The sequence below is a fragment of the Rutidosis leptorrhynchoides genome, chromosome 5 (assembly GCF_046630445.1).
Source record: "Rutidosis leptorrhynchoides isolate AG116_Rl617_1_P2 chromosome 5, CSIRO_AGI_Rlap_v1, whole genome shotgun sequence".
In the NCBI taxonomy this organism is placed as follows: Eukaryota; Viridiplantae; Streptophyta; class Magnoliopsida; order Asterales; family Asteraceae; genus Rutidosis; species Rutidosis leptorrhynchoides.
In genome coordinates, this window is record NC_092337.1 from 76,302,495 (window position 1) to 76,374,583 (window position 72,089).

At 34.8% G+C, this 72,089-nt stretch overlaps 2 protein-coding genes across 5 annotated transcripts; both read right to left on the reverse strand.

Moving 5' to 3' along the window:
* Positions 1–29,844: 29,844 nt before the first annotated feature.
* LOC139848406 (uncharacterized) lies at positions 29,845–33,038 on the reverse strand. 4 transcript variants are annotated; one of them, XM_071838143.1, is made up of 9 exons: positions 32,962–33,038; positions 32,263–32,444; positions 32,102–32,135; positions 31,569–31,651; positions 31,061–31,127; positions 30,845–30,944; positions 30,585–30,748; positions 30,341–30,387; positions 29,845–30,213 (listed from the first exon to the last, which is right to left on the reverse strand). In XM_071838143.1, exons 1-9 carry the CDS (start codon positions 33,035–33,037, stop codon positions 30,034–30,036), a joined length of 933 nt encoding a protein of 310 aa, XP_071694244.1. In that variant the 5' UTR covers position 33,038; the 3' UTR covers positions 29,845–30,033. The 4 variants fall into 4 exon arrangements, with proteins under 4 accessions (XP_071694244.1, XP_071694245.1, XP_071694242.1 ...); XM_071838144.1 differs by having other exon boundaries at positions 30,346–30,387; positions 31,527–31,651; XM_071838141.1 differs by having other exon boundaries at positions 31,527–31,651.
* Positions 33,039–39,330: 6,292 nt separating this feature from the next.
* On the reverse strand, positions 39,331–41,061 carry LOC139848761 (uncharacterized). Its single transcript, XM_071838460.1, has 6 exons — positions 40,855–41,061; positions 40,671–40,740; positions 40,503–40,538; positions 40,312–40,355; positions 39,678–39,988; positions 39,331–39,489 (listed from the first exon to the last, which is right to left on the reverse strand). Exons 1-6 carry the CDS (start codon positions 41,039–41,041, stop codon positions 39,331–39,333), a joined length of 807 nt encoding a protein of 268 aa, XP_071694561.1. The 5' UTR covers positions 41,042–41,061.
* Between the last annotated feature and the right edge of the window lie 31,028 nt (positions 41,062–72,089).

The window sequence follows — 72,089 nt, forward strand, 5'->3', positions numbered from 1 at the left end:
AAGTTTCTTTTATTTTTCCGTCACTTTTTTTCAACCATTTTTTCTTTTTCTACCTTTTGCGACGAACTCTTTTTCTCTCTTATTTCTCGCCATTCTAGTTTTTAGGACTTAGAATTTTTTCTACTTCTTATCTAAATTTCTTAAAATTACGAAAATTTATTTTAAGTGGTTAAATTAATAGACATCAAAATTTTCTGGTTCGTAGTAATAGTTGGATTTGTACGTGGACCGGGTTATTGGAGCCAAACAGTCCTCAATTATATTGAGACCAAACGAATCCTGCCCCTCTGCTGCATCTTTTGGCTATTCGAAACGTGGGCAAAATCAGAAAAGTCTATTAATTGGATAACTTATTATAATTTTTCTTTCCTTTTTAAAACTAATAGGATATTCAGTGAATGCACCGAGCAAGACGTTCACCACCTTTTGTACGTTCACCACCTGTAACTAGATCAAGACATTTAGCAAATATAACCACCGTTGATTTTTCTTTAGAATCGTCATCCAGTAGACCAAGTACTTCAGTTCAAATTTCCGATAATCCATTTTTTGAACCCGACCTCACAATTGAGAATCCGGAAAATATTCAGGAACGGTTCGTAGATCCTGAACCATTAAACTTTCCTCCGGAGCCACCAATCATTCAAACAGAGAGTGTTGAGGAACGAACCATTAAATCAGAATCATCTAGTGATACCGATTCAACAAATTCAATTATGGAGAATCTGGAACCTTTAAGTATGGAAGACCGAATGAGAGCTAAACGCACTGGCCAAGGTCACGCAATTACTCATCCAGACATTAATGCGCCAGATTATGAAATCAAAGGACAAATTCTACACATGGTGACTAATCAATGCCAATTTAGTGGTGCGCCGAAGGAAGATCCAAATGAACATCTACGTACCTTTAATAGGATCTGCACACTATTTAAAATCCGAGAAGTGAAGGATGAACATATATATCTCATGTTATTTCCCTGGACTTTAAAGGGAGAAGCCAAAGATTGGTTAGAATCGTTACCTGAAGGGGCGATCGATACATGGGACGTTTTAGTTGACAAATTTCTTAAACAATTCTTTCCTGCATCTAAAGCTGTAAGACTTCAAGCAGAAATTGTTACGTTCACACAGAAGCCAAATGAAACTCTATATGAGGCGTGGACTAGATATGGAAAGTTGTTAAGAGGATGTCCGCAACATGGTTTAGACACCTGTCAAATAGTACAAATATTCTACCAAGGATGCGACATCACTACAAGAAAAGACATAGATATAGCAGCTGGTGGTTCTATTATGAAGAAAACCGAAACTGATGCTTACAAAATTATTGATAACACTGCTTCCCACTCACATGAGTGGCACCAAGAAAAAGATATCGTTAGATCATCTAAAGCAGCTAGAGCCGATTCTAGCCATGACTTAGATTCCATTTCCGCAAAGATAGATGCTGTGGAGAGACGAATGGAAAAGATGACTAAGGATATTCACTCAATACGAATTAGTTGTGAGCAGTGTGGAGGACCACATTTGACAAAAGATTGTCTCAGTATTGAATTAACAATGGAACAAAGAGAGAATATTTCATACATAAACCAAAGGCCTGGAAATAATTATCAGAATAATTATCAACCGCCAAGACCGATTTACAATCAAAACCAGAATTATAACCGAAATATTCCATACAACAACCAACAAGGTCCTAGCAATCAACAAGTATCCAATAATACTTACAATTAGCAAAGACCTAATTTTCAAAATAAACCACCACAACAAACCGATGATAAAAAGCCGAATTTAGAAGATATGATGACGAAGCTAGTTGAAACTCAAACGCAGTTTTTCACATCTCAAAAACAAACTAATGAACAAAATGCTCAAGCATTTAGAAATCAACAAGCTTCTATTCAAAATCTGGAACAAGAAGTAAGTAACCTAGCAAGATTAATAGGTGAAAGAAAACCGGGAAGTTTACCAAGCGATACAAATGCTAACCCCCGGAATGAAACAGCTAAAGCTATTACCACAAGAAGTGGTACAACACTTAAACCACCTGAAATACCTGTAACTTCTGATGAAACTATTCCTACTCCACAAGAACCACAACCTGATCAAGATAAGGAAAAAGAACCGGTAGTTGAAAAAGTTAATGAAGATAACACAGTTAAGGATAAACCTTATGTTAAACCATACCAACCACCACTTCCTTACCCGAGTAAAATGAAGAAAGAGAAACTTGAAGCCGAGCAATCCAAATTTTTGGATATGTTTAAACAGATAAATGTAAATCTTCCTTTCATTGATGTGATTTCAGGAATGCCAAGATATGCTAAATTCTTGAAAGTTCTAATCTCAAATAGAAAGAAAATGGAAGAACTCTCGGCTGTTACTATGAATGCTAATTGTTCAGCAGTGCTGTTGAATAAGATACCAGAAAAACTATCTGATCCAGGAAGTTTCACAATTCCATGTTTTCTGGGTAGTCTTAGTTCAATAGAAGCATTGGCAGACTTAGGTGCTAGTATAAATCTAATGCCGTATTCACTATACGCTAAACTAGACCTTGGAGAATTGAAACCAACCAGAATAAGCATACAACTAGCTGATAGATCAATAAAATATCCTAGAGGGATAATGGAGAACATGCTAGTTAAAGTTGGTACTTTAGTATTTCCAGTAGATTTTGTTGTTTTGGACATGGAAGAAGATTCTCAAGTTCCTCTCATATTAGGAAGACCATTCTTAAACACGGCTAAAGCAATGATAGACGTGTTCGGTAAGAAACTGACCCTAAGTATAGAGGATGAGAGTGTTACCTTTTCAGTTGATAGAGCAATGCAACAACCACAATCTGCAGATGATACATGTTATTATATTCAAACTATAGATGCACATGCAGAATTATTAGAAGAATTTCCAGAATTACAAGGAACAGGAGAATGTTCTTTAGGAGAAGGTAATGAACCAATTGATGAAGCTGAAATGTTAGCTACACTTATAGCTAATGGATATGAACCAACAACAGAAGAAATTCAAATGCTAAAAGAAGAAGACAGATATCGATATAAATCATCGATAGAAGAACCTCCGAAATTAGAGTTAAAGCCACTTCCAAACCATTTGGAATACGCTTATTTACATGGTGAATCTGAATTACCTGTAATAATATCGTCTTCTCTTACTGAAAATGAGAAATCACAACTCATTTCTGTGTTGAAAGCTCATAAACCAGCCATTGCATGGAAGATTCATGATATTAAAGGAATAAGTCCTTCGTATTGCACACATAAAATCCTTATGGAAGAAGGTCATAAAACGTATGTGCAACGCCAACGAAGACTAAATCCTAATATGCAAGATGTAGTTAAGAAAGAGATTATTAAACTGCTAGATGCAGGTTTGATATATCCAATTTCTGATAGTCCATGGGTAAGCCCAGTTCAATGCGTGCCTAAGAAGGGTGGCATGACTGTCATTACAAATGAGAAAAATGAGCTTATTCCTACTAGGACTGTAACAGGATGGCGTGTATGTATTGATTATAGAAAATTAAATGACGCCACCAGAAAAGATCACTTTCCCTTACCTTTCATAGATCAAATGTTGGAAAGATTAGCCGGAAATAGTTACTATTGTTTTCTAGATGGATTTTCCGGATATTTTCAAATTCCAATAGCACCCGAGGATCAAGAGAAAATCACATTCACGTGCCCTTATGGTACTTTTGCTTACAAACGCATGCCATTTGGACTTTGTAACGCCCCTGCAACCTTTCAAAGGTGCATGATGGCGATTTTTCACGACATGATAGAAGAATGCATGGAAGTATTCATGGATGACTTTTCAGTCTTCGGTGATACATTTAAATCATGTCTAGTTAATCTGGAACGAATGCTAATTAGATGCGAAAAATCAAATCTAGTACTTAATTGGGAGAAATGCCATTTCATGGTTAAAGAAGGCATCGTTCTTGGACATAAAATTTCAAAAGAAGGAATTGAAGTGGATAGAGCTAAAGTAGATGTAATTGCTAAACTTCCACATCCCACCAATGTTAGAGGAGTTAGGAGTTTTCTAGGGCATGCCGGTTTTTACCGACGTTTCATAAAAGATTTTTCTAAAATTGCCACTCCTATGAATAAACTCCTAGAAAAGGATGCGCCATTCATCTTTTCAGATGAGTGTATCAAATCTTTTAATATTCTTAAAGAGAAACTCACTAATGCGCCGATCATGATAACACCAAATTGGAATCTACCATTTGAACTAATGTGCGATGCAAGTGATTTTGCAATGGGAGCCGTTTTAGGACAAAGGATTGAAAAACGATTTCAACCTATATATTATGCTAGTAAGACGTTACAAGGAGCACAAACAAACTATACAACTACTGAAAAAGAACTCCTTGCTATTGTCTTTGCTTTTGACAAATTTCGATCATATCTCGTTCTAGCAAAAATGGTGGTCTATACCGACCATTCTGCTCTTAGATACCTATTTTCAAAACAAGATGCTAAACCAAGATTAATACGTTGGATCTTACTCTTACAAGAGTTTGATATTGAAATCCGAGATAAAAGAGGAGCAGAAAATCTCGCCGCTGATCATCTTTCTCGTCTTGAAAATCCCGAATTAGAAGTTCTAAATGAATCAGCCATACAAGACAACTTTCCTGATGAATATCTATTGAAGATAGATTATAAAGAAATTCCATGGTTTGCAGACTATGCAAACTACTTAGTTTGTGGATTCCTTGAAAAAGGATTATCATACCAAAGACGAAAGAAATTCTTCAGTGATATAAAACACTATTTCTGGGAAGATCCACATTTGTTTAAAAGTTGTCCCGATGGAATAATACGCCGATGTGTATTTAGAGATGAAGCTAGTAAAATTTTAAACCATTGTCACACAGGACCAACAGGAGGGCATTATGGGCCTCAACTAACAGCAAGAAAAGTTTATGAAGCTGGATTCTATTAGCCTACAATTTACAAAGACGCACACCTTCTTTGCAAATCCTGTGATGCATGTCAAAGGGCCGGAAAAATAAGTCAACGTGATGAAATGCCACAAAATGTCATCCAAGTATGTGAAGTATTTGACATTTGGGGTATTGACTTTATGGGTCCATTTCCAAAATCTCATAATAATCTATATATACTCGTAGCCATTGATTATGTATCTAAATGGGCGGAAGCACAAGCTCTCCCAACTAACGATGCACGAGTTGTAGTCAACTTTTTAAAACGTCTTTTTGTAAGGTTTGGAACACCGAAAGCTTTAATAAGTGATCGGGGTACTCATTTCTGTAATAATCAACTTGAGAAAGTTCTTAAAAGATATGGAGTAACTCATAAAATCTCCACCGCATATCATCCACAAACAAGTGGACAAGTTGAAAATACCAACCGAGCTTTAAAACGTATTCTAGAGAAAACCGTAGGATCAAATCCGAAGGAATGGTCCATTAAATTGGAGGATGCACTCTGGGCTTTTAGAACAGCCTACAAAACTCCAATTGGAACCACACCTTTTAGACTTGTTTATGGAAAAGCATGTCATCTTCCAGTAGAAATTGAACACAAAGCATTTTGGGCTTTGAAGACATGTAATCTTGATTTACATGAAGCCGGACGTCTACGATTAAATCAACTAAATGAATTAGAAGAATTAAGACATGAAGCATACGAAAATTCGTTAATCTATAAAGAAAGAACGAAGAAATGGCATGATAAAAGAATCAGAAGTTCAAAAGAATTTAAAGAAGGAGACAGAGTTCTTCTTTTCAATTCACGATTCAAGCTATTTCCTGGAAAATTGAAATCAAGATGGTCTGGACCATTCATAGTCAAAAGAGTTTTCCCATACGGAACGATAGAATTAATAAATTCAAATGGGATTGAATTTAAAGTTAATGGTCACAGAGTTAAACATTACATACATGGTCCGATGGAAGTCGACAACGAAGTTAATCACAATTTCGACACCACAGCTAACTAAGTGTGGGGAGAATCAAGTCTTTAAAGGATAATATGTATTTCTGTTAGAGTTAGATTGTCTGTTTTCGTGTAGTTCTCGAAAATGGAACCCGAATGGTCTTTCCCTAGCAGACCCTAAAGAACTAGTCTTCTCCCCCCATTCTGAATTTTTATTTTTTTTAGGTTTTTACAAAATGAAGACTGCCTGTGAACTAAACCATGGTCTAATGCTACACGCTTTGATCACTAAAAGAAATAATGACATACTACCGAGTGAAATAGTATCAGTAATCAGAGAAAGAATGGACGGAGTTAGAAAAGAATCCAGATGCGAAGATAATAAGTTACAATTTGGTAAAGGAAAATCAAAATCCGCAGCGAAAAGAAGAGCACGACACCTAGAAAGATGTCACAAATGCGAAAAATGGTCACATGGAGGTAAATGTTCAAATAATCAAACCTATTCAAATACCGAATTTGTTACTTTATGCAGAGACGGACCGTTCATATGTTTAGAAGAAAAGACACTGAATGCTCGAGTTTACGCCTATGTAGCCATGGAAAACCAATTAAACCGACTATCTTATGAATGGGATAGATCATATAACTAAGAAATCTATTTCACAGGTATGTCTGTACAGATTTTATTTTTATTTTTATTTTTAACCTTTTGATAATAAACGCTAATTTGTTCGCTAAAAAGTATTAAATTGGTATTGAATAAAATTAGGTTTGGCGACCGAAATTATTGATATCATTCAAAAATTTATTACATCACTGCGAAATTTAACGTTTATTCTTAAGGTATAAATATCTTTAATCAATCAAACCAAAATATTTCAAAAATTCGTCATGAGTTAAATTAGGTCTTGGAACCGAAATAACTTTACCGAAAATAGGGGCGCATATTTTTGATAATATTTGATTGATTAAAGTGGGATAAAAAGACAAAAAGATTTTTAAATTTATTTTTACCATGTTTTTAAAATTAATATTTAAATCTTAAATTAATATTGTAAATTTTGTAAAAATAATATATTTAAAATTGTAAATATTTGAAAAATTAATATAAGTTTGATATGAATTTATGAATTTTTAAATTAAGTTTGGTGTGAATTTTTAAAATATAAATTTTTAATTTTATGCATTTCAAATTTTAAGTTTGGTGTGAATTTTTAATAATAATTTTGAATTTTATATTTAAGTTGTGTGAATTTAAAAACAAAAATTTACTTTATCTCATTAAGTTAAGAATATGATTTTTAAAATTCGTCGTAAGTTGAAGACTAGGTCTTTGAACCGAAATTGCTTTACCCGAGGAAGGGACGAGAACTTTTATTATCATTATTTTTAATCTTATTGAATTAGACTATGCCAAAAACATTGAAAAAAACCAAAAATCTTAGCTTTTAAAATAATCGCTACAAAAAGACAAATTTTAAAATTTTGTCGAAGGACGGACTAGGACATCGATCCGAAACGACCTCGTCCTAAATAACAAGGGAAACAAAATTTTAAAATTAATTACTTAATTGTTTTAATAAGTTAATGTTCAAAAAAAATAAAAAAAAAATACCAAACTCCGCGACTCACGGAGTTTGGAGCTTAAATCTCCGCGACTCGCGGAGGGGTCGGAAATCAGAAAAAAAAAATATAGAGCTGCGAACTGATCAGTCCACAACCTCAAAACCGAAAAACACAGCGAAAAAAGACTCCGAAAAACCACCCAAAAACACCCCCAAAATCACAATTTTTAACCGTTAATCACCAAATTTTTTGCTAAAATCATGTTGAGAAGGATGCTATCTAAGAATTACTCAAGAAAAACGGTAAATTTCTACACCTAAACACCATTTAATCCGAAATTTGGTGTTCTTGAGCAAAATTTTTCCCCAATTTGATTTTGATGCTTTTTAGTGTAATTAAGCTTAAATTGTTTATGTATTATGCTTGTATAACCTAGATTGATGCTGTTTAACATGATTAGAAGCCTTAAACTTCAAATTTTGAATAATCTAGGGTTTGTGTTCTTGAGCAAATTTGGGGCTTTTTGATATAAACAGGTTATGGCCGATTTTTGTCATGAATTGTTGCTAAATTGAGTAGTGTAACATGTCTAGGTAGTTAAATGATCCAAACTTTGAGCTTAAACATGATTTTGAGAATTAAAGTGGACTTTTTCAAGTCTAAAATTCATGAACTTGATTTTTGAAAGATAATGCCATTTGAGACTTGTTTAATTGCTAGTAATGATTATTTTGACATGTTATTTGAGTTGAATGCTTATGAACTTGGCGAACATTTTCGTATATGCTTATTTGAAAAAGTGTAGATTTGATAAAAATGTGAAAATGAGCTTAAGTTTGATATAAATTGATAATGTCATTGTAATTATTTTGATTGATGATTTTGCTGACACTAATGCATATTTGGATGCACAAAAATTGTGTTTGATGTGTTTTGCAGAATGAAAGGGGTGAATCTTCATCCCAAGCCCGCAATGCTCCTGCTGAGAATTTGGAACAACAGGAGGTGGATAACTACTACAAACAGAATATACCTCATCCAGTCATGACCTTTTCCGATATGCACTTGGAAGAGTTGCACCCGAACCTGAGATTTGACAGACTTTGGATAGATTATCCAAAATATCAAAGGGGTTTGCATACTCTTCATTCTAAGGTTGTTGAGGTACCAAGGGTCATAGAATGGGGACCCTTAGAAGCTGTAGAATTGGCCGGGCCAATTAGGGAATTACTTGTACAGAGGTATGGTAATTCTTCTTTTAATGACTGGGTACATTTATTCACCATACGTAGACCTGTATATAAAGTATGGTGTGAAGAATTGTTATGTAGTATAGAGTTGAATGATCGGGTAGCTAGTTTAATCGATCGATCTTTTATTAGATTTTTGTTAGGCGGTTCGATGCGCCACATGTCTTTACTGGACATGGCTCAGGCTTTACGTATATATACGCCTGAGGAGTTAGCGTCTGCCGATTGTAGAGGATTGATACTAAACGGTAGAAAGATAGATGAAAATTTTGATACACACGGTGTGTGGAGTCAAATGACAAGCCATCACCGTTTCAAAGGGGGAAATTACTCTTATTTGGATATAGATAGAGCCGAATTAAGAGTGATACATAGGTTTTTAGCTAATTCGATTACACAAAGGGGTAAAAACAAGGAAAAAGTAAATGAACAGGATTTTTTTTACCATATGTGTATTCGAGACCCACAAAGCGCTGTAAGTATACCGTATTGTGTGGGTTATTATTTATCAGCTATGGTTCGGGGGATGCGACCACATAGCATAATAGGAGGTGGTATTTTTATTACTTTGATTGGTGAATATCTCGGTGTGGATATAAGTCGGGGGGGATTATTACTAGAAGAGCCGGAACCCCGCGATACTATAGGTTTAAATGTATACCATGGTGCGAAAGTTTTGAAGAGGCGAAATAACGCCGCAGTACGATACCATGGTAGACATCCACAGGTGGAGAGAAACCAGCAGCAAGGTAATGTAGGAGGGGGGAATGAGATGCAAGAAATGCATAGGTTTATAGCTTCTCAGGAATACGAAAATGCTAGACAGAGAGCATTTGAAGATTGGTAAGTTCATCAGAACCAAATCATAGCTCATTGCCAACATATAGGTAGAAACTATATTCCTACACCGAAACCCATCTTCCCTCCTTGGTCTATAGAGATGCAGCCACCATATCCTACGTATGACCCTGCCGAAGCATTCTATAGCACCTATGGTTATGCCTGGAACCCCTATTGGTACCAATATCATCCTTAGTTTACTTATTATTTTTTTTATTTTGTAATTTGTAATTATTGATACGTTTAATACTTTTGTTAATATTGTAATCATTTTTATAATTATCTAACTTTTATTCTTAGATTTTAATAATTTTTGAATGTAGGGTAATATACCAAACTTCAAAAATATGTATATATGTTTGCAGTTTATCTTATGTACACAACAGGGTAAAACAACGCATTTTCAAAGACTGGCATTAAGTTCAGCAAAAGCAACTAATTTTGACGACAAGATGCAAAATATATGTGAAATAACAACAAGACGGAATGAACAAATGATGTGCACCATTTATCATTCAGCAAACAAACGCCAATATATTTGGAAACTTTGGTAAAATTTAATCATTTTCACACAAATCACCCTCAATAATTTAAATTGTTACTGATTTCTTGCAAATGAGGGCATTGCAAGATCTTAAGTGTGGGAAGGGGTTAAATTCTTTCGGATTTTAAAATTTTTATTTTATACACTTGGTTACCATTAAAAATACTAGTAAAGCAGTAGTTGTATTAGAATCTAGTGCTCTCTGATAATAAAGAACAGCCCTGGTCTTATATACTGACTACCCAATTCTAGTAAAATTTTTCAAAATTTTCAATTAAATGAATTCAAAATCATGTTTATACATATTTATGAACGATAAAACTAGGTTTTAACACCGAAATTATTGTTACCTCGGAAAGGACATAAATTGAGAAACAAACTAAAATGTTAAAATTCATTTAAAATGGAATAGAGGACGATAAAAAGGAAAATAAAAGCCAAGTGTGGGAAAATTTACCAAGTTATCTTAAACATATGTCACATATATCTGTAACAAATAACTGAAAATACTTTTGCTTTGGACTAAACTAAACTGTTTTACCCGATGAAAGAAAAGAAGAGATGGATCTACATGATGAATCAATTCCATCATTAAAAGGAAGTAAAGTCTTCCAAAAAAGACACGCGCTTCTTGATTTAGGTCATGAAGTTGTCGTCCAGACCAGCTGTAGGTTGACGAAAAATCTAGAAAAGTCATCACTAAAATCAGCAGGAAATCCACGGACCTCAGCATTAAACAGGGTCGCCAAGTGGTCAGATTTATCCTAACCATGAGAAGGATTTATCTCGTACAATGGGGGGCACCATGCAAATTAACTGGATAAGACTAATGAATCAGATCCCCAGAAAGGATAATCTCCTTAAAGATTAAAAATCAGCTTTTAAGACTGATATTACTCAATCCTAGAGATTGACCTTAAAGATTGAGAATTACAAACTCATGGAATTCAATGATATCTAAACTCGAGCTTGAACGAGAAAATATTTTGATCAAAATTACAAACCGATTTGTTTTCTGAAAACCCTATTTTCAATGCATTCATTACCATTGAACGTAAAATCCTAGGAATTCACCTGGAATTCATTACGTCACCTGAACTAAATCGGGTGTCAACCGTAAGAACGGTGGTTGCATAGCATGGTCAAAGACAGGACCTTGTGCCAGACCGAAAAATTATAAGGGTGAGCTTTACTATTGCTCCTACCAAGGATAGTAATTGCGTCCGACACGTTATAGACCATAATTAAAAGCATGTCAGGGGACATTGCCTTAACAGTTGCTTGTTCAACGCTTTCCTTTACAACCGGACGGTAGTTTACTGAAAGGTAATATACGGGACAAGTAATCTGGACGTGTTGCTTTCCAAATACAAGGTTAGCAAGTGGGTGACACAAAATCGCAAGTTTTGAGCTAAAATTTTCAAATCTGAAACCCACCAAACCCACAAAAATATTTTGCAAACACCGGTAAAGGGTTATTCCGGAAAACTTATCTAGGGTAAAAACTAGATTTCAAAAGATCAAATGTTTTCATAAAGATCCAATTTCCTTAATGGATCTAAATTTTTATAGTCATGTAGGACTGTAAACCATATCGTTACTACCATTGTTTATATCACCGTATAGAAATCACTGATGTACAAAGTGTGAAGAATAAAGAAGTGATTCTTGTATTTCAAGACGATATTGCTTGAGGACAAGCAACGCTCAAGTGTGGGAATATTTGATAATGCTAAAAACGAACATATATTTCATAGCATTATTCCTCAAGAAAGACAAGCTTTTAGTTGCAATTGTTCTATTTACAAGTGATATTCGTTTAAATAATAAAAGGTGAAGACAAAAGACAGATTCGACGAATTGAAGACGCAAACGACCAAAAAGCTCAAAAGAACAAAAGACAATCAAAGAGGTTCCAATTATTGATAAGAAACGTCTCGAAATCACAAGAGTACAAGATTCAAAACGCAAAGTACAAAATATAAAATTGTACGCAAGGACGTTCGAAAATCCGGAACCGGGACCAGAGTCAACTCTTAACGCTCGACGCAACGGACTAAAAATTACAAGTTAACTATGCATATAAATATAATATAATATATAATTAATTATATTAATTATATATATATTATATATATATTATAAACCGTCGGTAAACAAAGAGCCAAACTCCTCTGAGCTGTAAAAGTAACCTCCGCGACTCGCGGAGTTTGAAGAGGTTTTCACCGCGAGTCGCGGAGCCCCAAAATTCGACTTTTCCTATAAAAGCAACCGAATTCTGATCGCAATTCATAATCTTTTTTTCTTCTTATCATACGTAAAACATATATATATATTTATAATTTAAATTTTAATTTTAATTATAATTCTAATAATAAGGGTATGTTAGCGAATGTTGTAAGGGTGTAAGTCGAAATTCTGTCCGTGTAACGCTACGCTATTTTTAATCATTGTAAGTTATGTTCAACCTTTTTATATTAATGTCTCGTAGCTAAGTTATTATTATGCTTATTTAAAACGAAGTAATCATGATGTTGGGCTAATTACTAAAATTGGGTAATTGGGCTTTGTACCATAATTGGGGTTTGGACAAAAGAACGACACTTGTGGAAATTAGACTATGGGCTATTAATGGGCTTTATATTTGTTTAACTAAATGATAGTTTGTTAATGTTAATATAAAGATTTACAATTGGGCGTCCCTATAAATTACCATATACACTCAATCGGACACGATGGGCGGGGTATTTATATGTACGAATAATCGTTCATTTAACCGGACACGGGAATTGATTAATAACCACTAGCATAATTAAAACAGGGGTGAAATTACATTCAAGGGTAATTGGTGTAATTGTTAACAAAGTAGTAAAACCTTGGTTTACACGCAGTCGATAACCTGGTGTATTCATTAAACAAAGTATTAAAACCTTGTTACAATTCGAATCCCCAATTAGTTGGAATATTTAAATTCGGGTATAAGAATAATTTGACGAGGGCACTCGCACTTTATATTTATGACTGATGGACTGTTATGGACAAAAACCAGACGGACATATTAAATAATCCAGGACAAAGGACAATTAACCCATGGGCATAAAACTAAAATCAACACGTCAAACATCATGATTACGGAAGTTTAAATAAGCATAATTCTTTTATTTCATATTTAATTTCCTTTATTTTATATTTAATTGCACTTCTAATTATCGCACTTTTATTTATTGTTATTTAATCGCACTTTTAATTATCGTACTTTTTAATTATCGCAATTTTATTTTATCGCACTTTTATTATTCGCAATTTCATTATCGTTATTTACTTTAAGTTTTAATTTAAGTCTTTTATTTATTTAATATTTTACATTAGGTTTTAACTGCGACTAAAGTTTTAAAATCGACAAACCGGTCATTAAACGGTAAAAACCCCCCTTTATAATAATAATATTACTTATATATATGTTTGTATTTTTATAAAAGTAAACTAATATAGCGTTGAGCTTTGTTTAAAAAAGATTCCCTGTGGAACGAACCGGACTTACTAAAAACTACACTACTTTACGATTAGGTACACTGCCTATAAGTGTTGTAGCAAGGTTTAAGTATATCCATTCTATAAATAAATAAATATCTTGTGTAAAATTGTATCGTATTTAATAGTATTTCCTAGTAAAATATAAACTATTTCGTATACACCTCGCATAACATCAGGGACGTAGTGTTCCATGAAAGCCAGACAATAGAAGATATTGAAAAGCCCACAATATCTCATAAATCAAATGTTGCTGCTCAAGTGTCAGAGGCAACAACGGAATCATTCATGAGAAATGAATTTTCAATGCAAGAAGAAATTCCAGAAGTAGAAGATAATGAGGAAAATGACGGTGCTGAGCAGGGGGAGCCACAACCCCATCTGTCAGACGTTCCAGCACCATCACAAGGTCAAGATGATGGTGGATCTCCTCACAATGTTCCAGAAATTCGTAGATCTGAACGAGGTCGGATTCCATCGAGTAGATATCCAGAATCCGAGTACCTTATACTTACTGAAGATGGAGAACCAGAGAGTTTTCATGAAGCTGTATCTCATAAGGATAAAGAAAAATGGTTGCTCGCAATGCAGGATGAGATGGATTCTCTGCAGAAAAATCAAACTTATGAGATTGTAGAACTTCCACGCGGGAAGAAGGCACTGAAAAACAAATGGGTGTTCAAGCTGAAAAAGGATGGTAGTGGAAAAGTGGTGAAATACAAAGCACGACTTGTAGTCAAAGGATTTCAACAGAAGAAAGGGATTGATTTTGACGACATATTTTCACCAGTAGTCAAGATGAATTCAATTAGAGTCATACTTGGATTGGTCGCAAGTATGAACTTGGAGCTTGAACAGATGGATGTAAAGACAGTTTTTCTTCATGGAGATTTACATGAAGACATTTACATGGAGCAGCCGGAAGGTTTTGAGGTTTCAGGAGATAACCTCATATGCAAGCTGAAGAAAAGTTTATATGGTTTAAAGCAGGCACCTGGGCAGTGGTACAAGAAGTTTGACTCGTGCATGGTAAGTCAAGGGTACAAGAAAACTGCAGCAGATGAGTGTGTTTACATTCAGAAGTTTTCTGAAGGAGATTTCGTTGCTCTTCTACTATATGTAGATGATATTTTGATCGTAGGGAAAGACACAACGAAGATCAACCAGCTGAAGAAGGAACTCTCGAAGTCTTTTGACATGAAAGACTTAGGATAGGCTCAACAAATTTTGGGAATGCAGATAACCCGAGACAGGAAGAATAAAAGGTTATGGCTATCTCAGGAGAAGTATATTGAACGAGTGCTTTCACGTTTCAATATGAACAATGCCAAACATGTTAGCATTCCATTAGCCAACCATTTCAAGTTAAGCAAGAGTTCTTGTCCCTCATCCAAGGAAGAGATCGGGGAGATGTCTTCAGTACCATATTCTTCAGCAGTTGGAAGTTTGATGTATGCAATGGTGTGTACAAGGCCCGATATTGCTCATGCAGTGGGAACGGTGAGTCGTTTTCTCTCCAACCCTGGGAAAGAGCATTGGAATGCGGTAAAATGGATTCTCAGATATCTTAAAGGTACAAAAAATATATGTCTTTGTTACGGGGGAGCTGATCCAATCTTGGAAGGCTATACAGATGCGGATATGGCCGGAGATCCTGATAGTAGGAAATCTACTTCAGGATTCATTTACACTTTTGCAGGGGGAGCTGTTTCATGGCAGTCAAGACTACAGAAGTGTGTTGCATTATCCACAACTGAAGCAGAGTATATTGCTGCCGCAGAAGCTGGAAAAGAAATGTTGTGGTTAAAGCGTTATCTTCAAGAATTTGGAATAAAGCAAAAGGAGTACAAGGTATATTGTGACAGTCAGAGTGCTCTAGATTTGAGCAAGAACTCCATGTACCATTCCCGTACAAAACATATTGATATTCGCTATCATTGGATACGCGAGGTAATTGATCGACAACTGTTGAAACTAGTGAAGATCCATACAAAGGAGAATCCTGCGGATATGTTGACAAAGGTGGTGACTCGAGAGAAATTGGAGTTATGCAGAGACATAACTGGAATGTTCGTGGATTCGGCTGGAGGGGGAGAATTGAAGGTTTCCAGCCTACAATCTAGAAGCCCACCTTCTAGATGTTCAAAGTAGCCTTCTTTGAACACCATGTGGAAGTAGCAAAGTTGAAAACGGTGACGGCCGCCAACCTTCCTCGTTCACACCTATCTACCGCTATAAGATCTTAGCTATAAATAGAGGTGCAAACCTCAGTTGTAAATCATCCCAAAATCACTCAGAGAAGTGTAATCACAACCTAGATAGTGTGTGTGAGTTTGATAGTTTTTTTGTAAGAGTTTTGTAATACTCTGTAATCTATTCTTGTGAGTAATAGAATTATTTTCTCTCAATTTTATATCTCCCAACGTCCAAGCGATCCTCTCTTCCTAACAATAATCGCACCGGAGTTGGTTAATTAGATTTCAACCTGTGAGTGCATATAATTCATTTAAATCTGTCGTAGGTATATATAGCTGCCATCAACATGCTCATATTATGTATCACATCCTATTCGTAAAGTGGGTTAAGCGTGTATAAGTAGATCGGTTTGACAACACGCCCCATGCAAAGACTAGTACGCACTCTGTGTGGTGCATGTTCAAAGGGCATACTTACAATTACGAAAATTTAAGATAACTCTTTGAAGAGAAATAAGGAAATTTTGACTGATTTCCGTTTTATGTTTTGGTATTACTGTATATATATATTACTCTATATATTTACAGTAATTTATATTTATTTTTAGCGTATTCAAAACTGAGTTATTACTTATCCTTCTACGCATCTCCATATTAAAATAAAAACCTAACTAAATTCTGAATCAACGTCTAGGAGTAATTGATTTATTTGAAATTGGGAACTAGGGTTTGGCAACCGAAATTAAAGCACGAGCAATTTGAGGACAATTTGTAGGCTTAACTATGCGGTACACTCATCGTTAACATGCTGTTATAATCAAGCTAGCTGTCGACCTTGATTGATTGTTAGCCTTTCGAATCCGATACAAAACCCTAATTTTTTAAAGCCTCGATCATCAAATGTTAAAATGATGGAAACTTCACTATGGGGTGGATCCAGAATTCATCAAAGGAGGATGTTAGCTGGGGCTTCTAATTGGACTGATGAAAAATCTCCATATGATGATACTCATGCTATAGGTATGTATATTATTTTTTTCTCTAATAATTTATTATTATTATTTTTATTAAGTATGATGATGCAATTAAAAATAAACTGTTTTGTTGGTGACTGTGATGGTAATGTTTTTAATTCTATTATTAACAACTTGACTTGATTGATTGTAGCCAAAAACATGCAGCTGGATAAACAAATAGCAGCAGATATTGAACAAGTCGAAAGCAATAATAGCGAAATCATTAATATTAATAAGATGGATATTGTTTGTTTGGATGGGATATGTATTAATGGCCAGCACATTAACAACGAGACTAGACTGATCCAAGCCTCTTACAAGTACGGCATTAAATACATACTAGTCAAAACCAATAGCGAAATCATTAACAAGGTTGATTTGTTCTGTGCTGAACGTGCGAAGGTCAAGAATGATTATGCCCATGATCAAACCCTCGTCCGACACAAGTTGAATGAGTTCAATTCCAATTTTCGCCAAGCAAATCGGATATATGCTCTTGATCTTATGAATGTGTGTTTCTCTCTTTTTTTTAAAAAGAAGAAAATTTGAACCTTTTTTTTCATATGCCTTAATAAGTTGACGTTTATTGATAACCACGACTGCATGCATGCCTGCCACACCCACATATATATCTCATACATGGAACACAACACTTTACCTTATTTTTTTTTATTTTTTTTCTTGTTTTCTATGGATGGATAATTAATTTGCTTCATAAGTTTTCTGCTTTAATTTCAGGATGCTTTCGAGTTGGAGATAAGAAGCCTCGTGGATGTGATGATGGATGACGTTATTGACATTTTTGCCAAAATGACTGAAGACGAGGCTTACAAATTCTTATCCGTGAATTTGAGAGATAATTTTAGTCATGATGATTTTAAGCGGATGAGTAAGCGTGTCAAACTTAACAGGTGGGCTTTTGAAGACCTTTAAGTAGGTACGGCCTTATTACTGCTGCTGCTGCCTTTGTCTTTATTGTAACTTATCATCATGATGATTATTGATTAAGTGCCAATGTCATGGATGTGTTTACTTATAAATTAGAGTGTTCATTCATTTATATAAGTAAGGAGGAGGCATCATGATATGCCCATTTAATGAACATGTTGATTGATAACATTAATTTATGAATTGCACATGAATACTCCTCTAGTGGTATACTTGTATTATTATGATCTGAATTTGAATTGAATGTATTTATTAAGTATGAGATACCAAATCTCTTGCATAATTGGCTGGCAGATGAGCAGGGATTCGATGGTGTTTCGGATCGACAGGTAGGGAACCTAAGTGAATATATGAGATCTGTAGGTCAGATGGTTGGTGCTGATAGTATTCGAATAACACCACAAGACAACAACATTATGAAGAAGATTTGGTGCTCTAGATGCCATCGATTGACCCGTACATGCGGCTGCCTTTGAAGTTATGAAATTTGCATTTTGGTGGTGTTTGTTTGTAATGGAGACCAGACCACAAACTGGTGTATAAATGGTTTGTGATCTAATATTTCAAGTGTTATGAACTTGTTGGCAACTAGGTTTCTCTAGATAATAATTGAACTTGATGCTTTTGTATGACAGTCCGTAGTAGTTTCCGTATAGTATATTAACCTAATAATTGAACTTGATGCTTTTGCTCATCCTTTAAAATTCCCACTTCAAATCAAATGAAGTGTAAGTTACGAATTTTTTTTGAAATAGTAATATTTTTTAATATGTTTACAAAACTAGAAATTTTGAAAAAAACTTTACAAAACTAGTAAAACCGGAGTTTCAAACTCCGGTTTGGCCAAATCGGTGTTTCAAAGTCCGGTTTCTATCTACTTTGTCCACATGGCAGAGTGACATGGCAAACCGGACTTTGAAACACCGGTTTGCCACGTGGCATTTTTTTTTTTTTTTTTTTTTTTAAGATTATGGGATGAGCTCGTTTATTTGTTTAGAAAAAATTTTTAATTATTTTTGCTAGATTTAAGGGATGAATATTAATTATCAATAAGCTAATTTGAAACTTCTTTTAATGTAGTTTGAGAAGTGAAAGTTCAGATAGTTATTACTCCGTAATTAATAAGCTAATTCTTTTAAGGAATGAATATCAATTATTAACAATTAAATTTTTTTTAAAACAAATAAACAAGCTCATCCCAGAATCCTAAAAAAAAATGCCACGTGGCAAACCGGTGTTTCAAAGTCCGGTTTGCCATGTCACTCTGCCATGTGGACAAAGTAGATAGAAACCGGACTTTGGAACACCGGTTTGGCCCAAACCGGAGTTTGAAACTCCGGTTTTACTAGTTTTGTAAAGATTTTTTCCAAATTTCTAGTTTTTTAAACATATTAAAAAATATTACTATTTCAAAAAAAATTTCTGTAAGTTACATTAAATCTGTTATCAGTAATTAATAACAGAGTTAGCAGGAAGCTTAAACTAGTACATGTGTTGGCAGGAAGCTGAAACATTATGTTTACTAACGAATTCATTCATTAATTACTATTAAAATGATACACATAAAGAGCGTACACCATTTCTCCAAGAAGAAATGTGATATCATCGAACATCAAAGTTTAATGCAAGTGTTTGGCTAAAAGATGGGGACTTTTACCCATTTACTAATACTAATCTCAGGGTCGATTTGGGGTTGTATACTGATAAGGCTAAAAAGGAATATATATTTCATAGCATTATCCCCCAAGAAAGACAAGATTTTAGTTACAATTGTTCCATTTTCAATTAATATTCGTTCATATTAAATAAGTGCGAAGACAAAAGGCGAAAACGACGATTTGAAGACGGAAAGGTCCAAAAAGCTCAAATGTACAAGATACAATTAAAAAGGTTCAAAATATTGATGAGGAACGTCTAAAAATGACAAGAGTACAAGTTTCAAAACGCAAAGTACACGATATAAAATAGTACGAAAGGACGTTCGAAAATCCGGAACCGGTACATGAGTCAACTCTCAACGCGCGACGCAACGGTGTAAAAATTACAAGTCAACTATGCACAAGAATAAAATATAATATTTAAATAATTCATAATAAGAATAATATTAAATAATAAAAAGTTGTTAATTGAGCATAGTTCAGGGGTCATAAATGAAAATTTCAATTCATAATTCGCCTAAAAACATTGCATTCGATGAGATGAAGGCATCCCATTTTCAATAAAAAAATCTATCTCTCTCCATATGTAACGTATAATATATATATATATATATATATTTATAATATTAATTTTAATTTTAATTTTAATAATAATTTTAATTATGATTTAGTTAAGTTATGTTACAATTAATTTACGGGTTTTAAGTCAGAACTCTGTCCGCGTAACGCTACCAAATTAATCCCACTGTAAGCTATGTTCTTCCTTTTTAATTTAATGTATCGTAACTAAGTTATTATTATGCTTATTTGAGCCGAAGTAATCGTGATGTTGGGCTAAAATATTAAGAAGGGGTTATTGAACTTTGGACCATAATTAAGGTTTGGGCAAAAGACCGACACTTGTGGAAATTGAACTATTGACTATTAATAGATGGGGAGTATTGTCTAATTGAGTGACAACTCATTGGAGTCTGTCGAACCTATCTTCAAATTAATTAACCTAATAATTAATAATGATTATGGTTGTCCTATTTAGTGATGTTCATATGGAATCTGTTATAATCATTTAATTAATCAATTGGGTTGGGTAATTGATTATTCATTCTGATCAAGTGGATGAATTAATATTCATAAACTAATTAAAACAGGGGTGGATTACATACAGTGATAACTGGTGTAATTGTTGACAGAAGTGATAACTGCGTCACAGTTTAAATCCTTAATCAGTTGGAATATTTGACTTCGGGTATAAGGGTAATTTGACGAGGATACTCGCACTTTATATTTATGACCGATGGACTATTATGGACAAAAACCAGATAGACGTATCAAATAAACCAGGACAAAGGACAATTAACCCATGGTAATAAATTAAAATCAACACGTCAAATATCATGATTACGGAAGTTTAAATAAGCATAATTCTTTTATTATATTTCTCATCGTATCTTTATTTACTGTCATTTTATTACTCGCAATTTTATTTACTGTCATTTTATTTATTGTCATTATTTTACGCACTTTAATTATCGTCATTTATCTTTACGCTTAAAATATAGAATCGACAAACCGGTCATTAAACGGTAAAACCCCCCTTTTATAATAATATTACTACTTATATAATTATATATATTTTGTATAAATATAGTTAAAAATATAGTAAGTATCACCAGCTCCCTGTGGAACGAACCGGACTTACTAAAAACTACACTACTCTACGATTAGGTACACTGCCTATAGTGTTGTAGCAAGGTTTAGGTATATCCCATCCGTAAATTAATAAAACTTGTGTCATATTTTGTAGTATTTTGTATTAAAAATAATACTATTTCGTACCCTCACGCTACATCATCATATACTTAGGCTCTAAGTCAAACGGGATCAAAAAAAAAAAAATTGTGATTAACAAGAATGGGTCTAATGTGTAAAAGTCACTCAAAGTCTTACATTAGATGAGATGGATACAGGCATACAGTCTTGTTACTTTTTGGTATCGTTTCATTTTGTGTACGCTTAGTAAAAAAACATCACTTAGTTTTTAATCGAACAAAATTTACTTTCTTTTTTTTTTCCTTTTCTGTAGAACTATTCAACTGGAATTTCTCAAATTTAACCATCCCAAGTCAAGAGGTTGGGGTCATCATTTTGTTTCAGGTTCAAACCTTACTAGCAGCATATTTTAGGCCTTTGGGGTGTCCAGATAAAAGTGTCGGAAACGATCAGGCAGAGGATGACCCGGTTAGGCCATGTACATCTGAGTATAATATAATTCTCTTCCCTGGGTAGGTAGTCTGGGTAGGAAAAACCATATCCGTGTACCCTATTAACCTATTTATCAAATTAACTATGGTTATTGCGCATGCGCACTCACACAAATATACCTGGAGCAACGTACCCAACCGTTCCTTTTGCTCCAATAGAATTCTTAAGGCTTATAGAAACGTCGTGTTTAGTCTGTTGAATAAATCTTGCTAACCCGAAATTACCAAGATGAGCAACAAAATGTGAATCAAGCAAAACGTTACTAGGTGTGATATCACAATGAACTATGGTGATCCACACTGGTGATGAATATAATCTAAAGCACTAGCCACATCTATTACGATCATTGGCGAAACTACATGGAGGCAAGGGGGGCGGGGCGCCCGCCCCCAGTGGATTTTTTTTCCCTCAAAACCTACATATTTTACCCCAATACCTTCAAATTTCACCCAAAATTCTCCGACTTTTGCCCCAAAGCCTTCAAATTTTGCGCAAAAACATTCAACTTTTGCCCAAAAACCTTTATAATTTGCCTAAAAATCTCAATTTTTTGCCCCAAAACCTTCATATTTTGTCCAAAAATATTGCTACGGTTTAAAATTTTTTTTTTTGCCCCCAGTGAAAAAAATCCTAATTTCGCCACTGATTACGATTACGATGTTCAATCTTTGTAGAAATTTTAGGTGTTTGGATGACTCGTTGTTCTCCGGGCCCACTATTGGGTTCAGATGCAACCAGTCCTCTAAACTTCCATTAATACGGTTTAAATTTTTTTTTTTGCTCCCGGTGAAAAAAATCCTAATTTCGCCACTGATTACGATTACGATGTTCAATCTTTGTAGAAATTTTAGGTGTTTGGATGACTCGTTGTTCTCCGGGCCCACTATTGGGTTCAGATGCAACCAGTCCTCTAAACTTCCATTAATCATATATGAACAAGGGCCGATTGCTTTCTTACTTTAGTTAACCCCTTGCACTAAGGCTAGCTCTTCTCTCCCTTAGCACAACTATATTTTCAGCTGGGTCAATCACCAAAATACCCATTTTTTTGGTCTTTTCTGAGCTGGTACCCAAAAAAAAAAAACCTTGACAAAATGCCCGCGCAAGGCGCAAGAGACCTTGCGACTTGCGTCCTTGCGCCTTGCGTCCTTGCGCCTTGCGTTCTTGTGTTAAAAAATTAGGTCAAATATAGAAATCAGACACCACATACACACACACACCCCGACACTCAGCTCTTGCGACCACTTTGCGACCGACGGCGATTACAAAGAACCTTGCACTTGCGACCCCCTTGCGACCCGTCTACCCTTGCGACCTTTCTTCTGAGACTCACCACATCACCACCACCACCACCACCATCGCCAGCACCACCGCCATCAGTACATCTCACCACCATTACCAAAGGTGTGTAATCAGACCTTGCGACCTTGCGTGTAGAGTCTCACCACCAGTACATCTCACCACCATTACCAAAGGTGTGTAAACAGTGTAGAGTCTATAAACTCTCTATCAAGGGCGCAAAGGTGTGTAATCAGACCTTGCGACCTTGCGTCCCGTAATAGCCGTAGACGCAAGGTCCTTCTTGCGGCCTTGCGCCTCGTATTTAGAAGCAGGCGCAAGGTGATTCTTGCGTCTTTGCGCCTTTTTATTAAGCAGGCGCAAGGTTCTTCTTGCGTCCTTGCGCCTATTTTTGAAACACACGCAAGGTTCATCTTGCGACCTTGCGCCACAAAATTTTTATTATTCTTGTAACACTAGCTTGTGCATTCAATATTATAACATATGAAGTAACACACGAAACCACATCATAAAATACTAATTAAAAAATATTACAACAATGGAAGACATCACACCTTAATTTGTTCCTGAAAATAAACGTATTCTAGGAACTAATTACTACCTAAATTGTACGTTGGATAAAACTGAGATTGATAAGCTTGAGATGGTTCGACTGTCTCTTTCGCCTTCGAGGTTGTGTTTCTTGCCCGTTGAGAAGTTGATTCACCTGTTCGGTCATAAGCAGCTGGGCATGTTGATCGAGAATGACCTGGTTCTTTGCAACGACTACAAGTTCTTACTTTTTTTGAAGTTTCTTCACCTTTTGAAGGAATGCGTTTTTTACCTTTAGGACGTCCAGGTTGTCTTTTCTTTAGAACTGGGGGGTGTACAAGTTGCAAAATCCCGGGAACCGGATCCGACCATTCAGACCGATGGGGGAGAGGAAGAATGTGTTCGGAATACGTATTTATGTATGTTTGAGTGCTGAACCAATGTGATACATAACAACTAATATCCTCCACTCCGAAGTGTCGTGCTGATGCAATCACATGACCGCAGGGTATGCCTGATAATTGCCATTGACCACATGAACAAGTTCTATCTTGTAGATTAACCAACCCATTTTTTCGTCCATCATGTACCTCTATTAGATCATTTGTCGATGGAAATGCTCGCCATCTTCTTGATTTGTCCGTCCTCTTAGCTAGCTTACGTTCAACATATGGAGTAACCGGTGAAGTAAGACTAACTGATTTGTTGCGATGTTTGAAATACCAATCCTGTATTGAACAACGAAAAAATTCGAACAACATGCAAACGGGTAGTTTACGAGCATGTCTTGATAGAGAGTTTATAGACTCTACACTGTTGCTTGTAAGGTATGAATACCTAATATGAGTAGATTGACTTCTGGACCATCTATTGATACCATCCTCACATAGAACTTTATAAGACGCTTTCAATCTCCTTCGAAATACATCCAGATGATCATGAAAATCCGACGCACGGTACGCCTTAACCATTTTCCAAAAGTGCCATTCGAAGAATTTCATCTCCATTACCAAAGGTGTGTAAACAGTGTAGAGTCTATAAACTCTCTATCAAGGGCGCAAAGGTGTGTAATCAGACCTTGCGACCTTGCGTCCCGTAATAGCCGTAGACGCAAGGTCCTTCTTGCGGCCTTGCGCCTCGTATTTAGAAGCAGGCGCAAGGTGATTCTTGCGTCTTTGCGCCTTTTTATTAAGCAGGCGCAAGGTTCTTCTTGCGTCCTTGCGCCTATTTTTGAAACACACGCAAGGTTCATCTTGCGACCTTGCGCCACAAAATTTTTATTATTCTTGTAACACTAGCTTGTGCATTCAATATTATAACATATGAAGTAACACACGAAATCACATCATAAAATACTAATTAAAAAATATTACAACAATGGAAGACATCACACCTTAATTTGTTCCTGAAAATAAACGTATTCTAGGAACTAATTACTACCTAAATTGTACGTTGGATAAAACTGAGATTGATAAGCTTGAGATGGTTCGACTGTCTCTTTCGCCTTCGAGGTTGTGTTTCTTGCTCGTTGAGAAGTTGATTCACCTGTTCGGTCATAAGCAGCTGGGCATGTTGATCGAGAATGACCTGGTTCTTTGCAACGACTACAAGTTCTTACTTTTTTTGAAGTTTCTTCACCTTTTGAAGGAATGCGTTTTTTACCTTTAGGACGTCCAGGTTGTCTTTTCTTTAGAACTGGGGGGTGTACAAGTTGCAAAATCCCGGGAACCGGATCCGACCATTCAGACCGATGGGGGAGAGGAAGAATGTGTTCGGAATACCTATTTATGTATGTTTGAGTGCTGAACCAATGTGATACATAACAACTAATATCCTCCACTCCGAAGTGTCGTGCTGATGCAATCACATGACCGCAGGGTATGCCTGATAATTGCCATTGACCACATGAACAAGTTCTATCTTGTAGATTAACCAACCCATTGTTTCGTCCATCATGTACCTCTATTAGATCATTTGTCAATGGAAATGCTCGCCATCTTCTTGATTTGTCCGTCCTCTTAGCTAGCTTACGTTCAACATATGGAGTAACCGGTGAAGTAAGACTAACTGATTTGTTGCGATGTTTGAAATACCAATCCTGTATTGAACAACGAAAAAATTCGAACAACATGCAAACGGGTAGTTTACGAGCATGTCTTGATAGAGAGTTTATAGACTCTACACTGTTGCTTGTAAGGTATGAATACCTAATATGAGTAGATTGACTTCTGGACCATCTATTGATACCATCCTCACATAGAACTTTATAAGACGCTTTCAATCTCCTTCGAAATACATCCAGATGATCATGAAAATCCGACGCACGGTACGCCTTAACCATTTTCCAAAAGTGCCATTCGAAGAATTTCATCTTGTTGGATTTAGTTTTGATGTTCATGAATAAATGACGTGCACAATGAGCGTGAAACGCTTCCGGAAACACGTTTGCAATGCCGTGTGCTATTGAAGCAGCACGATCAGAAATAAAAGTAATCTCTGACATACGATCAACCATACCATAACTCATTAAATGATCTCTTAGGTTACCAAAAAACCATGACCAAACACTGTTTGTCTCGCCTTCACCAATTCCATAAGCCAATGGCAAAATTCCATTATTGCCATCCATCGCAACAGCAACTAAATTAGTACCCAGGTACCCACCCTTTAAATGTGCAGCATCGACGATGATTATCGGGCGGACATGTTGCACAAATGATCGAATCTGCATGAAATTTTCACAGTAAATCAAATATTATTAATAAAGACCTCATACACCATACGCAAGGCGCAAGGTTTTTATTGCGTCATTGCGTATTAGTTGGCGCAAGGTGACCCTTGCGCCTTTGCGTATGGTGTACATATTAAAAGGTGGTTTTTGCTAAAATATATTTACTTACAACTACTCCAATGGACATGTAACACATCACAAATTTATTTTCTTTATCGGTAACCAAATTGGTGATGGTCCCCGGGTTGTGGATCTTAAGGTTATGAAGGTAAATGGGAAGCATTCTAAAGGATTCATCACTACTGCCACGTAACATCTCTATTGCTTGACACTTGGCCCTCCATACTTGATTGTATGATACACTCACTCTAAACCGATTAGCTACATCATCACGTATATCTTTTGGTTTATACTCTCGATTAGCAGCCTTGAACGAATCCATAAGAATACTACCCAACACCTTTTTAGTAGCATGTTTATTGTTTCCCATAATTTGTGTGCGTGAGCAAGTGTGTACGTCATGCAACTTTTTAACCATAAAGTTTTCAGTGTGTCTTATTTTGTATGCACTACATTTCCACTCACAATTTGGCAACACACATTTAGCGGTGTACCGAGATTTGTCTGACTTTACAGGCTTTATTTGAAAGTTTTCTTCAAGGCATTTTGTAAATAGCTGGTTTAGGAATTCTTCCTTGTTCGAAAACGTTTGACGAACTTTGACCAAATCAGATACCTGATACGTGGTTGGAATTGGGGTCGTAAATTCTGGGTTTTCTTCATCTTGCTGACTGTGTAGAGTTGGCATATTCCAGAATACATCTTGTTTTTCTTCATCTTCTTCATCTTCATCTTCCTCGTCACTTGCTTCATCCGATTCACTAGACCCAACAACAGGTATAAACGGGTTCTCTATTTTTTTTATTTTACACACGTTCTCGGCGCCATGGTTGAAGAAGTCAAATTCTTCTGTGTTTGGAGGTGGTATTTCAGCCTGTTTTTCTTCCGAATAGTGTGTTTCGAGGTTTGGTTCGGAATTGTGTATTTCATCCTGTTCGGAATTATCAATATATCTTAGCGAAACAGGTGCATTAGGTGGCAATTCAATTTTTTTGAGAATTTTCCTTAACAATACTCTTCGATTTATTGGTTTTTGTGGAGCAAGTGGTAGTTTTAATCTGGTTCTAAAACAGTCAAGAGGCAGATACATAGGTATGTTGTTAACAAATTCAAAATTACCTCCACAACATACATGAACAACAAATGCTTCATCATTACTACAGCTCATTAAGACACAAATTAGTGAAAAAATAGATAAAAGTTGGTACCTTAACGATGCTCTAATGACTTGATCTTTTTGAAAATGAAGTAAAATAAAATTATTAATCTGGAGTTCTAGCCTCATTAAATAGACAGGTACATAATCTTATCCGTAAAGGTACAAAGAATCCAAAAAAATCTTATCCAGAAATCAGGAAAAATCCATTCTGATAAGGCGCAAGGCGCAAGGACGCAAGCCCTTATCCTTGCGCCTTGCGTTTACACGCAAAGGCGCAAGCCGCAAGGTCGCAAGGTCTAAAGATACTTGCGCCTTGCGCGGGCAAATTCTCAAAAAAAAAAAAAAAAGGGGGTTCCAGCTCAGAAAAGGCCAAAAAAATGGGTATTTTGGTGATTGACCCTTTTCAGCTGAATAAACACCATCAATGGGCTTCGGCCCATTAATAGGAACGTCCAGGTTGTCCCATGAGCCAAAATTAATATCCAAAAAATAAGCAAACAAAGCAATCCCAGTACCATTATCAACCTTTCCCAACAACCCTAGAAGGACAAAAGGTCGAAGGAGCAACACGATCCTCTTCAGTAACCGGAACAGATGAACCAAAATTAACATCAAAGGCAGAAACTTCGAGGGGCTTGACTCTAAGCGAACCCATCAAGTTAACGTTCACCGAATCAAGCTGAGAAGAATAAACCGTAACAACAGGCCCGTTGATTGTAGTCTCCATACTAAAACGATCTTGTGCATCACACAACAATGTCCCGCTTGAAACCACAAACCGGTTAGTTGATTTGAGTAGTCGTTGATCAAATGAGCGACGGTTAAGATTGAGAAGATCCGATATTTCAGATACCCACACTTCACAACATGAGCACTTCATATCCCCAAAATCATTGACAACCACATCGCGAATATGCTTCACTTTAGTTGATTTGACAAACGCAAAGAATGAACCGGCGTTACACAAATTCGAAGATGATGTTGCCATTTTAATAGCCTCGCCAAAGAGTTCGGCGACTTCCATTACACTTTCTTTTGAAGCAAACTTAACCAGGATGCCCGTAGGCTAGAGCATCGAAAGGGGTGATCAAGACAAACTCATTAGAGCACGAGATTAAAATATCATTGAAGCTTTCTTGATCACCACAAAGACATAAACATTCAAAAGATCCGAACATGCTAATGTGAGAAAGATGTACATTATGGGCAATCAAAAAAGTCGAAATCTTTGTTTCCACAATCTGGTAAACTGTCAACAATCAAAACAGAAAAATGGAAGTTGTTTGAAAAATAAGGGTTGGGGTTTAACTTACAACGAAGAGGAGCATTTGCCGGAACACTCGAATAATCGGATTTACCAAGTTTACTCCAACTAAAGTGCTTCAATCTACCCGCATAGATTAAACGTCCAAAGATTCCTTGATAGCTAACTGATCTTCACCTTCATACACGTACGAGACGAAGCGATAACATCTAGGGGCCAAAACTTAAATTCCGATAGTGCACCAATTTTACCAAAGACCGATTCAATCATGTGGCGAGTAACTGTATGAACAATCCATCCAAGGCACACAGTCCGACTAACCGTTCCCAACGAATCACTCGCCTGATGTCTAGCAGCTCCTTTGCCGTAGCCGATGCCGGAGAAACCGAACGTCTATGGAGCAGTTATTGATCTGGACAAGCCCGAAGTGACGATGAAGCATCTGGAACCGAAATTAAAGATACAATCTGTAAACGTTTCGCAGCAACTTCACGTTCGTTCAAGTTCATAGGATTCGTTGTTGTGACACCCGTTCTCCTCCAACGTATTGTTGTTGCACGAATTCTATAATAGTTTCGCCTTCAGAATTGGAAGTAAAAACTATATCGTACAATGATATTTTCTATACCACGTCATTATCAAGGACATGACTATTGCCTAATGCCCCGAAATCGTCAAATCTAACACCCCGTTAGGGGGCGTCAAAAACATCAGGTCAGTGCATATTTTGATTTAACGCAGCGTAATCTATGGTCTAATAGTACTCAATCCCGGTGATTATGATACGCATGGCGGGCAGAGGTGAGAAACTAACATTTAAGTTTGTTTGGAATCATGTTAGGGTTTAGGTTAGTGATTTTGCAATCATGTAAGACCTAATACTAGTCGCAGAGTAAAATAGATATCATGTTTTCTAACCAGTGATTGCCAGAAAAACTAATAAATATAATACTAGTGGAGTAATAATTAAGCATTTCCAAGATCCCAAGTACTTGCATACAGCATACATTGACATTGACATAATAATAATACTAATCTCAAATAATATAATAGTAAGCAGAGATTAGAGACCACTGATTAATTTACTCCTAACATAACCCACCCATGTGCAACAAATACCAAAAGTTAGCTTAATTAGCATAACCTATTTAAAAACAACAATATCTGAACAAAGAAACCTAGTTTCTACGATAGTTTTCTTCCTCGTCTCGTGTTCTCTGAAATATAGCTCTTATAATTTCATTATAGTTCTCTGGCAATTGATCCATACCACCCACTTCTACTCCTCCTAATCCTAGGAAGAAGCCATCTCCACCGACTCTGAGACGTTCTTCTATTATCACTTTCTCCACAGCTGCCTATAAGTATGAAAAAAGCCAAACCCCGAATATATTATATATTATTATAATATATTACATAACCGAAAAGAGAACTATATAATATAATAATTAATTAAATTACTAAATATATTACTAACCAACCAACCTTACAATTTCCTTTTATAAATTCATTTTCCGGATCCAATTGCAAGGCTGCATACATGAAAACCAGATTAATAATAATTAATATATACAACCGTTTAACAACCTTCACATAATAATTAAATTTGCGCTTCGATTAATAAGAAATTGCTCCATTAATTTAATTTAGTTAAAAGAATACAAATAAATTGAACAGCAGAAAGTCATATTTTGATGTTACAATTTTTTGTAATATTACAAGAACAAACCTTTCTTATAGCCTTTATGGATAGCATCATTGAAATTCCCTTGAGCAAAGTACACAAAACCTAGACGACTGTAAGCTTTGATGTATGACGGGTCGATTTCAATTGCTTTTTGACAGTCACTGATTGCTTCTGTATACTGTTTGGTCTTAGTGTAAGCAGCTGCTCTGTAAATGTAAAAGTACCCATTCACAAAAACAAGTAATTTAGACCCCAAAAAAAAAAAACTACAAATGTATGTTTGGGTAAGTAAATTAAGTTACCTGTTACAATAATAAACAGCATTATCATCACAAAGTGCAATAGCCACACTGTAACGCTCAATTGCATCTGGGTACAACTTAGATTGCATAGCTTTGTTACCTGCAACAAAAACAAAGTACATAAGTCAATGTAGTAAAGTATTATTCTATTACATTTTTATTTAACCATCTTTATCTTTATTGAATTTATAACTAAAATATAAAGTGCCATATTACCTTGTAACTTGAAGGTATCAGCCAACTTTTGAATATCAAACTCCGAACCTCCAGATTTTTTCAGATCCTTAAAGTACACAAGAACAATAGAAATATAACAGCAGTAAGTGACATCAATCTTTATGTATCATCAAGGTAATATAAATATATAGCAATTTCGAGAACTATGTAGAAAAAATGAACTATTGTGTGTGAAATATGATTAAAAAAAAAACATACGAGTTGATGATAGCCACTTACGACACAATTCACGATATGCAAAGAAACATATCTACGAAAATATAGACTCGCATAGAATAATTAAAATTAATAAATATAAACGTTTTCAAAAATTGGCAAATCTGAGTTTGTTGCAAACAGAAATATTAATGTCATTCATCCAAATACACAACATGCAGATAATATAATAAGTATGATGTAATTATTAAAATTTCAAAAGATTTAAAGTTAATAGTTAATAGCGTACCAATAAAGCACAGTCGAACATATGACCAGCTTTGAACTGTACCTCAGCTTCATTCGGTGTATTCCTGAAAAAGCGAGCCTTTTCTAGGGCACCAAAAAATTGAGCAAAAAGTTCATCCTCACTCACTGTTAAAGTATAACACAAGATATTCATTAATTGTTCATTAATTACATCCATGATGCCTTAGAACAAACTTTAAGAACTTACTATACAAAAGTTCAACAATAAGGGAAATATATAAGCACAAAAACAAAGCAATATAACAGAGATGACAAGGTTGTAATAGTCACTAGTCGGTCAGGACCTTGTAGCTCGAGCTAGTCCAATGTTGACAAACTTTGACTTTGACTTTATTTGACCAGCTTTGTTATCGAAAAAATCGGACTATTGACTAAGAAATCCGCCTTTGACCAAATACAATGGACCTTTGAGAACACTGACCGAATAAATTGCCAGGTCGGAAACTAGTGGGTGCCGAGTCGAACTACTACAAAGTCCCGACTAGTCGGGGACCAGTTGGGGGACTTTTACAACCACGAAAGAAACTATGCTAAATAAGAAGAATCAAAACTTACCAATGGAACAATTATCCTGTTTGTTGGTGTCATCCTAAATAAGAAGAACAAGAAGTAAATCATCAGAAAAAACATATTGAATAGCCACCATAACCCGAAACATATATATACAAACAAAAATTAAAAAACGAAAATAACATAGGAAGAAAACAGAACATTACTGCAAGAGTTTGTGACGCCTCGGGAGTTTTAGAATTGACTGGATGTGAACTGAAAATCTGGACTAGAGAATCAAATTTTGGAACACTAGAAGTAGACGATGAAGAATCAATCTTAAAAGCCTTACATAAGCAGTCTTTTGTGACTTCGAGACTTTCAAAATCACTAACAGAAGTAGGTTCAACTGAAAAACGGATTATGAAGGAACTGTTAGCATACAAAGATTCAAGCATAAAATGTATCTCTAAGTTCTCATAAAAACCCTAATTTCACTAGTTTCCCTAATTTCACACTTCTGAACTTAAGCTAAATTTTAACATATCAGTCAATTTAACATCCAGAATTGTGGTTCAACTGCAATCAACAGCTAAACTTGAAACATACATTAAACACCTACGTATCTGACAGTTATCTCTAAAATTACATTTATACAATCTCCTATGTACTCCATGTCTCAGTTGTCATAAAAACCCTAATTTTACTACTTCCTTTAAATTAAATGTACACTTAAAATGAACCGATCAACGGCTAGCATCAAACTAACAGAGGACATTAAACATGTTAACGATTATTAAATGGAAAATAATTGCAAACCCTACAAGGTAAAAATTTAACAAGATTACATAAAAAAAAAAAAATAATAATAAAGATCAGTATTATACTATTATAGATCTAATAACAGTGAGAGCGAGAGAGAGAACCGGAATTCAGAAAATCGAGAAAGGACAAGACAATGCGACGGCAAAGAGGGGAATCAGCCTCCTTCAAATTCGCCATTTTTGTTCAACAAATGGAGAAATGACTACGTTTCTTTTTTGTCTTCATTTTATAATACAAAAGAAACATAACTACGAAAACAGCCCCTATAGTTTTCACAAATAATTCTTTTAGTCCCAATGCTTGATATGTTGCACGAACAGTCCTCATAAATTACACTAAATATTCATAGATTTTTGATAATTATATCAATCATCCTGACTAATGGCATCGGGCTAGGTTGGACCGGTATAGATAATTCCAAATCGATTAAGAAACTCCGTGCCAAATCAGGGCCTATATTCTATGGGTCTCCATTTACTTATTAGTAAACGGATTTTCTCACGGATATTCGAGTCCCCATTATTTAGTAACTATCAAGTAAACGGGACTTCATGGATTTTCAGGTTCCCATTATTATTATTATTATTATTATTATTATTATTATTATTATTATTATTATTATTATAATTATTATTATTATTATTATATAGACTTTTTTGCTATGTTGGTCTTTGTTTATACACCATATTGCAATCAACATCTCTTGAGTTTTTTTTTTTTTTTTTTTTTTTTTTTTGCTTTTAGATTTTTTTATTTTCAAAATTTTGCAATCAACATTCCTTTGTTTAAATTCCGTTAAATCAATCTGTTAACCCTTGACATGTGTCTTGCATGTGAGGGTAAATTTTTCTTTTTACTCTTTTTCACTAAAAATGAGGGACCACCGGCACAAATTTTTTTTATAAAATTTATATTTTTTTAATTTATAATAAAAAAATCTATAAATATAATTATATTTACTTTTGTTTTTATTTAATTTATTTTTAATAATATTTTATTTACTTTATAAATGAAAAAAGGGATTATCTATTTCTTAGTACTATTATCTACTTTAATATTATTAGCATTATTTATATTTATTATTTTTATCTACTTTATTATATACTTTTCATAATTAAACTAATGAATTACTTTACTTAAAACAGTTGCTTCACCTTCATCCTTGATCAACAAAATCCACCATTTGTTCACCATCACCGTAGGGTTTTTCACAACATGATCAGGATGAAGAGGGAATATAGAGGAGAATTAATGGAGGTTAAAGGAAGCAGAATGGTTGGAAAAATTTCCGGTCAAAAAAATCAATGAAGATGGTAGTAGCTTGCACACTTACCAAGTCACAGTATCAACTACTTTGATGTTGGAACCTATCAACAAAGAATTAAATTAATTCAAGTGGACCCATTGCAAACCGTCTTTATACTTGTATAGAAAGACAATGTGAAATTGTGCTTGAAAATGACGATAAAGACGTCCATATGCCAATCACGTATTTTTTTTTTTTTTTGTTAGAGAATGACACTCTTAAAGACCTACCGTTGGGGGTGGTCTTATGACACTCTTAGTTAGCTTTAATCACATGTGTAGCATGTGCGATCATGTGCATAAAGCTAACTATAATTCTTTTTTTGTTGATCAAGTCAAGTATAGTCAAGTAATTTTTCTGTTGTTAGCTCGTCCTTGTTTAGATGAGTTCATTAGGGCGGTTAGTGATTCGCCAGTCAAACAGATTTGTAATCTGTATCAATTGTAACCCCACAAGATCGACAAATCTTCCCCTTTTTATTTATTTATATATAATATGATTTTTCGTAAAAAAAAAAAAGTATAGTCAAGTATGAGATATTAGTTTTGTACGTGTTTATTTTTTCAGTGGCTCGATTCTTTTTTGTTGTTTTTGAGCCCTTTTGCCTATAGTTATAAGGGTTTTGCTAATTAATGTCGTAAGGGCAAAAGATAACAACAATTAGATTCATTAAATATTCTAATCCAAACGACATTCCACATTATATTATGCATCTTGTTTTTCCTCTTTTTCATGTTTACATATTCTATAATATTATTACTTCAATTTTACATATTCTATAATATTATTACTTCAATTTTTAAATAATTCATAATAAAAATCTGCCTACTATTACGTACTTGAATAATTCCTAACAATATTCTGCCTCAATAATGTAAGAATCGCATAGCCCAAACACAATGTCTTGCAATATAAGCCCAAGAGTTCATCCTTTTCTAAAACCAATTGGTGATAGAGGGACTTTCCCTTAGACTTATATACATACATTTGTTTTGTCCCATGACCGATGTGGGGTCCCATGACCGATGTGGGACTTGGTTTGCACCCCCAACAAACCTCCCATCAAACCCAAGTCCATCTGGGCCTCCCCTCCAACGATAGTTGGGATCCAACCTTTACCGCCGCCAACTCTCGGAACTCTCAACCTTGTGGGAGGGCAGGGAGATTTCGATACAAGGCTTCCAGGATCAACTCATCGTGCCAGGGTCGCGCCACGTCGCTGCGTGCGCTCAGGGGTGCGCCCACTGCGCTGTCCACCACATCGGGGCTATAGCCTAACTCTGATACCATTTGTAAGGATCGCATAGCCCAAACACAATGTCTTGCAATATAAGCCCAAGAGTTCATCCTTTTCTAAAACCAATTGGTGATAGAGGGACTTCCCCTTAGACTTATATACATACATTTGTTTTGTCCCATGACCGATGTGGGACTTGGTTTGCACCCCCAACAATTATTTGATGACGAAAAGTAATAACCGGCGCAAGTTCATCATGTTGTTTGATCAGTGGCGAATTCAGGATTAAAACTCAATGGGGTCCTGAAATTTTTTTTCACAACTAATTATTTTTGACGGATACTTTAACAGTTGTTTACCTCTAAAAAACTACAAATCCTAAAAATATACGGGGTCATGTAGTAAAATTTAGTGGTGTCCTGTACGATTTGAAGAGTACTCCGTAAAACACTTTTAAAAACTTGTGGGGTCATAGGACCCCACTCCTCAATGCCTAGCCTCGCCATTGTGTTTGATACAAAGTTAAGTGACCAACGGCGCAATTTTGTCAACTAACAAACATAACCATAGTGTTTTTCACAATTTCTTCATCAAGATTCAGGTACTTGCAAGAAACTAATTTAACCATGGTGGCAAATTTTTCAAGCAATCAAAAGTTAAACCAACAGAATAGTCAAAAACACAGTAGTTCAGAAAGGATTGGTTCATGAGGAACCTGAATAGAACAAACATACGGAAGTTCTTTAAATACTAATCGACAAGTAATTATATACCAAATGAATAATTTCCTTATTTAAAATAATAATCCCTCTATACCTTAAAAGAGAGTCATTATTAGCTAATAATTATTTTCAAAAATCACTTTTTAACCCTTAGATCAAAAAAAGACTTTCAAATACCCCTTAATCTAATGGTTCAAATTCATCTTGTTTCATCATTAGCTAATAAATCAAAATATTCTGATAATGTACCTAAAATACCCTTATACTAAAGAAAAACACGGGATAATAAACCTTAATCAGGGGTCTGTGAAAATAATCTCATTCTAATGTGTATACAGGGAAACAAAACGCAGGCTTTCAATTTTGAATACCAAAAACCCTAATTATCAAAAGCCGCAATCGACTAGAGCGATTAAATCGTGATTCAGCCGGAGTTAATCGCAAAACAATCCCAACACCCACGTGAATCAGTCAGAGGTAATTTGAACAATATAGTTGTTAATTAAATGTCTTTGTGATAGGAGTTTATCTCCAATTAACAACGGCGCTGTTTCAGAGCCAGAATACGATCATCAACGATGGATTGAGGTGCTTGATATCATAAACCTTTTGGGCAAACGCTTAAAGATCAAAGATCTTGCTTGAAGCAAAGCATGGGATTTATAGACGAGGACAAGACTCTAACACATGAAGCAAATAATAAAGAAGTAGTTGATTTGGATGACTCTGGCACTCAAAGCTTCTTGCTTGACAATTGAAAGAAGAAGAGAGAAGCTTAGCGAGAGTTGAGCCAAGAAAAGATACATGCTTTATATTCAGTAACATTAAGGTAAAAAACTGTTTCTGGTAACATCATTTATGATATTTCGTTGTGTTTTTTTTTTCTTCCTTATTTTTGTATTTTTGGTTTCAGATCTCATATTGTCGGTTACTAATTTGTAACCTTAATTCAATTATCTTTTAGTTGTCATGCATAGTGACCTGGTATTTGAGTCATGAATGTATCCCCTGTTTTTTTACGGTTTCAAATGTATCATTAATCTTAAATTGATTAGCAAACTGAAATTGATTTTTAACCATTTAAGTTATTTTAATTAAACATGATATCTATTTATTACTCTGATGCAGACAACATTGTCTGGTGCTTGATATAAATTACATAGGTGAGAGGTAAGAGTAAATCATTATTTGGTAGTCTTAGTGGGAATTAAAGATTATTTATAAGCATTTGATCTGTAATTAGATTGTTAATGTGATTTGGTTTGGGAACTGGGTTGTACATAATAAGTAATGATATCAAACTATTGGATCTGTAATAAGTTTGCCGTGTTTTATGACACTCGGGCTATGGAATCACAGGATGTGCACATGACTTGACTATTATGAATTATAAAAACTATATATCTTTATGATAACCATAACCGTAGTTCACTGAAAGGTATGTAAGCTTATTTGCCGCTGAATTTATCGATTTCTTTTCTAGCGTTTGGTTAAGAATTTTAATTTTTGTAACTATTGTTTTTTTATTTGTATATTGGTGTACAGATTGTAAGGTCTTTGATACTTCACATAATACATTTTTGGTCAACAAAAATAAGTAGGAAAATGATACTTCGGAAGGGAAAACGTTTTTTGTCTCTGATTATTGATTTGAACTTGAGTTTGGGTTGTACATCATTGGAGCCAAATTATCAACCTACCGTGACTTTTGTTGTGGTTCCTAAAGTCATCGCACTAGATTTTGTGCCAACAATCACCATGATCACAAATATGTAAGTCTTAATGCTTATAGTAACTAACATGTGGGTTGAATTGTAGACATTTAGTCACTATGCTTATGGTTAAAATCATATGCCAAGGAATTTAGTATAAAAAACATACAAAATTTAGTTATATATGAATTCTACACAAGTCTAACTAAGGGTTTTTTTTTTTTCTTTTTCTTTCTAATCTATGCATATATTTGTAATAACAAATTAGCGAATCATGTTACTCTAACTTTTTGTTTAAAACCTGCAAATATGGTGGTTTTTAAACAAGTGGTCTATTATAAAAAAACTCAAACTACAACTAAATATCTTTCTTGAAATTATCAATAATCTTCTCGTATAAATCTTTTGAACTTTAGTTATCTTCGGTTCTTTGTGCAATGATTAATTTATATCGACTAATTTTTCAAAATTGGTGCTTTGCCGTAATATGTTCCTTATACAGAATTATTTTTGTCGCTTAAATTGATGTGATTATAAATAATATATTATATTTATAACTTTTATTGTTGAAACCCGCGAATTCGTGGGTCTTAAACTAGTAACTAATTAGAATGCAACTCGAACATCTCTTGCCTTTCACTCCAAGCCGACTTCCTGCTGGATCCACTTACTCAACTAAAATCCCATCAACGTTTTGAACCTCACCGAGCCCATCACAACCTTGCAATCCAACTTGTTTCTTGGGCTCTCGCTTGTCAACCTGGCCATACTTTCGGCTTGAATCACCAACAGGCATAGTAGGCGTAGTAGCTACTGCATCAGGAATGCCTAGAAGCGATTTTTTTTCTCTCTCGGTCAATTGAACTGAATTGGACTGAATCGGCAAGATAACTAAAAAGAAATTAAACAAAAAAGTAAGTACAATCGTGAATGTATAAGAAAAATAGAATTGGATAAAGCTGGAAACATAATAAAAAATGACAGACAGAAAGAAAGAATACTCACGGCATTCTTAAAATGAAATGTGCTGCTAGCCATTGTCGTCTACAATGTATTAAATTCGGAAGAAAATAACACAATTAGGCAGGCAGGGGTTATATGTATATGTAATGTAAGATGTAATTTAGATAGTACCAGCATAAAAAAAAAAAAAGATACCAAAAGAGTAGAGTAATATTATACTTTGTAGTAAATCACCTCTGTTCATAGGGTAGGGTTTTATACTGATAAAATGACACTTTTAATAACTCAGGATCCCATTTCATGTTTTCTTCAGCTACAATCAATCAATCAAGTTGTTATTGTTATTAATAGATAAACATTTAACAATTGGGATTAATTTATTAATTAACAGGAGGAGGGTAAAAAATAAGTATGCAAGTACGTACCACTAAAATCTGGTTTATATGAATCAGCAACAAAAGACCGCCAGTACCTGTTAAGAATGCTATTCATCTTTTCAAATGTACAACGTTGATACTCCCCTCCCAAATTCACAAACGTTGATACTCCCCTCCCAAATTCACAAATAAGAAAAAATTCATGGATAAGATTTTGTAAGCCTCATCAGCAGTAGTCATTTTGGTGAACATGTCATCGATGTCTTCCATCATCAGGTCGATTAAGGATTTTATCTTCAAATCGATAGCAGTCTGAGATCAAAACAGAAAATTATGAAGAAAATTAGTTGAAAAATCATAAATGATCAAGGATTACAATAGTAAATAAAACAAGTGTAACACCTGTGTTTATTAATTAACGTTAAATTACTAAAGAATAAAAGAATAAATAAATAAATAAATAAATAAATAAATAAATAAAGGAGAAAAAAGTGGCGTACAATCATAAGAGCGAGAGCATGTATCTGATTGGTTTGGCGAAAATTGGAATTGAAGTCATTCAACTTGTGTCGGACGAGGGTTTCATCATGTGCATAATCATTCCGGATCTTCCAACGTTCCGCACAGAACGATTCAACCTTCTTAATGATTTCGCTATTGCTTTCAATTTCTATGACATCAGTTTCTAGCTCGTAACAACCTTGGATCGTTATAGACTCCCTCTCAAGGAGCTTAGCGTCAATACCTATCTTGTCCGAACATACAATACTCATGATGATTTCATTATTCTCTTCGTCTTCGTCTTCATCTTCTACAATCAACCAAGTCAAGTTGTTAATAATATAAAAATAATATATTCTTAAACCTCCGTCAATCAACTGGGATAATAATAATTTATGTACTTATATATTAATCCTATGCACTAAAATTTTGAGATTTCAATATTTTAGGTTTTATTGAGTTACGCATGAGTTGGACATTATTCTTAATAATGAGGAGTATTTTGGTTCATAAATATCAAAAATGGTTAATATATCAATTTCAGTTGCTCTACAAACACACAATGTTGTAGATATGGCCCACGATCCAAACATGTAATTAAACTGATTAGTGCAAAGTAGAAAATGGAAGAACCTGGTTCTAATTTTGCAGCATCTACCTCGGTGGAGGTTTTTATACTACAATGAAAATGCCGTCGTCGTTAATAAACAAAAAAGTAAGTATGTTCAGAATATATAAGAATAAGCAGAATTAGATAATATTGGAAACATAATAAAAATAGGAAAAAAAAAAAGAAAAAAAAAGAAAAAGAGAATACTCACTACCTTTTTACAATGAAATGTTGTGCTAGCCATAGTCGTCTACAATATTTTAATTCGAAAGGATAACAGAATTAGGCAGGCAGGGAGGCAAGCAAGCATGGTTTATACGTACATATAAAATAGTAACCATAAAAAAGTACAAAAGAGTACTAGTAAACTTAGTAAACTCACTGTTTTTCACGAGATAGGGTTTTATACTCAAGGAATGGCACTTTTAATAACCGGAGTTCCCATTTAATGCCTACAATCAATCAATCAATCAATCAAGTTGTTAAGAATAGGAAAAAAAAATAACAATTGAAGTTAATATATTAATTATTGAAGAATAGAGAAAAATAAGTATGCAAGTACGTACTTCTCAAGATTGGTTTATGTGAATCAGCATCATCAGTCTCAGGTTTGAATCCGGTGGTGGCCAGCGAAGGGTTAAAAACAACCACTGAGTAATCGCTTTGGGATGAATACATCAGAGTATAAGGTTGGATCCCTCGCCCTCTCGGGTAACCCGAACCGAGAAAAATCTTACAACTTGTTAGCATCATGAGTCTTAGTCAATCAATCAAGTTTTTTGCTACAATCAATCAATCAATCAAGTTGTTAGTAATAAAAAGTAATGAGTTCTTTAATATATATGTATATATATATCCAAAAGTTCAATACAAAACTCTTCTAATGTGCACTATTGTACACAAGTGTATTTTTGTGTACAAATACAAATTTTTTTAAATGTACACCATTGTGCTCAAGTGTATTTTTGTGCACATTTGTTAGTAGCCTTTGTTGGAAATATGTTCTCGGGTTGGTTACGGTTCAACCGTGGTTTGACCGTGGTACATATATTCTGAAGGTATACCCATGACATTAAATAATATAAAGTCCATTTATCCTATTCGGTCACACACAAAGGCCAATCGTAAATTGTTTGATACACCTTCTAATCGGGAATTAATTTATTAATCAATTGTTATTGGTTTAATAAATAAATACAATTTTGAGATTAATTAATTTATAATTAATTAATAAGCATGCTACCTCACCTTGAAAAGAATAAGCATGCTACCTCACCTTGAAAAGACAAAAAAAAAAAAAAAAAAAAAAAAAAAAAAAAAAAAAAAAACTTCATGCTTGTGTTCTTTTTAACCGATACATGCATTCTCAAAAAGGAATCCCACCCTCTACATCTTTTGACTAACTCAAAAAAGGGTTCACATTTTCTTCCTTTAAATTCTCTCTTTAAAACAATCGGTGGTTTAAAATAAACAAAAGGGAAGAATAGTACTTAAAAAAAAAAATTTTGAAAGACTTTGCAAGTTTTTTTTCTTTCGGTGGTCTTGAAAACAAAAGGAGAGAAAGGGTTTTGGTGAATTAGAAGGTGTATATCAAAATAAGGTTGAAACTTTGAGTGTCTACCGTTTAGAGGAGCTCTCATTTGGGTTCTCTCCAAGCTAGGATTCTCAACAAAGGCTACAAAGGTTGTAATCTAACCTATTCTTGTTCGTTTATTTAATTTTGTTTGCTAAAAGTTTTGTACATGGGTCCTTGGAGGAGTATGATTTTATAAATTTTAAAATGCTTACGCTCGCTTTGTGTTTGTATCATACTCCAACAAGTGGTATCCGAGCCATCTTGTACAAGTTTTAGCAAACTTTTCTTATGATAATACGTTTTGATGAATGTGTTATGCATGATACTTGGAGATGATTATGCATAACGAACATGCAAAACTATTATCATGATTTGTGTTTTTATGTTTCCTAAATAATATTTGAATCTTGGGTTTTGGCAAAATGTTAAATGGTTAATCTCATTTTAAAAATTTTTTTTTCAGCTTGGACAGTCCGTCTTTGATGGACTGTTTCGAGGCTTTAAACTCCATATTTTCGTATGAGGCCAATTGCATTTGAAAGCTAACTGAAAGAACTTAAATTTGAAAAAAAAAAATCATCGAAAACGGATTAGAAATGAGTAAGATATGACCATTTAAAGTTGATGTATGAATCTGCCAAAAGTAATTCCGAAAATTAAAAATTGTAACTTGCATGTTGACTATTAAAGATTCAATGTTTAGGAAAATAAAGTACATGAATTCATTTCATGTTTTACATGAAATGAGAAAATTAAAATTATTAATTTTAGACTTTATGCTTTGGTAAAGTGTATAAATCTCCAACATGTTTTGATTCACTTAATATGTTTGTTTGGATGGTTTTGGCATGAAAATCATACTTACAAAATATGAAGTGGGTTTACATGCATACATAAGTTATGTAAACGAGGATTGATTATTTTGTGTGCCATTAAGTGTTGTTTAAATCAATCCTTATCGAAACATGTTTCATGAAAATGGATATTTGGCACTCCATTTGTTTTGTATGTGATTGTTGTATGAAATCGGTAGTATTTGCCTCAATAAGACCCTTGTGTGGATGTTTGGTTGTATGATTTAATTTATTATTTATTCGGGATGAATGTAATAATTTATTAAACGGCCTGCATGTCGTGTTTACTATTTATTCGGGATGAATGTAATAATTTATTAAACGACTTGCATGTCGCCTTTCTATTTATATTGTATTTGTAATAGTATAGGAAATAGAATAGTTTTTTCTATTTTGTAAGATAATGCAACCAAGAATGGAATCAAGAAGACGATGTTCACAAGGCGGCCCATCCGAGCATATAATGGAGATGGTGGTTTTAGTGGGAGCCAATTCTCACACAAGGTTATGTCCCTAGCTGACCATGTTTTTCCGTGTGTTGGCTCACCGGAAAAACGCATAGGACTCGAGGCATACTACCGATAATTTCGTGTCATGATTATTATTGTGTTCTTATTTGTCTATGCCATGCTAGCTAGAAAATTAGTATAGAAACAAAAGACAATAATCACTTAAAATGGGTTGGTTAAAATCAGTTTAACAAACGCAACATGCAAAACATAATTAGCAAATGTTTTAAAATGGAATAAACTACTTTTTCTAAAAGAAAACAAAACCCCGTTTTAAATGTAAACTTTACGCTATCCATGAGTAGTACACACATCTGAACCTTCTACATGTTAGAGTTCGCGATACCCGAGAGTCTTGGGCCGGACTTTAATTGGGTGTTGGGAAGGGTGAGGTGAATTTCGCGATACCCGAGAGTCTTGGGCCGGATTTCACGTGTATCTATCATGGACGGTTTACAATCTGAAATCGTGGTTCGCGGAAAACCCACCACGAGGAAGGATTAGCATCGAAGGGATTAAACATGCCAAGTGAAATAATTGATTATCACTAAATCCCGCAGAACCTAAGAATTTCATAATGGATGAAATTGGTAATATAGTTACCTACCTAAATAGCTTATGATTAGCGATCCGCGGCAAACCCGTCGTTACCATAAGTGAAATATGGATCTTAGCCTTGTTAATTATAATTGTTTGAATATTGAACACACTTGGGTAATTATCTTAACAAGGATTAAACATATCAAACTAACTAATACAACTTACTTTAAAAATATGACAGATGTCTGCAACAAACACAAATCCTACTCCGTCATCAATCACTAATTTCTGCCTTAAAGGGCTCCTCGAAAAGGACAAGCTTACGGGCTTGAACTACATGGACTGGCTTCGCAACCTAAGAATTGCTCTTAGGATGGAGGGAAAGATCAGGGCAATTGAGGAACCCTTACCGGCAGAACCCGGATCGAGAGCTACTCAAGCGGCTAGGGACGAGTTTGAAAAACGTCGTTCCGAGTCTAATGAGGTAGCATGCTTGATGTTAGCGACCATGTCTCCAGAGCTCCAAAAGGGCATGGAGAGCTTAGGGTCGTATGACATGCTTAACCAACTCAAGGACATGTTCCAACAACAAGCAAAGCAAGAAAGGTTTGACACCGTGAAAGCTCTCGTATCTTGCAAAATGGCAACGGGAAGTAGCGTTAGTATCCATGTACTACAAATAAAAGGGTACATAGACCGGCTGGAGCTTACAACGGATTTTATCCTGAACTCGCTGACTAGTGCATATGAAGGATTCATTATGAACTATAATATGAACAATATGGAGAAAACAATCATGGAGCTCCATGGCATGTTGAAAACCGCCGAGGCTAACATGGCCAAAGCTAAACCTGCAACTACTGTCCTAGCCATTCGTGAAGGTGGGATCAAGAAGAAGAAAAACAAAACAAAGGGCAAGAACAAGGGCAAGGGTAAGGTTGGCACATCCAACTTCAAACCTAAACCTAAGGGCATTGCTAACTCTTCTACTTCAAAGATCCCGCAAACCAAGTCTCCTGAAGAAGCAATATGCTTCCATTGTGGGGATAAAGGACATTGGAGGCGCAATTGTACCAAGTACTTGAAGGAACTTAATGAACTACGGGCTAAGGGAGTCACCCTACCTTCATGTTTGTTCATGATTGAACTAAACAATACTACTATTTCTAATTCCTGGGTATTGGACACAGGATGTGGTACTCACATTTGTACTAATGTGCAGGGACTCACAAGAAGTAGGAAGCTGAAGACCGGAGAGCTTAATCTAATCATGGGAAACAAGAACGTTGCCTCTGTTGATATGATTGGAGAATATAAGCTCACTTTTGATTCTGGTTTATGTATTGTTTTGTCTAATGTTTGCTACAGTGCCGAAATGGCAAGAAACATTATATCTTTTGATGCTTTATTTAATGATGGTTTTAATTTTAGTTTTGATAATGGATCAATACTTGTTCACAAAAATGGGATGTTTTATTTTAAGGCTAGTCCTTGTAAAGGCATCTTGGAAACCACAACAAAGCTAAATGATAGTTCAATCTACAATGTTGATTCATCCAAAGATGTTTTGGATAAAACGTATCTATGGCATTGTCGTTTAGGCCATATAAACAAGAAACGCATAGCTAAACTCCAGTCAGATGGAATTCTAGAATCATTTGATATTCAATCATATGATGAATGCGAATCTTGCTTATTAGGAAAAATGACAAAAGCACCTTTCACAGGAAACTGTGAAAGGGGTAAGGATCTGTTGGACTTGGTACACACTGATGTGTGCGGTTCGTTCAGATCGCCTACTAGACACCAGGAACGATACTTCGTTACATTTACTGATGACTTCAGTAGATATGGTTATGTTTATTTAATTATACAAAAGTCTGAAATTTTGGGAGTGTTCAAGGCATACCAAAACGAAGTAGAAAATCAACTGAACAAAAGAATTAAGATTCTCCTATCTGATAGAGGTGGTGAATATCTTAATGACGAATTTTGTGATCATCTACGGGGTTGTGGGATAATCTCACAATTAGCTCCTCCTAGAACACCACATCATAATGGTGTGGCTGAAAGGAGGAATCGAACATTACCTGATATGGTTCGGTCCATGATGAGTCGCACAATGCTTCCAATCAGTTTTTGGGGTTACGCCCTACAAACTGCCGCAAGGATCCTTAACCTCATCCCAACCAAGAAAGTTTCCAAAACACCTTATGAGATATGGCATGGCAAAATCGTGTCTCTCTCGTATCTTAGAATCTGGGGATGTGAGGCTTACGTTCGCCGTGAAGCTCAAGATAAACTTGAACCCAGATCTGAAAAGTGTTTATTTGTTGGATACCCGACTGATTCTTTTGGATATTTGTTTTACAACCCTACTGAGAACAAAGTCTTTGTGTCTCGAAGGGGAGTCTTCCTTGAAAAGATCTCATATCAAAAGGAACCAGTGGGAGCAAAATTGACCTTGAAGAAATTCAAGAATCAACCGACATGGAAACCGATATTGGAACCAATTCTCCTCAAGAGGTCGACGAACCTGCTGTTGAGAGAGAAACTGACCTACAGCCACCACCCATACGTAGATCTGATAGAGTTCGTCAAACACCAAAGAAATATAGTTTACACATATTTGAGGGTGATGACGAAAATATAGATTTTGATGAACCTATTATCTATCAGGAAGCGATGACAGGCCCCGAGTCTGCCAAATGGAAGGAGGCTATGGACAACGAGATTCAATCCATGCATGATAATCAAGTCTGGACCTTGATTGATCATACACCAGGAATTAAAACCATTGGGTGTAAGTGGGTCTTCAAGAAGAAGACTGACATGAATGGAAATGTACACACATTTAAAGCCAGACTGGTGGCTAAGGGTTACACGCAACAACATGGTGTAGACTACGATGAAACTTTTTCACCAGTGGCTATGTTGAAATCCATTAGAATACTTCTTGCCATAGCTGCATTTTATGACTATGAAATATGGCAAATGGATGTAAAAACAGCTTTCCTTCATGGTAAGCTAACAGAGGATGTGTTTATGACACAGCCTGAGGGTTTTGTACATCCTAAGTATCCTAAAAGTGTGTACAAGCTTCAAAAGTCCATTTATGGACTTAAACAAGCTTCTCGTAGCTGGAATCTTTGCTTTAATGAGAAAATCAAAGAATTTGGTTTTATCAGAAGCGAAGATGAGCCATGTGTCTATGTTAGGTCTAGTGGGAGTGTTGTAGTCTTCCTTGTACTATATGTCGATGACATATTACTCATGGGAAACAATATCCCGACATTGAAAGATGTCAAAGCTTGGATAGGGAAATGTTTCTCCATGAAAGATTTGGAAGATGCATCATATATTTTGGGAATTAAGATCTATCGAGATAGGTCAAGGAGATTGATTGGGTTAAGCCAAAGTGCATATGTAGATACGATACTGAAGAAATTTGGTATGCACAACTCCAAGAAAGGGTGTGTTCCTATGAACCCTGGAATGATATTGAGCAAGTCTCAATGTCCTAATTCTGACTTGGAGTCAGCTACCATGAGTCGGACTCCATATGCTTCAGCTATAGGATCGATCATGTATGTAGTGACCCGAACTTTTCCATGTTTATATATATATTAAATGAAATTGTTATTTACATGATTAAGTGTTTCCAACATGTTAAGCAATCAAACTTGTTAAGACTTGATTAATTGAAATAGGTTTCTTATAGACAATTGACCACCCAAGTTGACCGGTGATTCACGAACGTTAAAACTTGTAAAAACTATACGATGACATATATATGGTTATATATATAGTTAACATGATTTTATTATAAGTATGTATCTCATTAGGTATTTTAACAATGAGTTATATACATAAAAATGAGACTATTAATTTAAGAAACTCGAAAATGATATATATAACGATTATCGTTATAACAACGTCTTACTAGGTACATATGAATCATATTAAGATATTGATACACTTGGTTAATTATGTTAAATGATAAGTAAATATATTATTAAGTGTATTAACAATGAAATACATATGTAAAAATAAGACTACTAACTTAATGATTTCGAAACGAGACATATATGTAACGATTATCGTTGTAACGACATTTAACTGTATATATATCATACTAAGATATATTATATATCATAATATCATGATAATATAACAATTTAACATCTCATTTGTTATAATAAACAATGGGTTAACAACATTCAACAAGATCGTTAACCTAAAGGTTTCAAAACAACATTTACATGTAACGACTAACGATGACTTAACGACTCAGTTAAAATGTATATACATGTAGTGTTTTAATATGTATTCATACACTTTTGAAAGACTTCAAGACACTTATCAAAATACTTCTACTTAACAAAAATGCTTACAATTACATCCTCGTTCAGTTTCATCAACAATTCTACTCGTATGCACCCGTATTCGTACTCGTACAATACACAGCTTTTAGATGTATGTACTATTGGTATATACACTCCAATGATCAGCTCTTAGCAGCCCATGTGAGTCACCTAACACATTTGGGAACCATCATTTGGCAACTAGCATGAAATATCTCATAAAATTACAAAAATATGAGTAATCATTCATGACTTATTTACATGAAAACAAAATTACATATCCTTTATATCTAATCCATACACCAACGACCAAAAACACCTACAAACACTTTCATTCTTCAATTTTCTTTATCTAATTGATCTCTCTCAAGTTCTATCTTCAAGTTCTAAGTGTTCTTCATAAATTCCAAAAAGTTCTAGTTTCATAAAATCAAGAATACTTCCAAGATTGCAAGTTTACTTCCAAGTTTTCTAAATCCATTCCAAGTAATCATCCAAGATCAAGAAACCTTTGTTACTTAAAGTAGGTTATATTTCTAATACAAGGTAATAATCATATTCAAACTTTAATTCAATTTCTATAACTATAACAATCTTATTTCGAGTGGAAATCTTACTTGAAATTATTTTCGTGTCATGATTCTGCTTCAAGAACATTCAAGCCATCCAAGGATCCTTTGAAGCTAGATCTATTTTTCTCATTTCCAGTAGTTTTATCCAAGGAACTTGAGGTAGTAATGATGTTCATAACATCATTCGATTCATACATATAAAGCTATCTCATTCGAAGGTTTAAACTTGTAATCACTATAACATAGTTTAGTTAATTCTAAACTTGTTCGCAAATAAAAGTTAATCCTTCTAACTTGACTTTTAAAATCAACTAAACACATGTTCTATATCTATATGATATGCTAACTTAATGATTTAAAACCTGGAAACACGAAAAACACCGTAAAACCGGATTTACGCCGTCGTAGTAACACCGCGGGCTGTTTTGGGTTAGTTAATTAAAAACTATGATAAACTTTGATTTAAAAGTTGTTATTCTGAGAAAATGATTTTTATTATGAACATGAAACAATATCCAAAAATTATGGTTAAACTCAAAGTGGAAGTATGTTTTCTAAAATGGTCATCTAGACGTCGTTCTTTCGACTGAAATGACTACCTTTACAAAAACAACTTGTAACTTATTTTTCCGACTATAAACCTATACTTTTTCTGTTTAGATTCATAAAATAGAGTTCAATATGAAACCATAGCAATTTGATTCACTCAAAACGGATTTAAAATGAAGAAGTTATGGGTAAAACAAGATTGGATAATTTTTCTCATTTTAGCTACGTGAAAATTGGTAACAAATCTATTCCAACCATAACTTAATCAACTTGTATTGTATATTATGTAATCTTGAGATACCATAGACACGTATACAATGTTTCGACCTATCATGTCGATACATCTATATATATTTCGGAACAACCATAGACACTCTATATGTGAATGTTGGAGTTAGCTATACAGGGTTGAGGTTGATTCCAAAATATATATAGTTTGAGTTGTGATCAATACTGAGATACGTATACACTGGGTCGTGGATTGATTCAAGATAATATTTATCGATTTATTTCTGTATATCTAACTGTGGACAACTAGTTGTAGGTTACTAACGAGGACAGCTGACTTAATAAACTTAAAACATCAAAATATATTAAAAGTGTTGTAAATATATTTTGAACATACTTTGATATATATGTATATATTGTTATAGGTTCGTGAATCAACCAGTGGCCAAGTCTTACTTCCCGACGAAGTAAAAATCTGTGAAAGTGAGTTATAGTCCCACTTTTAAAATCTAATATTTTTAGGATGAGAATACATGCAGGTTTTATAAATGATTTACAAAATAGACACAAGTACGTGAAACTACATTCTATGGTTGAATTATCGAAATCGAATATGCCCCTTTTTATTAAGTCTGGTAATCTAAGAATTAGGGAACAGACACCCTAATTGACGCGAATCCTAAAGATAGATCTATTGGGCCTAACAAACCCCATCCAAAGTACCGGATGCTTTAGTACTTCGAAATTTATATCATATCCGAAGGGTGACCCGGAATGATGGGGATATTCTTATATATACATCTTGTTAATGTCGGTTACCAGGTGTTCACCATATGAATGATTTTTATCTCTATGTATGGGATGTGTATTGAATTATGAAATCTTGTGGTCTATTGTTACGATTTGATATATATAGGTTAAACCTATAACTCACCAACATTTTTGTTGACGTTTAAAGCATGTTTATTCTCAGGTGAATACTAAGAGCTTCCGCTGTTGCATACTAAAATAAGGACAAGATTTGGAGTCCATGTTTGTATGATATTGTGTAAAAACTGCATTCAAGAAACTGATTTCGATGTAACATATTTGTATTGTAAACCATTATGTAATGGTCGTGTGTAAACAGGATATTTTAGATTATCATTATTTGATAATCTACGTAAAACTTTTTAAACCTTTATTTATGAAATAAAGGTTATGGTTTGTTTTAAAAATGAATGCAGTCTTTGAAAAACGTCTCATATAGAGGTCAAAACCTCGCAACGAAATCAATTAATATGGAATGTTTTTAATCAATAAGAACGGGACATTTCAGTTGGTATCCGAGCGTTGGTCTTAGAGAACCAGAAATTTGCATTAGTGTGTCTTATCGAGTTTGTTAGGATGCATTAGTGAGTCTGGACTTCGACCGTGTTTTCTTTAAAATGATTGCTTAACATTTTTGTTGGAAACTATATATTATTAACATGTATATATTATGTGATATATTAATCTCTTAACATGTTTGATATTATGTGATAGATGTCTACCTCTAGCACAAATCCCATTGACTCACCTAATAATAACGAAGAGTCGAATATATATTGGACTGATTCACAAGTTCCCGAAGAAGAACCGGAAGAAGAATCAGAACCGGAAGAAGAATCAGAACCGGAAGAGGAGGAACCGGAGGAGGAAATAGAACCAGTGGGGGAAATAATAAAAAGTTTAAGTAAAAGAAAATCCTCAACCAACCGACCAAGGTTAATTATGGTCAATGGTGTTTCCGCCAAGGAAGCAAAATATTGGGAGGATTACCAATTCTCCAATGAATCGGATTCCGACGAGAATTCCGATGATGTTATAGAAATTACCCCAACTGAATTTAAAAAGGCAAAAGAAAATAATAAGGGAAAGGGCATAAAAATAGAGAAATCTAATTCCAACCCCGGTGAACTTTATATGTATCGTCAACCCCCAAAGCCCTTAAGTTGTAACAATGACCCGGGAACCTCTAAACCACCAGGTTTTTCTAAACCGTTGTGGAAAACGACAGCTCGTATTAGGGGAACATCATATATCCCTAGAAACTTGGCAAAACGAACCAAAACTGAAGAAGAAGAAACGAGCGAGTCGGAATAAGATAGTTGTATTCGTGTGGTGTAATATATGTAATATAGTGTGCTTATGCTTTATGATATATGTAAAAATTGCTTGTATTAATAAGTATTTTTTTTTTATGAATCTAACTCTTGTCTATTTTACAGTATAAAAACACAAAATGGATAGACAACCCAATATTTTAAGAGACCTACCCGGAGACATGATTGATGAAATCTTGTCTAGAGTCGGTCAGAATTCTTCGGCACAACTATTTACGGCGAAATCAGTTTGTAAGACATTCGAAGAACATTCCAAGAATGTCTTGGTTTATAAGAGACTTTCGTTTGAAAGATGGGGGATATCACATTGGGAAACCCATAAGTTACGATGTGTTTACTTTGACGCATATATTGCGGGGAACCCAAATGCTATTTTACGCAACGGGTTAAGAAATTATTTTGACTCAATGTATCCGAATATAGGACTTCATGATTTAGAAAAAGCGGCTAACATAAAGAAGCATGCTATGCTTACAGGTTAGTAATGTTCGCTTCTCACCAAAGTGAGAAAACGAACATCGGGCTACAACTATTAAACAAAACGTTCCCACAAGTGACGGAGTCGGTAATTAGGGTAAGAAATGAGGTTTTTAGGTTATTACGAGACTGTTGGTCATTACGTAACCCTCGTCCCTTTGACAACGTTACAATACGCTGTCTTATCAACGGCCATAACGGTTATGTTCCACAAGACCAAGGATGGGAAGTAGTCCTAGTAAAACCAGAATGCATGACTTGTTTCTGGACGTATGAATTAAGTATCTTTATTGCCTTTGCTGAACGACTTGTGTACTAGCTAGAATTATCTTCACAACTATCTTGTATCAAAGTTATTGTGTGCTATATTTCATACTTTATGTAAAATAAGCGGTATTGTAAGTTTGTAAAATATTGTATAAAAGTTTGAACGTGAAATATTATTATAATCAGTTTTTCATATAGAATTGTAGTAGTTGAATTGTATATTAGCTACTAAGTATGAACTTAACGGGTAGGTACTACCCGAATTTAAACTTATAAACGCTAATATGAAGAAAAAGCTTTTATAAATGAGTTCATATTATGCTACGAAATACTATTAACTACTCTTAATATTCTTTATGATTAACTTGTTCCATTTGACTATTTTGAAGGAAATGGCACCGACTACTCGACACACCGTGAATATGAATGAAGAGGAATTCCGTACTTTTCTAGCTTCAAACATAGCCGCAGTACAGGCTGCGCTACATACAACAATAACCTTGGATCTAGCAGTACAGAAAATCGTGTAGGATGCACCTACAAAGAATTCACTGCCTGCAAACCTTTGGAATTTGATGAAACCGAAGGACCGATCGGATTGAAACGGTGGACCGAGAAGGTCGAATCAGTGTTTGCCATAAGTAAGTGTACTGAAGAAGACAAAGTGATGTACGCTACGCATACCTTTACAGGTTCTGCGTTAACATGGTGGAATACCTATCTAGAGCAAGTGGGACAAGATGATGCGTACGCACTACCGTGGTCAGCATTCAAGCACTTGATGAACGAGAAGTACCGTCCCAGAACCGAGGTCAATAAGCTCAAGACAGAACTTAGAGGGTTACAAACCCAAGGATTTGATATTACCACGTACGAAAGAAGATTCACAGAATTGTGCCTATTGTGTCCGGGAGCGTTCGAAGATGAGGAAGAGAAGATCGACGCGTTTGTGAAAGGATTACCGGAAAGAATCCAAGAAGATATAAGTTAACACGAGCCCGCCTCCATACAACTGGCATGTAGAATGGCTCACAAACTAGTGAACCAGATTGAGGAAAGAATTAAAGAACAGACAGCTGAAGAGGCCAATGTGAAGCAAGTCAAAAGAAAGTGGGAGGAAAACGGTGATAAGAATCACCAATACAACAACAACAGCAATTACAATAATAATCGCAACAATTATCCCAACAATCGCAACATCAATCGCAACTACAACAAACGGCCCAACAACAACAACAATAACAACAGCAACTACAACAATCATCCCAACAACAATAACAACCGCAACAACAACAACAATCAGAAGCAGCTATGCCAAAGGTGTGAAAAGTATCACTCGGGGTTCTGCACCAAATTTTGCAACAAGTGTAAAAGAAATGATCATAGCGCGGTGAAGTGTGAGGTCTACGGACCAGGGGTTAACAGAACGAAAGGAACAAATGATGTCGGAACGAGTAATGGCGGAACAAGTAGTGTCGGAGCAAGTTATGCCAATGTAGTTTGTTATAAATGTGGAAAACCGGGCCACATTATTAGAAATTGCCCGAACCAGGAGAACACGAATGGACAAGGCCGCGGAAGAGTTTTTAATATTAATGCGGCAAAGGCACAGGAAGACCCGGAGCTTGTTACGGGTACGTTTCTTATTGACAATAAATCTGCTTACGTTTTATTTGATTCGGGTGCGGATAGAAGCTATATGAGTAGAGATTTTTGTGCTAAATTAAGTTGTCCATTGACGCCGTTGGATAGTAAATTTTTACTCGAATTAGCAAACGGTAAATTAATTTCAGCAGATAATATATGCCGGAATCGAGAAATTAAACTGGGTAGCGAAATATTTAAGATTGATTTGATACCAGTAGAGTTAGGGAGTTTTGATGTAATAGTTGGCATGGACTGGCTGAAGAAGGTGAAAGCAGAGATCGTATGTTATAAAAATGCAATTCGCATTGTACGAGAAGAAGGAGAACCCTTAATGGTGTACGGAGAAAAGGGCAACATGAAGCTACATCTTATTAGTAATTTGAAGGCACAAAAACTAATAAGAAAAGGTTGCTATGCTGTTCTAGCACACGTCAAGAAAGTACAAACTGAAGAAAAGAGCATCAATGATGTTCCCGTCGCAAAAGAATTTCCCGATGTATTTCCGAAAGAATTACCGGGACTACCTCCACATCGATCTGTTGAATTTCAAATAGATCTTGTACCAGGAGCTGCACCAATAGCTCGTGCTCCTTATAGACTCGCACCCAGCGAGATGAAAGAACTACAAAGCCAACTGCAAGAACTATTAGAACGTGGTTTCATTCGACCAAGCACATCACCATGGTGAGCTCCTGTTTTGTTTGTCAAGAAGAAGGATGGTACATTTAGGTTGTGTATTGACTACAGAGAGTTGAACAAACTTACCATCAAAAACCGTTATCCACTGCCGAGAATTGACGACTTATTTGATCAACTACAAGGCTCGTCGGTTTATTCGAAGATCGATTTATGTTCTGGATATCATCAAATGCGAGTAAAGGATGATGATATTCCAAAAACTGCTTTTAGGACGCGTTATGGTCATTACGAGTTTATGGTTATGCCGTTTGGATTGACTAACGCACCAGCTGTGTTCATGGACCTTATGAACCGAGTGTGTGGGCCATATCTTGACAAGTTTGTCATTGTTTTCATCGATGACATACTTATTTACTCAAAGAATGATCAAGAGCACGAAGAACATTTGAGAAAAGTGCTAGAAGTATTGAGGAAAGAAAAACTGTACGCTAAGTTTTCAAAGTGTGCATTTTGGTTGGAAGAAGTTCAATTCCTCGGTCACATAGTGAATAAAGAAGGTATCCAGGTGGACCCGGCAAAGATCGAAACCGTTGAAAAGTGGAAAACCCCAAAAACTCCGAAGCATATACGTCAATTTTTAGGATTGGCTGGTTACTATAGAAGATTCATCCAAGATTTCTCCAAAATAGCAAAACCCTTGACTGCATTAACGCATAAAGGGAAGAAATTTGAATGGAAGGATGAACAAGAGAAGGCGTTTCAATTATTGAAGAAAAAGCTAACTACGGCACCTATATTGTCATTGCTTGAAGGGAATGATGATTTTGTGATTTATTGTGACGCATCAAAGCAAGGTCTCGGTTGTGTATTAATGCAACGGACGAAGGTGATTGCTTATGCGTCTAGACAATTGAAGATTCACGAGCAAAATTATACGACGCATGATTTGGAATTAGGCGCGGTTGTTTTTGCATTAAAGACTTGGAGGCACTACTTATATGGGGTCAAAAGTATTATATATACTGACCACAAAAGTCTTCAACACATATTTAATCAGAAACAACTGAATATGAGGCAGCGTAGGTGGATTGAATTGTTGAATGATTACGACTTTGAGATTCGTTACCACCCGGGGAAGGCAAATGTGGTAGCCGACGCCTTGAGCAGAAAGGACAGAGAACCCATTCGAGTAAAATCTATGAATATAATGATTCACACTAACCTTACTACTCAAATAAAGGAGGCGCAACAAGGAGTTTTAAAAGAGGGAAATTTAAAGGATGAAATACCCAAAGGATCGGAGAAGCATCTTAATATTCGGGAAGACGGAACCCGGTATAGGGCTGAAAGAATTTGGGTACCAAAATTTGGAGATATGAGAGAAATGGTACTTAGAGAAGCTCATAAAACCTGATACTCAATACATCCTGGAACGGGGAAGATGTACAAGGATCTTAAGAAACATTTTTGGTGGCCAGGTATGAAAGCCGATATTGCTAAATATGTAGGAGAATGTTTGACGTGTTCTAAGGTCAAAGCTGAACATCAGAAACCATCAGGTCTACTACAACAACCTGAAATCCCGGAATGGAAATGGGAAAACATTACCATGAATTTCATTACTAAATTGCCAAGGACTGCAAGTGGTTATGATACTATTTGGGTAATAGTTGATCGTCTCACCAAGTCAGCACACTTTCTGCCAATAAGAGAAGATGACAAGATGGAGAAGTTAGAACGACTGTATTTGAAGGAAGTCATCTCCAGACATGGAATACCAATCTCTATTATCTCTGATAGGGATGGCAGATTTATTTCAAGATTCTGGCAGATATTACAGCAAGCATTGGGAACTCGTCTAGACATGAGTACTGCCTATCATCCACAAACTGATGGGCAGAGCGAAAGGACGATACAAACGCTTGAAGACATGCTACGAGCTTGTGTTATTGATTTCGGAAACAGTTGGGATCGACATCTACCGTTAGTAGAATTTTCCTACAACAACAGCTACCATTCAAGCATTGAGATGGCGCCGTTTGAAGCACTTTATGGTAGAAAGTTCAGGTCTCCGATTTGTTGGAGTGAAGTGGGGGATAGACAGATTACGGGTCCGGAGATAATACAAGAAACTACCGAGAAAATCATCCAAATTCAACAAAGATTGAAAACCGCCCAGAGTCGACAAAAGAGCTACGCGGACAGTAAAAGAAAAGATATAGAGTTTGAAATTGGAGAAATGGTCATGCTTAAGGTTTCACCTTGGAAAGGCGTTGTTCGATTTGGTAAACGGGGAAAACTAAATCCAAGGTACATTGGACCATTCAAGATTATAGATCGTGTCGGACCAGTAGCTTACCAACTGGAGCTACCTCAACAACTCACGGCTGTACATAACACTTTCCACGTCTCAAATTTGAAGAAATGTTTTGCTAAAGAAGATCTCACTATTCCGTTGGACGAAATCCAAATCAATGAAAAACTTCAATTCATTGAAGAACCCGTCGAAATAATGGATCATGAGGTTAAGAGACTTAAACAAAACAAGTTACCGATTGTTAAGGTTCGATGGAATGCTCGTAGAGGACCCGAGTTCACCTGGGAGCATGAAGATCAGATGAAGAAGAAATACCCGCATTTATTTCCAGAAGATACGTCAACACCTCCAACTGCTTAAAATTTCGGGACGAAATTTATTTAACGGATAGGTACTGTAGTGACCTGAACTTTTCCATGTTTATATATATATTAAATGAAATTGTTATTTACATGATTAAGTGTTTCCAACATGTTAAGCAATCAAACTTGTTAAGACTTGATTAATTGAAATAGGTTTCTTATAGACAATTGACCACCCAAGTTGACCGGTGATTCACGAACGTTAAAACTTGTAAAAACTATACGATGACATATATATGGTTATATATATAGTTAACATCATTTTATTATAAGTATGTATCTCATTAGGTATTTTAACAATGAGTTATATACATAAAAATGAGACTATTAATTTAAGAAACTCGAAAACGATATATATAACGATTTTCGTTATAACAACGTCTTACTAGGTACATATGAATCATATTAAGATATTGATACACTTGGTTAATTATGTTAAATGATAAGTAAATATATTATTGATGTCAAAGCTAAGGTATACGAAATAGTTTATATTTTACTAGGAAATACTATTAAATACGATACAATTTTACACAAGATATTTATTTATTTATAGAATGGATATACTTAAACCTTGCTACAACACTTATAGGCAGTGTACCTAATCGTACAGTAGTGTAGTTTTTAGTAAGTCCGGTTCGTTCCACAGGGAAATCTTTAAACAAAGCTCAACGCTATATTAGTTTACTTTTATAAAAATACAAATATATATATAAGTAATATTATTATTATAAAGGGGGGTTTTTACCGTTTAATGACCGGTTTGTCGATTTTAAAACTTTAGTCGCAGTTAAAACCTAATGTAAAATATTAAATAAATAAAAGACTTAATTTAAAGCGTAAAGTAAATAACGATAATGAAATTGCGAATAATAAAAGTGCGATAAAATAAACTTGCGATAATTAAAAAGTACGATAATTAAAAGTGCGATTAAATAACAATAAATAAAAGTGCGATAATTAGAAGTGCAATTAAATATAAAATAAAGGAAATTAAATATGAAATAAAAGAATTATGCTTATTTAAACTTCCGTAATCATGATGTTTGACGTGTTGATTTTAGTTTTATGCCCATGGGTTAATTGTCCTTTGTCCTGGATTATTTAATATGTCCGTCTGGTTTTTGTCCATAACAGTCCATCAGTCATAAATATAAAGTACGAGTGTCCTCGTCAAATTATTATTATACCCGAAGTTAAATATTCCAACTAATTGGGGATTCGAATTGTAACAAGGTTTTAATACTTTGTTTAATGAATACACCAGGTTATCGACTGCGTGTAAACCAAGGTTTTACTACTTTGTTAACAATTACACCAATTACCCTTGAATGTAATTTCACCCCTGTTTTAATTATTCTAGTGGCTATTAATCCATTCCCGTGTCCGGTTAAATGAACGATTATTCGTACATATAAATACCCCGCCCATCGTGTCCGATCGAGTGTATATGGTAATTTATAGGGACGCCCAATTGTAAATCTTTATATTAACATTAACAAACTATCATTTAGTTAAACAAATATAAAGCCCATTAATAGCCCATAGTCTAATTTCCACAAGTGTCGTTCTTTTGTCCAAACCCCAATTATGATACAAAGCTCAATTACCTAATTTTAGTAATTAGCCCAACATCATGATTACTTCGTTTTAAATAAGCATAATAATAACTTAGCTATGAGACATTAATATAAAAAGGTTGAATATAACTTACAATGATTAAAAATAGCGTAGCGTTACACGGACAGAATTTCGACTTACACCCTTACAATATTCGCTAACATACCCTTATTATTAGAATTATAATTAAAATTAAAATTAAAATATAAATTATATATATATATTTCGTATATATTGAGAGAGAGATAGATATTAGGTGAAAAATGCGATCAAAATTCGGTTGGCTTTATAGGGATTTTCGATTTTTGGGGCTCCGCGACTCGCGGTGAAATCCTCTTCAAACTCCGCGAGTCGCGGAGAATGAATTTACAGCTCAGTCCCTTGGAGTCTTTCTCTGCCGACGGTTTTTATTTATAAATATAATATATATATAATTAATATAATTAATTATATATTATATTATATTTATATACATAGTTAACTTGTAATTTTTAGTCCGTTGCGTCGAGCGTTAAGAGTTGACTCTGGTCCCGGTTCCGGATTTTCGAACGTCCTTGCGTACAATTTAATATCTTGTACTTTGCGTTTTGAATCTTGTACTCTTGTAATTTCGAGACGTTTCTTATCAATAATTGGAACCTTTTTGATTGTCTTTTGTACTTTTGAGCTTTTTGGTCGTTTGCGTCTTCAATTCGTCGAATCTGTCTTTTGTCTTCACCTTTTATTATTTAAACGAATATCACTTGTAAATAGAACAATTGCAACTAAAAGTTTGTCTTTCTTGAGGAATAATGCTATGAAATATATGTTCGTTTTTAGCATTATCAAATATTCCCACACTTGAGCGTTGCTTGTCCTCAAGCAATATCGTCTTGAAATACTAGAATCACTTCTTTATTCTTCACACTTTGTACATCAGTGATTTCTATACGGCGGTATAAACAATGGTAGTAACGATATGGTTTACAGTCCCACATGACTATAAAAAATTAGATCCATTAAGGAAATTGGATCTTTATGAAAACATTTGATCTTTTGAAAATTAAATCTTGTTTTTACCCTAGATAAGTTTTCCGGGATAACCCTTTACCGGTGTTTGCAAAATATTTTTGTGGGTTTGGTGGGTTTTAGATTTGAAAATTTTAGCTCAAAACTTGCGGTTTTGTGTCACCCACTTGCTAACCTTGTATTTGGAAAGCAACATGTCCAGTTTACTTGTCCCGTATATTACCTTTCGGTAAACTACCGTCCGGTTGAAAGGAAAGCGTTGAACAAGCAACTGTTAAGGCAATGTCCCCTGACATGCTTTTAATTATGGTCTGTAACGTGTCGGATGCAATTACTATCCTTGGTAGGAGCAATAGTAAAGCTCACCCTTATAATTTTTCGGTATGGCACAAGGTCCTGTCTTTGACCACTATGCAACCACCGTTCTTACGGTTGACACCCGATTTAGTTCAGGTGACCTAATGAATTCCAGGTGAATTCCTAGGATTTTACGTTCAATGGTAATGAACGCATTGAAAATAGGGTTTTTAGAAAACAAATCGGTTTGTAATTTTGATCAAAATATTTTCTCGTTCAAGCTCGAGTTTAGATATCATTGAATTCCATGAGTTTGAATTCTCAATCTTTAAGGTCAATCTCAAGGATCGAGTAATATCAGTCTTAAAAGCTGATTTTCAATCTTTAAGGAGATTATCCTTTCTGGGGATCTGATTCATTAGTCTTGTCCAGCTAATTTGCATGGTGCCCCCCCATTGTACGAGATAAATCCTTCTCATGGTTAGGATAAATCTGACCACATGGCGACCCTGTTTAATGCTGAGGTCCGTGGATTTCCTGCTGATTTTAGTGATGACTTTTCTAGATTTTTCGTCAACCTATAGCTGGTCTGGACGACAACTTCTTGACCTAAATCAAGAAGCGCGTGTCTTTTTCGGAAGACTTTACTTCCTTTTAATGATGGAATTGATTCATCGTGTAGATCCATCTCTTCTTTTCTTTCATTGGGTAAAACAGTTTAGTTTAGTCCAAAGCAAAAGTATTTTCAGTTATTTGTTACAGATATATGTGACATATGTTTAAGATAACTTGGTAAATTTTCCCACACTTGGCTTTTATTTTCCTTTTTATCGTCCTCTATTCCATTTTAAATGAATTTTAACATTTTGGTTTGTTTCTCAATTTATGTCCTTTTTGAGGTAACAATAATTTCGGTGTTAAAACCTAGTTTTATCGTTCATAAATATGTATAAACATGATTTTGAATTCATTTAATTGAAAATTTTGAAAATTTTTACTAGAATTGGGTAGTCAGTATATAAGACTAGGGCTGTTCTTTTTTATCAGAGAGCACTAGATTCTAATACAACTACTGCTTTACTAGTATTTTTAATGGTAACCAAGTGTTTAAGATAAAAATTTTAAAATCCGAAAGAATTTAACCCCTTCCCACACTTAAGATCTTGCAATGCCCTCATTTGCAAGAAATCAGTAACAATTTAAATTATTGAGGGTGATTTGTGTGAAAATGATTAAATTTTTACCAAAGTTTCCAAATATATTGGCGTTTGTTTGCTGAATGATAAATGGTGCACATCATTTGTTCATTCCGTCTTGTTGTTATTTCACATATATTTTGCATCTTGTCGTCAAAATTAGTTGCTTTTGCTGAACTTAATGCCAGTCTTTGAAAATGCATTGTTTTACCCTGTTGTGTACATAAGATAAACTGCAAACATATATACATATTTTTGAAGTTTGGTATATTACCCCACATTCAAAAATTATTAAAATCTAAGAATAAAAGTTAGATAATTATAAAAATGATTACAATATTAACAAAAGTATTAAACGTATCAATAATTACAAATTACAAAATAAAAAATAATAATAAGTAAACTAAGGATGATATTGGTACCAATAGGGGTTCCAGGCATAACCATAGGTGCTATAGAATGCTTCGGCAGGGTCATACGTAGGATATGGTGGCTGCATCTCTATAGACCAAGGAGGGAAGATGGGTTTCGGTGTAGGAATATAGTTTCTACCTATATGTTGGCAATGAGCTATGATTTGGTTCTGATGAACTTGCCAATCTTCAAATGCTCTCTGTCTAGCATTTTCGTATTCCTGAGAAGCTATAAACCTTTGCATTTCTTGCATCTCATTCCCCCCTCCTACATTACCTTACTGTTGGTTTCTCTCCACCTGTGGATGTCTACCATGGTATCGTAATGCGGCGTTATTTCGCCTCTTCAAAACTTTCGCACCATGGTATACATTTAAACCCATAGTATCGCGGGGTTCTGGTTCTTCTACTAATAATCCCCCCCGACTTATATCCACACCGAGATATTCACCAATCAAAGTAATAAAAATACCACCTCCTATTATGCTATGTGGTCGCATCCCCCGAACCATAGCTGATAAATAATAACCCACACAATATGGTATACTTACAGCGCTTTGTGGGTCTCGAATACACGTATGGTAAAACAAATCTTGTTCATTTACTTTTTCCTTGTTCTTACCCCTTTGTGTAATCGAATTAGCTAAAAACCTATGTATCACTCTTAATTCGGCTCTATCTATATCCAAATAAGAGTAATTTTCCCCTTTGAAACGGTGATGGCTTGTCATTTGACTCCACACACCGTGTGTATCAAAATTTTCATCTATCTTTCTACCGTTTAGTATCAATCCTCTACAATCGGCAGACGCTAACTCCTCAGGGGTATATATACGTAAAGTCTGAGCCATGTCCAGTAAAGACATGTGGCGCATCGAACCGCCTAACAAAAATCTAATAAAAGAACAATCGGTCAAACTAGCTGCCCGATCATTCAACTCTATACTACATAACAATTCTTCACACCATACTTTATATACAGGTCTACGCATGGTGAATAAACGTACCCAGTCATTAAAAGTAGAATTACCATACCTCTGTACAAGTAATTCCCTAATTGGCCCGGCCAATTCTACAGCTTCTAAGGGTCCCCATTCTATGACCCTCGGTACCTCAACAACCTTAGAATGAAGAGTATGCAAACCCCTTTGATATTTTGGATAATCTATCCAAAGTCTGTCAAATCTCAGGTTCGGGTGCAACTCTTCCAAGTGCATATCGGAAAAGGTCATGACTGGATGAGGTATATCCTGCTTGTAGTAGTTATCCACCTCCTGTTGTTCCAAATTCTCAGCAAGAGCATTGCGGGCTTGGGATGAAGATTCACCCCTTTCATTCTGCAAAACACATCAAACACAATTTTTGTGCATCCAAATATGCATTAGTGTCAGCAAAATCATCAATCAAAATAATTACAATGACATGATCAATTTGTATCAAACTTAAGCTCATTTTCACATTTTTATCAAATCTACACTTTTGCAAATAAGCATATACGAAAATGTTCGCCAAGTTCATAAACATTCAACTCAAATAACATGTCAAAATAATCATTACTAGCAATTAAACAAGTCTCAAATGGCATTATCTTTCAAAAATCAAGTTCATGAATTTTAGACTTGAAAAAGTCCACTTTAATTCTCAAAATCATGTTTAGGCTCAAAGTTTGGATCATTTAACTACCTAGACATGTTACACTACTTAATTTAGCAACAATTCATGACAAAAATTGGCCATAACCTGTTTATATCAAAAAGCCCCAAATTTGCTCAAGAACACAAACCCTAGATTATTCAAAATTTGAAGTTTAAGGCTTCTAATCATGTTAAATAGCATCAATCTAGGTTATACAAGCATAATACATAAACAATTTAAGCATAATTACACTAAAAAGCATCAAAATCAAATTGGGGAAAAAATTGCTCAAGAACACCAAATTTCGGATTAAATGGTGTTTAGGTGTAGAAATTTACCGTTTTTCTTGAGTAATTCTTAGATAGCATCCTTCTCAACATGATTTTAGCAAAAAATTTGGTGATTAACGGTTAAAAATTGTGATTTTGGGGTGTATTTTTTGGGTTTTTCGTGGAGGTTTTCGCAGTTATTTTCTGTTTTGGGTGTGTGAAACTGAAACTGATCGTTCAGCTCTTTTTATTTTTTTTTTCTGATTTTCGGTCCCTCCGCGAGTCGCGGAGATTTCCCTTTCAAACTCCGCGAGTCGCGGAGTTTGATATTTTTTTTTTTTATAATCATTAACTTATAAAACAATTAAGTACTTAATTTTAAAATTTTGTTTCCCTTGTTATTTAGGACGAGGTCGTTTCGGATCGATGTCCTAGTCCGTCCCTCGACAAAATTTTAAAATTTGTCTTTTTGTAGCGATTGTTTTAAAAGCTAAGATTTTTGGGTTTTTTTTCAATGTTTTTGGCATACTTTAATTCAATAAGATTAAAAATAATGATAATAAAAGTTCTCGTCCCTCCCTCGGGTAAAGCAATTTCGGTTTAAAGACCTAGTCTTCAACTTACGACGAATTTTAAAAATCATATTTTTAACTTAATAAGATAAAGTAAATTTTTGTTTTTAAATTCACACAACTTAAATATAAAGTTCAAAATTTATATTAAAAATTCACACCAAACTTAAAATTTGAAATGCATAAAATTAAAAATTTATATTTTAAAAATTAAAAATTCACACCAAATTTAATTTAAAAATTTATAAATTCATATCAAACTTATATTAATTTTTCAAATATTTACAATTTTAAATATATTGTTTTTACAAAGTTTACAATATTAATTTAAGATTTAAATATTAATTTTAAAAAACATGGTAAAACTAAAATTAAAAATCTTTTTTTTTCTTTTTATCCCACTTTAATCAATCAAATATTATCAAAAATATGCGCCCCTCTTTTCGGTAAAGTAATTTCAGTTCCAAAACCTAATTTAACTCATGACGAATTTTTGAAATATTTTGGGTTGATTGTTTAAAGATATTTATACCTTAAGAATAAACGTTAAATTTCGCAGTGATGTAATAAATTTTTGAATGATATCAATAATTTCGGTCGCCAAACCTAATTTTATTCAATACCAATTTAATACTTTTTAGCGAACAAATTAGCGTTTATTATCAAAAGGTTAAAAATAAAAATAAAAATAAAAACTGTACAGATATACCTGTGAAATAGATTTCTTAGTTATATGATCTATCCCATTCATAAGATAGTCGGTTTAATTGGTTTTCCATGGCTACATAGGCGTAACCTCGAGCATTCAGTGTCTTTTCTTCTAAACATATGAACGGTCTGTCTCTGCATAAAGTAACAAATTCGGTATTTGAATAGGTTTGATTATTTGAACATTTACCTCCATGTGACCATTTTCCGCATTTGAGACATCTTTCTAGGTGTCGTGCTCTTCTTTTTGCTGCGGATTTTGATTTTCCTTTACCAAATTGTAACTTATTATCTTCGCATCTGGATTCTTTTCTAACTCCGTCCATTCTTTCTCTGATTACTGATACTATTTCACTCGGTAGTATGTCATTATTACGTTTAGTGATCAAAGCGTGTAGCATTAGACCATGGTTTAGTTCACAGGCAGTCTTCATTTCGTAAAAACCTAAAAAAAATAAAAATTCAGAATGGGGGGAGAAGACTAGTTCTTTAGGGTCTGCTAGGGAAAGACCATTCGGGTTCCATTTTCGAGAACTACACGAAAACAGACAATCTAACTCTAACAGAAATACATATTATCCTTTAAAGACTTGATTCTCCCCACACTTAGTTAGCTGTGGTATCGAAATTGTGATTAACTTCGTTGTCGACTTCCATCGGACCATGTATGTAATGTTTAACTCTGTGACCATTAACTTTAAATTCAATCCCATTTGAATTTATCAATTCTATCGTTCCGTATGGGAAAAATCTTTTGACTATGAATGGTCCAGACCATCTTGATTTTAATTTTCCAGGAAATAGCTTGAATCGTGAATTGAAAAGAAGAACTCTGTCTCCTTCTTTAAATTCTTTTGAACTTCTGATTCTTTTATCATGCCATTTCTTCGTTCTTTCTTTATAGATTAACGAATTTTCGTATGCTTCATGTCTTAATTCTTCTAATTCGTTTAGTTGACTTAATCGTAGACGTCCGGCTTCATGTAAATCAAGATTACATGTCTTCAAAGCCCAAAATGCTTTGTGTTCAATTTCTACTGGAAGATGACATGCTTTTCCATAAACAAGTCTAAAAGGTGTGGTTCCAATTGGAGTTTTGTAGGCTGTTCTAAAAGCCCAGAGTGCATCCTCCAATTTAATGGACCATTCCTTCGGATTTGATCCTACGGTTTTCTCTAGAATACGTTTTAAAGCTCGGTTGGTATTTTCAACTTGTCCACTTGTTTGTGGATGATATGCGGTGGAGATTTTATGAGTTACTCCATATCTTTTAAGAACTTTCTCAAGTTGATTATTACAGAAATGAGTACCCCGATCACTTATTAAAGCTTTCGGTGTTCCAAACCTTGCAAAAAGACGTTTTAAAAAGTTGACTACAACTCGTGCATCGTTAGTTGGGAGAGCTTGTGCTTCCGCCCATTTAGATACATAATCAATGGCTACGAGTATATATAGATTATTATGAGATTTTGGAAATGGACCCATAAAGTCAATACCCCAAATGTCAGATACTTCACATACTTGGATGACATTTTGTGGCATTTCATCACGTTGACTTATTTTTCCGGCCCTTTGACATGCATCACAGGATTTGCAAAGAAGGTGTGCGTCTTTGTAAATTGTAGGCCAATAGAATCCAGCTTCATAAACTTTTCTTGCTGTTAGTTGAGGCCCATAATGCCCTCCTGTTGGTCCTGTGTGACAATGGTTTAAAATTTTACTAGCTTCATCTCCAAATATACATCGGCGTATTATTCCATCGGGACAACTTTTAAACAGATGTGGATCTTCCCAGAAATAGTGTTTTATATCACTGAAGAATTTCTTTCTTCTTTGGTACGATAATCCTTTTTCAAGGAATCCACAAACTAAGTAGTTTGCATAGTCTGCAAACCATGGGATTTCTTTATAATCTATCTTCAATAGATATTCATCAGGAAAGTTGTCTTGTATGGCTGATTCATTTAGAACTTCTAATTCGGGATTTTCAAGACGAGAAAGATGATCAGCGGCGAGATTTTCTGCTCCTCTTTTATCTCGGATTTCAATATCAAACTCTTGTAAGAGTAAGATCCAACGGATTAATCTTGGTTTAGCATCTTGTTTTGAAAATAAGTATCTAAGAGCAGAATGGTCGGTATAGACCACTGTTTTTGCTAGAACGAGATATGATCGAAATTTCTCAAAAGCAAAGACAATAGAAAGGAGTTCTTTTTCAGTAGTTGTATAGTTCGTTTGTGCTCCTTGTAACGTCTTACTAGCATAATATATAGGTTGAAATCGTTTTTCAATCCTTTGTCCTAAAACGGCTCCCATTGCAAAATCACTTGCATCGCACATTAGTTTAAATGGTAGATTCCAATTTGGTGTTATCATGATCGGCGCATTAGTGAGTTTCTCTTTAAGAATATTAAAAGATTTGATACACTCATCTGAAAAGATGAATGGCGCATCCTTTTCTAGGAGTTTATTCATAGGAGTGGCAATTTTAGAAAAATCTTTTATGAAACGTCGGTAAAAACCGGCATGCCCTAGAAAACTCCTAACTCCTCTAACATTGGTGGGATGTGGAAGTTTAGCAATTACATCTACTTTAGCTCTATCTACTTCAATTCCTTCTTTTGAAATTTTATGTCCAAGAACGATGCCTTCTTTAACCATGAAATGGCATTTCTCCCAATTAAATACTAGATTTGATTTTTCGCATCTAATTAGCATTCGTTCCAGATTAACTAGACATGATTTAAATGTATCACCGAAGACTGAAAAGTCATCCATGAAAACTTCCATGCATTCTTCTATCATGTCGTGAAAAATTGCCATCATACACCTTTGAAAGGTTGCAGGGGCGTTGCAAAGTCCAAATGGCATGCGTTTGTAAGCAAAAGTACCATAAGGGCACGTGAATGTGGTTTTCTCTTGATCTTCGGGTGCTATTGGAATTTGAAAATATCCGGAAAATCCATCTAGAAAACAATAGTAGCTATTTCCGGCTAATCTTTCCAACATTTGATCAATGAAAGGTAAGGGAAAGTGATCTTTTCTGGTGGCGTTATTTAATTTTCTATAATCAATACATACACGCCATCCTGTTACAGTCCTAGTAGGAATAAGCTCATTTTTCTCATTTGTAATGACAGTCATGCCACCCTTCTTAGGCACGCATTGAACTGGGCTTACCCATGGACTATCAGAAATTGGATATATCAAACCTGCATCTAGCAGTTTAATAATCTCTTTCTTAACTACATCTTGCATATTAGGATTTAGTCTTCGTTGGCGTTGCACATACGTTTTATGACCTTCTTCCATAAGGATTTTATGTGTGCAATACGAAGGACTTATTCCTTTAATATCATGAATCTTCCATGCAATGGCTGGTTTATGAGCTTTTAACACAGAAATGAGTTGTGATTTCTCATTTTCAGTAAGAGAAGACGATATTATTACAGGTAATTCAGATTCACCATGTAAATAAGCGTATTCCAAATGGTTTGGAAGTGGTTTTAACTCTAATTTCGGAGGTTCTTCTATCGATGATTTGTATCGATATCTGTCTTCTTCTTTTAGCATTTGAATTTCTTCTGTTGTTGGTTCATATCCATTAGCTATAAGTGTAGCTAACATTTCAGCTTCATCAATTGGTTCATTACCTTCTCCTAAAGAACATTCTCCTGTTCCTTGTAATTCTGGAAATTCTTCTAATAATTCTGCATGTGCATCTATAGTTTGAATGTAATAACATGTATCATCTGCAGATTGTGGTTGTTGCATTGCTCTATCAACTGAAAAGGTAACACTCTCATCCTCTATACTTAGGGTCAGTTTCTTACCGAACACGTCTATCATTGCTTTAGCCGTGTTTAAGAATGGTCTTCCTAATATGAGAGGAACTTGAGAATCTTCTTCCATGTCCAAAACAACAAAATCTACTGGAAATACTAAAGTACCAACTTTAACTAGCATGTTCTCCATTATCCCTCTAGGATATTTTATTGATCTATCGGCTAGTTGTATGCTTATTCTGGTTGGTTTCAATTCTCCAAGGTCTAGTTTAGTGTATAGTGAATACGGCATTAGATTTATACTAGCACCTAAGTCTGCCAATGCTTCTATTGAACTAAGACTACCCAGAAAACATGGAATTGTGAAACTTTCTAGATCAGATAATTTTTCTGGTATCTTATTCAACAGCACTGCTGAACAATTAGCATTCATAGTAACAGCCGAGAGTTCTTCTATTTTCTTTCTATTTGAGATTAGATCTTTCAAGAATTTAGCATATCTAGGCATTCCTGAAATCACATCAATGAAAGGAAGATTTACATTTATCTGTTTAAACATATCCAAGAATTTGGATTGCTCGGCTTCAAGTTTTTCTTTCTTCATTTTACTCGGGTAAGGAAGTGGTGGTTGGTATGGTTTAACATAAGGTTTATCCTTAACTGTGTTATCTTCATTAACCTTTTCAACTACCGGTTCTTTTTCCTTATCTTGATCATGTTGTGGTTCTTGTGGAGTAGGAATAGCTTCATCAGAAGTTACAGGTATTTCAGGTGGTTTAAGTGTTGTACCACTTCTTGTGGTAATAGCTTTAGCTGTTTCATTTCGGGGGTTAGCATTTGTATCACTAGGTAGACTTCCCGGTTTTCTTTCACCTATTAACCTTGCTAGGTTACTTACTTCTTGTTCCAGATTTTGAATAGAAGCTTGTTGATTTCTAAATGCTTGAGCATTTTGTTCATTGGTTTGTTTTTGAGATGTGAAAAACTGCGTTTGAGTTTCAACTAGCTTCGTCATCATATCTTCTAAATTCGGCTTTTTATCATCGGTTTGTTATGGTGGTTTGTTTTGAAAATTAGGTCTTTGCTGATTATAAGTATTATTGGATACTTGTTGATTGCTAGGACCTTGTTGGTTGTTGTATGGAATATTTCGGTTATAATTCTGGTTTTGATTGTAAATCGGTCTTGGCGGTTGATAATTATTCTGATAATTATTTCCAGGCCTTTGGTTTATGTATGAAATATTCTCTCTTTGTTCCATTGTTAATTCAATACTGAGACAATCTTTTGTCAAATGTGGTCCTCCACACTGCTCACAACTAATTCGTATTGAGTGAATATCTTTAGTCATCTTTTCCATTCGTCTCTCCACAGCATCTATCTTTGCGGAAATGGAATCTAAGTCATGGCTAGAATCGGCTCTAGCTGCTTTAGATGATCTAACGATGTCTTTTTCTTGGTGCCACTCATGTGAGTGGGAAGCAGTGTTATCAATAATTTTGTAAGCATCAGTTTCGGTTTTCTTCATAATAGAACCACCAGCTGCTATATCTATGTCTTTCCTTGTAGTGATGTCGCATCCTTGGTAGAATATTTGTACTATTTGACAGGTGTCTAAACCATGTTGCGGACATCCTCTTAATAACTTTCCATATCTAGTCCACGCCTCATATAGAGTTTCATTCGGCTTCTGTGTGAACGTAACAATTTCTGCTTAAAGTCTTACGGCTTTAGATGCAGGAAAGAATTGTTTAAGAAATTTGTCAACTAAAACATCCCATGTATCAATCGCCCCTTCAGGTAACGATTCCAACCAATCTTTGGCTTCTCCCTTTAAAGTCTAGGGAAATAACATGAGATATATCTGTTCATCCTCCACTTCTCGGATTTTAAATAGTGTGCAGATCCTATTAAAGGTACGTAGATGTTCATTTGGATCTTCCTTAGGCGTACCACTAAATTGGCATTGATTAGTCACCATGTGTAGAATTTGTCCTTTGATTTCATAATCTGGCGCATTAATGTCAGGATGAGTAATTGCGTGACCTTGGCCAGTGCGTTTAGCTCTCATTCGGTCTTCCATACTTAAAGGTTCCAGATTTTCCATAATTGAATTTATTGAATCGGTATCACTAGATGATTCTGATTTAATGGTTCGTTCCTCAACAATCTCTATTTGAATGATTGGTGGTTCCGGAGGAAAGTTTAATGGTTCAGGATCTATGAACCGTTCCTGAATATTCTCCGGATTCTCAATTGTGAGGTCGGGTTCAAAAAATGGATTATCGGAAATTTGAACTGAAGTACTTGGTCTACTGGATGACGATTCTAAAGAAAAATCAACGGCGGTTATATTTGCTAAATGTCTTGATCTAGTTACAGGTGGTGAACGTACAAAAGGTGGTGAACGTCTTGCTCGGTGCATTCAATGAATATCCTATTAGTTTTAAAAAGGAAAGAAAAATTATAATAAGTTATCCAATTAATAGACTTTTCTGATTTTGCCCACGTTTCGAATAGCCAAAAGATGCAGCAGAGGGGCAGGATTCGTTTGGTCTCAATATAATTGAGGACTGTTTGGCTCCAATAACCCGGTACACGTACAAATCCAACTATTACTACGAACCAGAAAATTTTGATGTCTATCAATTTAACCACTTAAAATAAATTTTCGTAATTTTAAGAAAATTTAGATAAGAAGTAGAAAAAATTCTAAGTCCTAAAAACTAGAATGGCGAGAAATAAGAGAGAAAAAGAGTTCGTCGAAAAAGGTCGAAAAAGAAAAATGGTTGAAAAAAAAATAAAAGGTGACGGAAAAATAAAAGAAACTTATAAAAACTTAAAAATACTTGATTAACCTAACCTTATTACTACAACTAACTTAAAATTATAATCGCAAATTGAGATTACTAATTGGAATGATAATTGATACATAGGTAAAAGTCGTCTAAAAGTATTAAAGCTTACAGGAAAAACTAAATCCCAAATGGAATTAACTTAAAAAGAAACTAAAACTTAAAAAGGCGTCGCAAAATTCTAAAGTACCTAAATCTTAGTCTAAAGAAAAAGCACTTAAGGAATTCTACGGCAAAGCCTAAAAATCTAGGAGTAAAAATAACTATAGCAAAAACTAAGTTTAAAATTAAATATGAGCTAAAAATACAAAAGTTACGCTAAAACGATTAAAAAGGGACAAAATATAAAAATATACAAAAAGTTGTAAAAAGTACAATTTTTATAAAAATATTATTTT

What these genes read in the sequence shown, in the direction of transcription:
- LOC139848406 (XM_071838141.1), bottom strand. Translation starts at nt 33,037, where the DNA reads ATGGCGAATTTGAAGGAGGCTGATTCCCCTCTTTGCCGTCGCATTGTC. An exon ending in TCTCGATTTTCTGAATTCCG is followed by an intron (nt 32,445 to 32,961) that starts GTTCTCTCTCTC and finishes TCCGTTTTTCAG; the next exon opens with TTGAACCTACTTCTGTTAGT. An exon ending in ACAGGATAATTGTTCCATTG is followed by an intron (nt 31,652 to 32,101) that starts GTAAGTTTTGAT and finishes ATACTTTAACAG; the next exon opens with TGAGTGAGGATGAACTTTTT.
- LOC139848761 (XM_071838460.1), bottom strand. Translation starts at nt 41,041, where the DNA reads ATGATGCTAACAAGTTGTAAGATTTTTCTCGGTTCGGGTTACCCGAGA. An exon ending in ACATAAACCAATCTTGAGAA is followed by an intron (nt 40,741 to 40,854) that starts GTACGTACTTGC and finishes GATTGATTGTAG; the next exon opens with GCATTAAATGGGAACTCCGG. An exon ending in TGCTGCAAAATTAGAACCAG is followed by an intron (nt 39,989 to 40,311) that starts GTTCTTCCATTT and finishes GGTTGATTGTAG; the next exon opens with AAGATGAAGACGAAGACGAA.